Below are 59,144 nucleotides of genomic sequence, written 5' to 3'. Positions count from 1 at the left end.
AAAAACATAAGCACATTCAAACAAAAAGAAATATTTGCAAATTTGGACAACAGCTAATTTAAACTAAACGGACAGTTTAACACAAAGCACGATGGGTAAGGAGGCTAGATGGATCGCAGCCACAGAATATTGTCTCTCTGGCACCTGGTTTAGTTCACAATTTTATCGATTACAGATAGGCCTACTTATAAGTGTTTCGTTCAAGTGAAATGTGAAGTCGTTGAACGTTTTTGCTGACACAGAGAAGCCACGAGTTCACGGTTGTCAGCAGCAGTCTCAGTAGGAAGAGAAAGGAGGGGAGGGTGTGGGGAACGAGGAGGATTGGTGCGTCCCTGCCCTCTGTCTGCATCCAGCTGCTGAGTGAGCGCACCACATTCAATATGGCTTTAGCCGCAAGCAGGACGCTCTTGGCGCTATTCGTCACGTTTTGCGCACCAGGATGCGGATGGACAGGTAAAAGATTTTCTTACTGTTTTCCTCAGCAGGTGTACGCTTTGCTGGGTAACTTTTACTTTCGCTTTTTGTAGATTAATGGATACAGTCGAAGTGATGGGACAGTTGTTGCGGTCCAACCATTTTTGTTGAGAATTTTCAGTGTATTAAAGTGCAGGATCTGATCTCAGACTCTGCAAACTGTGATTTTGTTTGGTTTGTTATTGTATAAACACGTGACAATGTGAATGCGCGTACATATTAGGCTTGTGCGCGCGAGCCTTGACATTTCCAAATCCCCAGACGCTGCAGTTTGCATTTTTTCACGTGAACGAAATCGATAAATTGTAGCTATTTATCATGCATTGTAATACTTCATTTTGAGTGTCTCATTTGATTTATCATTTGCAGCTGTGGAGGAGTTTAAGTGAGCAATTACAGAAAACACAGACTTTTTACAGTTTTTTTCAGTGTTTGATAATTTATGGGAGGAAAATGTGAAGCCATGGCCCCTGAGTCTCAGTCATGGAACAAGTCCTTACATCATGGAGAAGGCGCAACCTGCACGAGCTGTGATCAGCAATTAGAAGATGACGACATATTTAAGGCTACATCAGGAGATACAAAGACAACAGTGTTGGGCTTTCTTCTGGCGCTGTATTACTCCATATTTGGGACTAATCTGGTTTATGATGATGATAAATGACCTGCCTCTAAAGCTTAATTTCATGGGGGAATAGAAGTGGTGTTATATTTTCTTATTTGCAGACTTTGAAAGCCTTATCAATCATCAGCTATGAGACAAGGATGGATGAAATACTCCATTAAAGTAAAACTATTATAAGTTCATCCAAATGCTTTTTATTCAAAAGCAAACCGCTTTGATCTATACCAATTGGACGGTTCCAACCACAGAAAACATTTTTTAAATTGTCTTCAGAATTTTTTGGTAAAATTAGTTTTCATAGAAAGCAGCTCATATCAGGGTAGTATACATATCCAAAATATTTATGGAGGGCAGTATAACCAAACCCCCTTTTTCTCCAGATTACTCAGTGCACTTATAGTGTCACTTGATCTGAAAGTGTCTATATGCCTCCTTCTCAACTGTTAGCACTTAGTGCATGAGGTCATTGCTTTCTCTGGATGTAGCAGCTGCTTTTTGTTGTGGAATCTTTTTCCAACTCAGGGTTGTTTCCTTTTCCATCTTTTAGGAAGTATTTTTAGAGCAGTCTTCTGACTATTTCTCTAACACTCTGCTTCAAATTCACTCACCTACATACATCCACACCTGGGAGACACTTTAATACAGCCACAGGTCAATGCTGCCGCTCCGCTGAGCAGTTTGGGTTAAATGCTTTCCTCTCGGGCATCCTGACAGAAGTTGTTAAGAGAGAGGAGAGTGTTACTCATTAACTTTCTCCACTCACATGTCATCAGCTTGTCAGTCTAAAATGTGTCATAGCAGGGTGTGAAATTTGGCCTGAGGGAAGAGCTGGACGCATAGATAAGAGCAGTGCAAATAGAGAACCCAAACATATTTGGACAATAAAAAATGTCAGCCTCTTTCATGAAGCCTGAATCCATCAACTCCTGGAAAGTGTTGAATGTAGTGAGTAATTGTGACTGAGAGTGAGAGTGAGGAGGAAAGAGGAAATCTTGTCCTTGCAGGCCAGTGGAATTTAATTTCTCTGCTTTACACGCTGTAGTTCTGCAGGAGGACCCCATAACCAATCTCCAACAAAACATTCAGAAACAGGAATTTCATAACTTGCATTCGAGAAAAATGTCAGTCACAGAGAAACTAAGCTACGATAAAGAAGACAATTTCAACATTTCTGAAATGTTTGATGACTAGACATAGCTTTACCCAGCACCCTTCACACCTGCAACTTGGCTGCCTGTCGAACCTAACAGCGATGCCATGTCTCATGTCATGATGTCATATCTAGGCGCCGTTCCAGTTGTTTAAACAAGAACACCTGTCACAGCATAGTAGATGTCAGCATACTAAGAGGGTTACAGGAAGATATAGAAAAAACCGGCAGTTTAAGTTGCCAATCTTCATCAGCAAGGGGGTATTTGAATTATTTCAAGAAGTGAGCTTGTGCCCACCAACAGTGAAATACAAATTTTGTTGTCAGACAATAATTTTAGTGGCAAGCTTCTGTTTGTAAATGCCATGACATAAATGTCATAAAGCATGTAGCTGTCACAAACTAAACAGTTACTCAACCTTCGTAGTCGTTTTGAATTAAAAAAAACATTTTTAGTCACTCAGCTAGGATAAATGAGGCATAACCTCCATCCTCCATCCAATGACTGCAACTTGTACAACTGTCTGGTGATTAATGTGCTAGTGTGACAAACTCAAGTCAGAGGGCAACAACTGTCTATGGTCATGGTCATAGTCTGGAGTGTCAGCTTTATGACAATGTTCATTACTGCAGAGTTAACTGAAGGTCAGAGGCTAACAGAGGTGATGCCAAGAATTTTGTAGCCCCTGGGCAAGATTTTACACCAACCCCCCAACTAGACAACCTGTTTGTAGAGGCAACTTAAATCTGTTCTTAAATGTTTCAAGTTGCATATTTTAAATTCGGAATAGCAAATACAAACCAAGTAATTTGATAGCAAAAAAAAAATGAAAGCTTGTTTCCTGCTCTGCCTATTCAGCCGATTGCACTACAAACAGGACTCCACAATCAATCAATCAATCAATAAATCAATCAATCAATAATTCAATCATTATTTGTATATCGCCAATTCATAACAAATGTTATCTCGAGACACTGTACAAAAAGCAGGTAAAAGACCTTGCTCATTGTTATGTTACAAAAAAAAATGGGATGGGGGAGATGAAAATAACACATTTCTGGCTCCTAGTACTACATTAAATACAAAGTCAGACAACCTAGTTCATGTATTATATTATTCCACTGATTCCACTGGAATCATTATGTCTTTATGGTAAGTATGTACAGTATTATGGGTTTTGTAACAAAAATATCAGCCATCTTGCTTATGGTATAAGTGACCAAATGGGAACAGAGAAGATGATGGGGCCAAGAATTGATCCCTGGGGTACCCCACAGGCAATGTCTGCTGTGAGAAAATCTTAGTATGTAAAATCCGCTGCCAGGGGGCTCTCAATCAAAACAATAACAAAAGATGACTTTGAGGCAATCATGGGAGTTCTCTCTGCTACTCCCTCCCTCTGGCTTTAATAACTGTTGAAAATATTTGACATAATGCAAGTACTCATCAATAATATATATATATATACCATGGGTTTAGTGCATTTTTAATTAATCTAAATATTTTAACATTAACATTAGCAACAAAATTCTACATATTATACCTTTAACTATGACAAAGATAAAAATGACTTAAGCCAACTCAGTGCTAAGCCAGAGATACTGACCAACTGTTCTAGGCCATTAGTTAATTGATAACTCTTTGAGGAAAACTTCCATGTTCTCTGTATAGTCCTAATACTAGCATGAAACATAGAGGAAGCAAGATAACAAACACTGCACAAACATGTTGAAGTTTCATTCATGTCTACTATTAGCTTGCTGTGCTGCAATGATTAAAAGATATATCAAATATGTGGAAACTTCTACGTCACTTGCCCCTAGCAGGTAAAGTTAATGAATAGAAAAGATGTCTAATTTGTTATTCGCTAGCATGTGTTGTTTCCAAGACAACAAATTATTTACTTTTCTAAACGCGTACAGATGTATGTGACTTCAATCTTGTTTTTGAAGAAATGGGGAGCTTTAGCATCACCTGGTCTCATGACAAGCCTCTTCTCCTTTTTTAACCCTTCCTCACATACCTTCTTCCACACATGCACACATTCAGTCCCAGTAATTTCCAGAAGTTTGTGGGACAGGACCATTATAAGGGGTCGAATGGTGAGCTCATTAGGGGTGAGTGGCAGGTCAGCATCTGTGATATTTGTGGCCAGGTGAGAAGGTGACTCTTGTAAAATGGAGCACATTACAGGTGCATAAGCCCAGGTATTTCCTACAACTGTTTACAGGAGTCCTCTGACCTCAAAGCTCTTACATGCATGTGATTTTTGTACCAAACTATATATGCACAAACACATGTGTCTTTGTTTATTTGTATCTACCTAACAAACACTTTTTCTTAACTACACTTTTCTTAAGATTAAGATATTACAATCACTTAGTTGTGTTCCAAACTGTTTCTTTTTTGGATTGCAATCATGCAATCTGCTGTTCTCTTGAGGGAGTCTGGATTTAATCAGAAATATCTGGTTTGCCCTTGGATCATAAATTTCCAGAGGGGGCCAAATCCCTGTATGATGTCTGGACAAAAGAACCGATCCCTTCCTACGTAATACATGGACTCATTGGAAACAGCATGGAAGTGATTGAAGTGTGTCCAGACTTGTGTCAATGGTGTCTGCCTTAAGCAGCTGATAAAACTGACTCCACCGCAACCCTTTGTTAATGAGGAAATAATGAGGAGAGATTGGGTTTTGTCATTTTTTTTGGTGGGGGGGGGGGGGGACGGGGACTCACACTCCTTACAGTGAGCCATAATTTGGTCCTTAATGTTATCTAGAGTCTGCAGAAACAGCAGGAGGATGATCTTTTTGAACATACTTAAAAACAGAGTTAAGTAGAGACAACATTGCAGGCCTCCCACGAGACATAACCATCTGTAAACTGCTGCATGCAAGGCCTGAGATGCAATTATCTCTAAATGTGAAAAGTGAGAGTGCAAATCCAGCTGGTCTCACACCTGCCCTGCAGACAACAACAATTCAAAATAATGAAGTGATTTTGCGACGACTCTAAACTGAAAGTGCTGCTGTAAACCTTTGGGGAGCACAGACAGTCATAAGGACCAGCTGTTTATGAGATGGACAGGCAATACTGACAATCCTATGTGACAACACTGAATGTCCAGCATGCTAATAAAACTTGAACTCCTTTTGTTCAAGCACATGTCTTTTCTGTGCAGCCAAAGCTTGAAAACGCACAGTATGGATGTTAAAATTTAAGGCTGCTATAATAGATCGGGTTTTTTTTAACAATATTTAAAGCTCCTGCGGGAACCATTTCAGTTTGTGTCAATTTTATGTCCCCTGTTATCAAAACACTCCCTCATCTATTTACTGACATTGCTCTGTGAATATGAAGTATTTTCCTATAGAAGATCTCATCCCTCTTCTTTTTAGAGTCAACATTATATCGACTAAGAATCTTGTTTTCATGGAAAATATAACAAAAAGCTGTTTTGCTACAGTAGCATGCTGTCGATCACTTCATCTGACACCTACGCTACAGAAGCTTTTACACACATGCATTGAAAATTACTCCATGGAAATTATCAGTCTCTTCGCTGATGGTCTCTTCCCACTTTTGTAGCTCATCAGTCATCAGAATTAATTTCAGTCTCTTTCATGATCAGCTAAAAACTTCTTACAGTTGCTTAAAATGAAAATCATGACCAAATTTTGCATTGCCCCTTAAATTCCCCCATTAGTACTTCCACTCATGCTTTGCAGTATTTCCCCTCAGTATAGACTATTTTAGCCTCTTTCAGTTTCTTGTCTTGTTTTTACACCTTTTTGTTTTCCCAGCTACTGCCTGTGGTTTTGAGCAACAACTCCCACAGACCTCCTCTCAGTTGGAAGAGTCGTCATCCTCAGCTTCTGCAGCAACATGTCCGATGTGTCCTTGGGCAAGACACTTAACCCAGAATTGCTCCCGCTACTTTGTCTGCAGCTTATGAATGTGTATGAATGGGATTAGTTACTTCTGATGGTCTCACTACCTACCTCTGCCATCTGTGTGTGAATGGGTAGGTGTGACGTGGTGTAAAAGCGCTTTGAGTAGTCAGAAGACGAGAAAAGCGCTATACAAGCTCAAGTCCATTTACCATTTACCATTACACCATTTAGCCTGTATCTGGCTTAAGTACCAGATGTTTCCCTCAGGAGTCGGAGGAGACCAAATACAAAGCTCGAAGAGACTGAATATTGGCCTTACATTCATAAGAAACAGGACAACACATGAATGTTGATGTTACATTGTATTTGCTAGATATAGTAACAGGCAACTTTATACTAACGTGCAGTATTCACAAAAAATGAAACCTGGCTATGGTTTAAGGAGAGCAGTTAAATTGTGATTGTATAGCATGCAGCAAGGTTTGACATGTATTGACATGGCCATTTCTTCCTGGGCGTCATGACTTGTGTTGGCCATTACTTTTGTTGAATCAGCTGAGGACAGTTTTTAGTATCTCCATTGTTTGTTTACGATACCCCATGTGTTCTTTCTGGATCATTGCACAGATTTTCATTCCTTCATACAAGTTTTCTTTTCACAGTTTATATTCTCTTAAACTCAAACTCTATGCTTTACCTTATCAGCTAGGCATGCCTTTGGCCTGTTGTATAAATGTGCTCTTACACCTACATTACAGGCAAAAAGAGAGAAGGGCAAAAAGGCAGTTGCTATCCAAAACAGTGTTGTTTCTATTTTCTTGTTTTGTTTTGAGTAAATCTAGCCAAGAGGGAGACTCGAGTTTGCTTATTGTCTCCAGCCTTTAGCATCCAAGCAAATACTCTTTTATTTATGTAACCATCAAACTAGTTTGTGTTTCTCAGGCCCGCCTTTTACTTAAGTTTATGCTTCATCTAAAAAAAAGCAACTCTAATTGCCAAGTATAACAAATACTTAAGGAAATGTTCTGATAGCGCTGAGGCAGAGTTGTATGACTTGCTTAAAGGGTTTGAACAGTAGGCTTACATACTGCAGCAATGTTTTGGGGCAACAGGCCTTTAAGATCATTGATAGACAAATAAGCCAGTAAGAAAATACTTTATACAGACATGATTTATATTGATTTTGTTTGATTTGTTTTGCAGCTGAGAAGCCCCTGCGGCCACACAATGGGAAACAGTCATCTGTGGACAGGGGCCTTAAGGAGAGCTGGGAGCCTTCAATCCATCTGGATGGAAGACCTGTGGACCGCTTCGTGATCAGCTCCAGCAAACCCTCAAGGTCTCACCGCTTCACTAAAGTGGGAAGGGACAGTCGCTCTCATCTTTTGGAGGATGTAGGTAAGGCCGAAAGAACAGAGAAAGTGAGACGAAGATGTGAGAAATTAGGATAAGATGATTGTGAGCCTGTGACGATGCTCGAAATTAGGTGATGTGAAAGAATCAAGTGGGAACTAGAAAGTCTTTTTGAGGGGCCTGAGAAGTGGTAGTAGCATTTCTAGACAAATAAGTAATTCAGTGGAGGATAAATGGACCAATGGAGAGCAAGAAAAAATAGATTTGGCTTAAACTATTGCGTGAGCTTTCAGATCTTGGAGTTCTGCACTTTCTCAAGGCAAGTGCCAAGAACGAGGAGGGGATGTGCAAAGCTGTGTACGAGTCAGAGACGCCAAGAGGTGAGGTGCGTGTATAATTGTTTTTTAGCAGTCGTCGATTTGTTCATCATTGGAAGAGTTCTTATAGAAGTGTGCCAGAAAGAAAAAGCATTAAGGGAATCGTCAATGTTCATTCCACCCCAGCAGACAGTGGTTATTTAAGGCTTTAAAAGAGTGCATTATATTTAGGTTTTTAACGCTTCTTTGGTTGTTTCTAATCCTACCTAGTAAAACTTTAGACAAGTCTTTATGTTTCTATACACATAAGAGTTTGCAGTGTTGACATAGTCTAGCCTGCTTTTGTCATTATTCCATTTTCCTCTGTCCTTGGCTTCTTAGTGCCATACTTCATCAGCAGCTCAGAGTCTGCAGCCAAGCCCTTCTTTTCCACATCCAAACCCAGGCACAGCTTCTATAAACCAATCCCCTGTGTTGTGGTCACTTGTTGTGTGTGCATGGTGGAACACATGTGTGTTTGGTGGTGATTGTGGTGGAGGATAGGGCGGTGCCAAGTGTTGAGGTCATACATTGTTTGTATGGTGTGTCAGTGTGTTCAAACATGCCATGTGTTTGTGTTAGTGCAAGCATGTTCTTTTTTTGTGTGCCTGCTGCCCAGTGTACATAGTGGTATTCTTGTGGTCTTGTCGGTTCCGGTTCAGTTTGCCATAACTCTCTGGTAGAAAAGATGCATCTCACAGTTGTCCTCTCGGAAAAAAAACAAACAAAAAAAAACTTGCAGGGCTTACATTAAGCTCTCAGCAGCATGATAGCAGCATGACTTGTTGTAAAGAAAGCTACGCTGTTTAGCCTCATAATGTTAATATGTCTAGCCAGCTGTGTAAAAACAGCATAGAAGGAGGGATGACTTATTATATAACAAAGAATTATATGGAGAGTAAAGGATAAGAGGGAGATTGAAAATAAGAGGTTGACTATTCTTGTGGACAAGGGGGAAAGTAAATCAAATACATTTGAATGTTCCCCTTTTCCACAATAAAGAGAAAATATAGCTTGCACTCAATTTCATCAAGTGGACATATTTTAGTGAAAAAGCTGCTTTCATCCTAGATTCTATTACGGATATAATTAAACACAGGTATCCTTTTTTTTAGACCCTGAATGGATTAACCTGGATGGCTTTGCTGTGTTGGGCGGTGGACCTGTCAGCAACTCATCAGCAGGTAAAACCTGATATCAGAATATAATTACCGTTTACAGACACACTAGTAATACTATCTGATGAAAGCCATTTAAGTGGTTTAATATTCTGCTGTCAGCATTGATGAACAACTAATCACCAGAACTTTGATGATTTTCAATGCTATATCCTTAAGGAACCTTTTTCCTTTTCATGCATTCCCTCACTCCTCTGTCCCAGTGGGATTTGTGGGAGAGAAAAAAAAAACCTACCTTGACTCTGCTATTGAGTTAAGTGTGTTTTTCTTGTAGATGATCCATCTATAAGAAGATGGGGGGGGGGGGGGGGGGTTAAATTGACTTCTCATGTGTTCATGTGCACTCAAGGATGCTAATGCAAGCTTCAAACAAGACTTTTAATAATTACATCTCAATTGTTTGTTTATTGCTGTTGAGTGTCACAGGCATTTGGACATGTGGATATGAAAGCACATTTTTATTAAAAACACTGTCTAGCCTCAAGGCTAACAAAAAAAAGACATTCACACACCCGTTTTCATACTGCTATAACGAGACAATTAGCCTAAGTCTCTTAACCACTTACCTTGGCGAGATTTTTTCCCATGGCAGGGAACTTGGAGAGTTTCAAATTCAATTCTAAAAGGATCAGGACCAGCGAATGAACTCAGGACTTTGTTGCTCTTAGACGACAATGCTGACCACAGAACCATTACGCTGCTTTTGAGTTTCAGTTGTGTTTGATTGAAGCAAGGCTGCTTAGAAGACATACTGAATCATATTTGTTGAGTTTAACCACAATAAATAGAGCCAAAGAACGACTGTGCACTGGCAAAGTATTGCTGTTGTTAAGCCCAGTTAAAAGGAAAAGGCAGAAGAAGACATTGCATGCTACTGTGACTTGCTAGTCAGTTGCTACCAAATGTAGAATGCTATCTTATGTCAGCATTACAGAAGTTGTCTTCTGAAGTTTTCGTGGGAGCTTCAATTAAAAGTTAAAGTTACATAAATGGGTATTTATGCCATATCCATCCACATGGAATAAATGTTGTTCCTACAACGAAGCTGGCTTGAAAATAAAAAGCAACAAAAAAAGCAGAGGAAGGCCTATTAGCTCTTTATGCAGATCCCAGACATATCCCAAGTAATTTAAAGCTAATGGAAAGGTTAAAGCAAAAATCATAAACTAGCATTAATACATATGTTTCCTGTTGAGGACATTTTAATGGGGGTGAAATGAGAATACGCAGCAACATTACAGTTAAGTAATCCTTATTGCAGTCATTTGTCAAAGTCTAGTAGCTCTTAAGTCATAGGCAAATATACTGCTAGCAAGTTATTTTTAGGTTAGATTATTAGCCCAACTAACAAAACCAATAATTTACTGTATAAAATAACTGGCTGTTGTATGAATTAAAGACATACTTTTAGACATATAGTGTTAACAAATCATTTGTGTTTGTCAGTAAGCTAGCTAACTCTGTCTTCAAGGCTAACTAAAAACTATTACAAACTTTAAAACTCTACTTACTACATCAGAAACAACACTAAACAATATTTTAATTAATTATATATCAGTCAGCAATGGCAAATATAAGCAACTGTTTTTAAGCTAGCCATTGCTTCAGAATGAAAAATGCTAGCAAGATATCTTGTTAGCAAGAAGTCAGTAAATATTCAAAATCATTTACTATGCTAATTGTTAGCCCACAGAGATTGAATTAATATATTAGGAATGGAATTGTGCATAAGCGCATTTATACACTTGCTGCAAGTTGCAATTCACTTCACTTTAGCTGAAGTTTTAATAAAGTTAGCAATAGTTTAGTTAGCTAAAGAATGTAGACAGAGACTCTGGCATGTGTATTTTTGTTTTTATTTTTGTATTTTGCTGGTGACAGTTTGCTTACTTTAGGAGTATTTTGCCTAAAGGAATGCATTGCCTTTGAGAGCTGTTTGTTAAAATTGTGGCTTAGCTGAGCTTTGCACTCCACTGGGAGATTGAGGCTTACCAGTTTATGTTTTAAAGTTTAGATTCGCTTGTGATGAAATGTCAAAGAAAATAGATAAAAACCTTGTTTTCTTCTACTAGCTGTTGAGAAGGGAGTGAGTAAACGCATTCTTCAGCATGGGCCGGAACACATTGAGGTGGGTCTCTGCTGTAGCACTGGTATGTCTGTCTGTCTAGAGGTCGGATTCATAGCACCTCAGACCATCATGCTTCCAGGAAAAAACTGAACGGATCTGGCAGTGAGAGCATTGTGCAGTCAATGGTGGTCCGCGGCGTGGTGGTGACCTGGGCCAAACTATGCACTGTGACGGTTTTACAGAGAGAGAAAAAAGAGAAGGAAGAAAACAAGAAAAAGGAGAAGTCAGCTGATTAAAACCAAATGTTTTTTTGTTTTTAATGTCAGCTAGTATGTGGAGAGAGAAACAATCAGGTATACTGTATATGACACAGAAAAATGTGTCATTCTTATTGTTAATATTCTAAAGTGTAACCTCATTTGCTGAAAGCATGAAAAAAACTGATATACAATAATCCCCATTAATATGTTATGATAGGTGGTCATTCATTTCAGACTTTCAAATGAATCTGTGTTTTCTTGTCAGTGAACAAACTGTACTAACACATCAAATAAATGAGATGTTTGCTTGTGTATATGTTCTGCAAATTTGCATAATGGTATTTTACAGTAAGTGTAAAAAAAATCTAAATTTAAGAATTCATGTTTCAAGCAAACAGGCGCTCATGAAGAACTAGTCAGCAAAAATCATCTAGTTTGCTTGTGTACTAACAAGCATCTGTTGCCAATATGTGGTCGGAATTGAATAGGATGAAACAAGCAACTACGCTGGTGAGTTAATGTTAGGTGCAATTCTTATTTATTAATTCTTATTATTTTTTTATTTTATTTTTAAAAACAGTTAAATGTGCTTAATTAGTATGTAGAAATATGAAAAGCAATTTCTTCTGATCACACTTTGCGAACGTGCAACCAGATTGTGCTGGCAAGACAAACAAAAAATGATTATCCAAGAAACATGCACAGGTGCAGGAGAATCTTGGAAGGATTTGAAGACAGGAAATGCTGAAAGGAAAGTCAACATCTAAGAAAGAAAGAGTTGTTGCATTTCCAAACAACCAGTACTCAAAATCCAAAGTTGAGAAATCTACTCAGCTGTGTTGGCAGGAAAGAGGCATGGATCGAAACTTGAGGACAAGAATGGAGTGATTCAATTCTGTGAAGCAAACCCCCTCTTTCCTTTTTGGATAATTTCCTGTGTGTGATTAAACTCCCCTTCACATTCTCTCTGACACACATTAAGTGTCATGGTGAAGGCATATGAGCACTGAAACTCTCCATATCTCCCTCTTAGACCAATCCTTTGCACCACCTGTTGGCTGTGGTTTCTTCATTTGAAAGACTAGATTCAGTTGTAACACCCTACCTGATCATTTATAGGGGAAGCACTCCTATTTTTTTGTCTTATTCGTGTCATTTTTTTTGTCAAATCTACTATATTACATTAGTTGACTTGTCAGGACTCAAACAGCTGTGCATGTCGCTATGCTGACGGGAAACAGGCAGATTCTTTTCATCTGACAGTGGTTATGAGAAAACAAATAAAGGAGGGATCGGGGAGGACAGGAAAAAAGAAAAGAAAGAGTGGGAAGAGTTTTTTTTTCTGTATTACTTCTGCTTAGCAATGCAGCCAGATGAGGTTGATTGTCTGGCTGTTTAAAAAAAAAAAAATCTTAGTTGTCAATGATTAAGTTCCCACTTGGGTGGAATAAAAGCAGGAAGCAGTACAGCAGACGCTGGAACAGATGACATGGGACATGGTGTGGTTCCGAGGCATCTGCATTTAGTGACAACTGGGCATGTTTACTTTCTTTGTTGGATGAAAGTGACCTGTAATTGTGTTTATCACTGAGCAGATGTGTATTGAGTGAAACAATTGTAGTCAATGATTTTCTGTGGCAGACAGTTTCAACAAGGCCCAAAAGGGAAATCAAGCAAAGATTATGAATGAACTATGCGGTCATAAATGTCAGAGATTTCAGTCACTCTCACTGACTGTTCCTCTCCATTTAAAATCCATTAACAGGTCCACCAAGGTCCTCACAAACTACGTCCAGAATTCAGCCCCCTGTACAGAGGGCCACCAGGGTGGACAGAACAGCTCACCCATTGGGAGTGTCAAATACCAGGGCACACAGGAGGGCCCCTCAGTCCTCCTCAGGTCCCAGGCAACCTGAAAGAGCTCAGGCAGGAGCTCCCCCATTGGAAAGAAGACACGTACACCACACCAAACCTCAATCTGACCAGAGAAACAGAAATGCAGCCAAACTAAGTAAGAAAACACACATTTTACACTATAATCCACCAAAATAATGGGCAAAGATAAGTTCTTAAAAATATGATGCTGAAAATACAACTTTATGTTGCAGTTCCTGTATTGTGATCTTCCTTTTCTTTTTAAAATGTAAGTGTAAACCCTGGCCGTTCCTGGTATCCCTTTCTATTCATAGCATCTGAGTCCGTTCATGTGGTGTCACTGCAGGCACAAAAAGCCCTGGGCCAGAGCGCACCCTCCAACAGAGAAGTCTCATCCAAAACAACGACACAAGGTATCTGAAAGATAAAAAGAGAAAATCACTGCAATCCTCTTCCAAATTACTTTTTATCCCTTTGCATTGTACATTTCTCAAAATAGCCAATAAAAACATGTAAGTGGGCTTATTTTGGTTGTAATATTTTCCAAAATGAGAAAACACAAACCTTGAATCATGTTTGATGCTCTTGGAGGCAATTGCAAGATATTTTTGTCTCTATGTCTTTGTGTGTCCAGAGCCACCAGAGTATGAGGCCAAGGACATCAGTGTCAGAGTTATGTCCCCTCAGTCAGTCCTTATCTCCTGGCTTGATCCTGCTGTTGAAATGGGAAAGATCGAACCTGAGACATTAAGGTGGGATCTGTTTGTGTTTATAAACCCCCTTTCACACATGCACTCCTAACAATTTCTAGAAATTTCAGGAGCTGTGCCCCTGACATTTTCCTTAGTTGCCTTTTTACACACGTCCTTCACAGAGGGAGATTTTTCTGTCTCGCAAGGGAGACGGGAACAAGACATTAAAAGGACATTGCGGAAGTCACAGTATAATTTTTTAACACATATCAAAGATAGAGGACAGAGTCTGATGTGATGATGGAAGTTGTTGTCTTCATATACATGCTACATCTAATTGTATTTAGATTAAAACAATTAAAAAAGGGTATTGCCTGCTATGTTCACACATCGGGTCACCCCAACGTTTGCAGGCTTTTAACTAGGAGGCCAAAGGAAAAAGAAGCTTACCTAGACAATTTCGGAAAATTTTCAGGAGTGTGTGAAAGGGCCTTATGTTACGAAAAAAAGTACATTAAAAAACTATAAGTGTGACTGAGTAAGACATCAACACAAACTCTCAACTGATATAAAATATTCTTATTTTCTCTTCACCCAGATCCTACACAGTTAGGTACAGGGAAAAGGGGGAGTCAGCACGTTGGGAGTACAAGGACAGCACCCAGAGAAGAATGATGATAGACACCCTGTCTGCTGATGGCATGTATGAGTTCTCTGTCAGAATCTCTCAGGGAGAAAATCATGGGAAATGGAGTGTCTCAGTGTTTCAAAGGACCCCTGAGTCAGGTATGCATACCCTCTGCCTGCTGAGTATTGCGTCTGTTATATGAATTTGTATGTAGCAGTATTGTTTAAGGATAGGTAATGAAGGGGGACTTATCAAGGGACTAGCTCTAGAAAGCCAACCCTTGAATATAACTAAACATATGAAAAGACAATTTATTATTTTAAAACTGTATTCGGTCTTGCATAACCTTGTCTGTTAGCTATTTGCAACATATTTCCACATACCACACTTCATCATATTCACTGCCAATTGAAATTTGATTCAGGCTTTGGCTGCAGCTCTGTCATGATATCAGCTTTTATTCCATGTCATAGCAGCTTCTGAGCTGTGGTTCATTGGAATGTCAGCATTTACTGCCTGGCTCACACCTAAAATCTACATCTGTAATTCCATACATGATCTTAAGGGCAGGTTCCTGACAATGAATGGCAGCACTGCTCTCCTCAACTGAAGTGTCCTGGCACCAATTTCCTCGTTGTTTTTACAAGCTTTAAGCAGAAATTTCCTCACCCTGTTCAGTCTTTGCTGCTTCTGGTTTCTGTCCTGCTGCTCCTCCTCTCACTCACTTTTCATTCACTTGTGTTCTCTTTCTTTCTAGCACCATCTGGGCCACCGGAGAGTTTTGATGTCAAGCCACTACGAGGAAAAGGAACTGCAGTAATAGCAACATGGGATCCACCTGAAGAAACCAATGGGAGGATACGAGGTCAGGTCATGAAGGTTAAAGCCGAATTGGAAATTAATAAATTAGCATTAAATCGCTCTCTATATTTGTCGATTATTTTTGCTTGACACATGGACTTTTACCAGAAATACAAAATACCAGTATTACTTATTTCACAGTACCCCTGTTTAGTATTTTCCAGTGGTCGTGAAATTTGTTTCCAACTGACAACCGGAATTGTCAGTTTCAAACCACTGACCGCAGTCTATTTTAATGGTACATATAAAAACAGCAATCAGAAATTAGTGTGTCGATGGACACATAAATATGTCAAGGTAATTCACAGTTCTCAGCTACTACTTTTAACTGGGAGTTTTGCTTATTGCTGGGTAAGCAGGACCCCTTAATGAAAATACAAGTGTTATAGGAATCTGTGTTACTGTATCAAGCCATGATTACCATTTGGCCTCTTTATGAGTAAAAATAGCATTACTTCAAGATGTGCCCTTGAAAACATTCAATATTAAATTGTTACATATCCATTTCTCATTTGACTTGTTAAAAAGAGCAGGCAAATTCTTGTAAGCACTTTGGAATTTTGATTCTGAAAGAACATTACAACACTACTGAAAGGTTACAGCTGAATTTTCTTGCCAATTGACAGGTGTTTATTCTCTACCTCCTCACAGAGTACATCATGTCTTATGCTCCTGCTATGAAGCCATTTGGAATGAAGAGTTTGACTTACCGTGGAAGCACCACTACAGCCACCGTAGATGGCCTCACACCAGGGGAGCGGTACATCTTCAAAATTAGAGCCACAAACAGGAGGGGACAAGGACCACAGAGCAAGGCCTTTAGTGTTGTCATGCCAGGATGTAAGAACATGTAGCCAAATACAGCATATGTGTGTGTGCTTGTATGCTAAAAAATGTGATTAATCTTTCATACATGTTTTTTTTTTGTCCAGCCAGCAGTGCTGCATCATCACCTTCAAAAACCAAGGACAACCGCAGCCACACTCCTTCCAGACAAGATACTGACCATGAGGAATCTGACCTCCAGTCAACGGAGATGCCAGAGGAACCAACAACACCTTCCCAGCCTCGCCCTGCTGCACCTGTAAGCAGGCGTACCCGGCCACTGTCTCAGTCACGGTCCTATCACAGCATCTTCTCCTCTGTAAGGGGCTCGGTCAGAAACACAGGAAACAGAGGGTCTTCCAAAGGAATAGCTCGAAAAAGAGAAGATGAGGAAGAAGAAGAAGAGAAAATACCCACAACACCACCGTCAGCAGAAGAGACAACAACCATGGAGGTAATACGCGAGACAAAAGAGCCTGACAACGACGTTTCTCCTCAATCTGAGGATGAATTTGGATATGACACAGAGCCCCAGACCCCTGAGACCCCTAGCCTCAAAGTTTTTACACCGTCCCCAACAAAACCTGTCTCTACTCATGACAAAGCACCATCAAGAAGGCCTGTTAAGATCAGGGTCCATCAAAAACCAGGGTCCAAAGCTACCTCGTCCTCCTCATCCACCTCTTCATCTTCATCCTCATCCTCCTCCTCATCTGCCTCATCTTCCTCCTCTTCAGCCGATTCCTCCTCAATTTCTTTCTCCCCTACTTCCTCTTCCTCCTCATCATCCTCACCTTCTCTGACCTCATTATCCTCCTCCCATATTCAAGAGTCTGCAGCCAGTCGAAAAGACGTTGTAGCTTCCACATACCCAGAAGGAAAAAACACTCATGATAAGCCGAGCATTACACATACAAAACCCTCCACTACTGTCGTAAAAGAGGCCAATTCACAGCAAACAGAGGCTTCATCGGCAGGTAGAGGATCAGCCTCAGCAGGGCGTACCAATGGGTCTGGATTTGGCTCTAGATATGGGTACAGCAGAAGACATCCAGGGATTTTGTTAAGAGGGAATTCAACCAGACTGCTGAATGGTTACAAACCTGCCATCACCTCACAGTCAAATTTACCGAACAGAACTCCTAACCAAGCAACATCAAACACACTTAGTTCAGCAACATCAGAGTCCACTTCTCCAGAAAGGACTCAAAACCCCAAAACATCACATACTTTCAACTCAGCAACATCCAGGTCCCCCTCAGGAAGTGGAACCCAGAGCCAGGTGACATCAGATCCACATAACAAGCAAGGCTCCTCACAATCCACCTCACACAATACACAGAGTTCCCACACATTACCTAAGCAAGACACAAGAGTAAGTGAAGGAAGTGATGACAGTAAGTACAAAAACACAGATGCAGAAGAAACTGAAGTTGAACCTACTTCAAGCTCTAAAACACAACCAATGGAAGAGGAGCGAAGGGATTCAGAGGTAAGAACGGAGATCAGTAATGAAAAACCTGTGGCTCCTCGTACAAGACTTAACCCATCATTTGCTGAAAGATTCCCTTGGCTAGCCACCCGTTACCCAGGCAGGTTTGGTTCAGGGACAAGAGCGTCATCTCCCAGGCAGGATGGTAGAACCCCCTTGACCAGGACATCATCCTCCGTTGGGGCTGGTAGACCCACTAGGGTTTCAGGGGCCACAGGTGCCGCTGGAGTGTCGACCATACAGGAGACTAGGGAAGATCTGAGGACTCCTTCCACCCATGACTCCCTAAAGAATGGAGAAGAAGTGGATCCTGTAAAGCCTTCCTTGACTAATCAAAATACAGCATCTAAAGACGATGGAAACCCAACTACCTCATTATCTTCTTCCTCTTCATCATCTTCCTCATCAACAGCCACTTCCTCAAACTTAGACTCCCATCATTCCTGGAATGGACACAGAGACTCAAGTGACCCCATCCATCAAGGAACTCCTAACAACGATAATAATGATCATGATAAGGATAAGGATTTTCTAAATGAGCGAAGTAGAGGAATCAGTGGAAAAAATGATCAAACTGCGGACACCACAGCAGTTCAAAAGAGCCCTTCTATAACTCCAGCAGACCCTCACAGAAGCGAAGAAGACAATGGCAGCATGGGTACAAGAGAAAGTTCTTCAAGGACAAGAGCCGGCTCAGCGTCTGGAGCAATTCCAACTCAACGTCGTCCTGGTGTAGGGATGAATGGGAGGGTACGCTCTCCTCTGTTTACCAACAGGCAATTTGGTGGGTCAAGGCTTCCCTTCAGACCACAGCCAGCCCAGAACACAAGGCTGGGCTCTTCAACATCTGCTTCCACATCATCATCAACATCTGACGCCTCTATTTCCTCAAACGTGCCACAGCCAGTTTTGACTTCAGATCGGGACATTGGCAGTGGCACGACTCTGACAAGAACAGGGGGATTATCTGGAAGCAACTCCCAGTCCACATCTTCATCAAGAGATGGCGTTAGGGGACAGGGGGGTAGGTCTCGCTATCCTATTGTAAGAGGGAAACCAACCACTGGTGGACAGCTCAAGCCTGGCATTGGAAATGGTAGGGCAAACTGGTAAACTGCATTTTGTATAACTTAATAGCAGAAAGGATTTTCTATAAAAGAAAAGCAAAGTTGTAGCAGGAAGCCTATATGTATGATACTGTAATAAGTTAATTACCTTGTAACAAATAACTTTGTGTAACTGATAGGTAAAAATGGACGACCTAACCTGACAGCATCAAATGATAAAGAGGCTTCTCCTTCTCATGGAACCAGCAAGGCTGTTGGGCAAAGATTTATCACCGGACCTGATGGAAGCAAATGGGTAACTACAATTAATTAACTGATTGCAACTACTCCTCCATCTCTTGAGGAATAGTATACAATACATAATGGTGTTCCCAAAGGTAGAAATGGTTAAGTTCTCTCTTGTGTTCCTGACACACATGTCATACATAAAGCGTGAAATACTGTAGATTATCCTTTAAATTGCTTCTTGTAGAAAGAGTCAGCATTTTCTGTAACTATCACTATCATTAACTGTAAGTGAGGTCAAACTTTATGGAAAAGTAGCCAAAACATGCTTAGCTTAGCATCAAAGTGCCTCAACCTCAAGGTAAAAGGACATTTACATGCAATTAGATTGTGTATTGATTAAACCTGTAACTTTAAAGTGCAAGAAATGTTCTGGTGAACAACACCACAACATAACTTGTTGACAGTATATATATATATATATATATTGTTTTACAATTGGACAGAATCAGGCTAGTTACTTCCCCCTACTCTTAAGGCATTGTATTAATGATTAATTTGTCAACCTCTTATCTCAAGGTTAGAGATATGTTAAACTTTTCAATTAAGGCTTCACATTTGACTCATTATGAATGAATGAAGTTTAATTTACTTAATGTACGAGTCTACATTTCTGTATTCATCTGGCAAATCTTTTTGTCCCAGGTTGTGGACTTGGAGCAGGGGGTTCTTATGAACCAGGATGGCCAAGTTCTCCAGGACTCCCAGGGCAAACCTAAGAGAGTTGTGCTTGGAGAGGATGGACGTACAATTTTTGGTGATATGTTTTATTCAGCCTTACACGACATTTTATCATACATTAGTTTACATGTTTAAATAAAACAAAAGTTCTATTATTGTCATTATTAACTTACTGTTCCAAACAATGTGTTTCCCCTTCTCATATGAGCAGACCTCATGGGCAGTCCTCTAGTAAATCAGGAAGGTATGGCTTTGTTTGGCCATGGCAGAGATAGCCAACCTGTGGTCAACCCCAAAGACAAGGTTCTTATGGTAGGAGGGAAACCTGTACTTGGTTTGGACCTCCCTCACCACAGGACCACCACCACTACTACCACCACCACCACCACCACCACCACCACCACCACCATGGCTCCAACCACCACACCTGAGCCCACCACCACTGATTGGATCATTGAGGAGTCTAGCACTGCACCGCCATTCCCAACTTGTCCACCTGGAACCTACTCCAAAACAGATGAATACGGGTATCCAGTGCTGGACCCAGAAGGAATATTGGACTGTTACCCAGAAGGTGAGTCATTAAAAAGAGAAATTGCTTGAAAGACACCATAACAGACTGCAACCACATTTGAAAAGCTAGATCTAAAGAAAGATTCATGAACCAGGAATAAAGTAAAAAACTGCAGTGACCCACTTTGGAATATTTCTTAGCTTTTCTGCAGATCTACAGTCAAGTCAATTGAAGTGTTTTAACGTCAGAATAATGAAAGTAGATAGATATGGCTTCAAGTAACCAATCAGTTGTATTGTTTTTATATCCATCCAGGCAAATAACCAGAATATTTTTGGTCAGCACCCACAAATCATATAACTCTTAAACTGTGTGTGTTTGAGCTGTGTTGTCAGATTCATGTGTGTGTGTTTGTGACTTTGTGAGACCAGAGTTGCATGAACAACATACAACTTTCCACATAGAGGGCCTGGCCTATGATCAAAGTATCACTGGCACACTACTCGCTGTCAGTTGCACACTGGTTTATTTTTTTGGTTATCACATGGGGGACTATGAATTTAATTTACTTACAAACATATTTAAACAAAAGATTAGTATCAAGAGTTTTCTCAGGAAAAATTGAGGAATTTTGAAATTAATTAGACCAAAATAACCCTGAGATAGATTTTTTGGTTTTTAACAATTAAGCAGTTTATTTCTATTATGTATTTATTTAATTTATCATGTTTGTATTGTAAAATTTGTGGGTGGGTGCATTGAACCTACCAATAAGGCAAGTCATGTTGGACTGTGCATAGCCATACAAGGACCTGCAACAAACTTTTTTTAGTCATCTCCAAGAAGCTGATCAGAGCCAATCCACAAGAGGTGAATGTTAGCCAGGAAGCTAATGCTAACGCCACTGATCCAATTTGTACGTGTTGATATTAAATCACACCTGCGGTGGGCCTGTATACTGGGCATTTCAGGGGCCTAGACTTTTCAGTGGGCGGGCCTCTTGGTTACGTGTCTGTGTGTTTTGAAGCTCAGAAACGTGAGATTGATGCTACAGCTTGTTTTACTTCTCTGACAGAGGAATCCTCAGGAATGGAAATGGACCACATGGTTACAGGGACCATGGTGCCTGATGCTTTAGCTCTTAAAAAAGGTATTGGCTGAGTTTGGCTTCAGACCGACCTACCGCCACTGGGCTGGGATGGACTAAACTGCACTGCATGCTAATGTTTGTTGACTGTGTACCACACTCTTTTTTGTTTATTGCCTGTTTATCTGTCAGTGGATCTGATTGCTTGCTCTTCCTGTCTCTTCTGGTGGTCGTTGCTTTGTTTCTCATCTTGTAAATTTGTTTGACTTGGTAATGGTACATTGCTGTGTCTTTTGGATATTTTCCATTATGGGCTGCTTTTAATCACTTTTATTCCAAGAAAATGAATCCTAGGGCATGTGAACTGCACTAAGCTATTACTAAGCTGAAGAAAATGTTGTGGGTTCTCATTTATTTACAATGGATTTGCAGTTTTTATCATTGCTTTTTAAGTAATAAATGAGCCCCCCCACCCCCCACCCCAAATACTAGGTAAATGGGAAAAATGCACCATTTGTTACACTTTGTGCTTTGATTTACTACAGCTATAATAGTTTTTTTGCATGTGAGTTGTATTTTATATTTTCTTTCTTTTTTTTCTCTATAAAGACACATTGAGCATTACGATACTTTCTTTGCATTTCCCTGCCATGACTCAAAGCTGGTTGCATGTGAGTGGACCATGATGTAATGCTGAGGTTCTCTGATGTGGCTCGTGAAAGAAAAAACAGTGATGAAAGAGGACGGAGCTAATTGAATTTCACTCACTGAATCCCTTTACATTTGTCAGCCTTTGAGACTTGTGAAAAAGTCGTTGTCTTCAAGCACCCCTCACATGGAAAATATGGCTAGCAAAACATTACATAAGCATACAGCTTTGGGTGTTCAGGAAAACGGGGTTGTTTCAAAGTGAGCTCACACATCTGCCTGGAGTTTTTTTAATCAATTTGGCACCCTTATGAGACAGATCATGGTGTCAATTAAAAAGGATTAATGAAATACTGAGGCCTGTTAGTGATTTATGAATGCAAATAATAAAATCTATTTCAATCAAGAGCTCACTGACACGTGTGTTGTTGCCAGATGAGCTTTTTGTCCAGACCACCCTGCCACCAACGACTACCACAACGGAGAAACCAACTCCAGAGCTGGACACCCGACCCTTGAACAAAGGCCCTTCATCCGAGTTCGACCTGAGTGGGAAGAAGAGATTCACAGGTACTAGCCGACAAAAGCAAGTGTGTGCTCATGTAGATTTACCTTTGCACAAAGCCCCCTTTAGTATAGCCTTTAGTTTGTTGTGAACTGTTAATTGCATGTTGAACATCCTTTAAAAACTTGAACCCCCTAATGAAGCAAACACTAGGGCTGTGCAATAAATCAAAATGTTATCTTATCACAATATAAACATTCCCAAACGATACATAGCATAAGACTGAATTTATGAGAATAGATATTTAATGTAAACGAGCAATTCTTTCACATTCAGTATGTTAACATTTTACCCCTTTGATGGTAAAATGTACTGGGATTAATGGCCATTATTTCACAATTTCATGCCGTCACATGAAGCTTAAAATGGTGATCTGTGAAAAAATAGTTTCTGATTCTGATTTATTGCTTTCTGTGTGTCTAGTAGTTTGGTGTGCGTGCTGTAAAAAGACACCTTACTGTAGAGTGATAATGCATGCTTTGAATTTAACTTGTTTTTTTGTGTTTCTGTTCTTGAGCTTGTGTGTGATGATGGTCTGTTGCAGACCGGAGCCGTAAATAATGAAAGGCTGATGGGAGTTATGTTTTGTGTCAAGGAGGAGTAATAAAATTGGACCTCTATCTTGGCTATGTCAGCAATACATCATAAATATATGACCCTTTCAGGCATGACAGTAACCACTGGCAAAAAAAAAGAGAAATATTCTACAGTTTTTGCGGTGAGAGTTATTTTTTTCCACACATCCATAACATGATATAAGTGATTCTGGAGCTACAAAAGAGTTCATGCATCCTGCTGCTGTGCCAAACAGCAAAGCACCCCGCTGTGGACTTTTAAAATACATATTTGCATATACTTTTTTATTAAATAATACTGTATATATATTCCTTTGTGGAAAATGTGAATCTTTAGTAGTTCGTTCAAACTGGTTTCGATTCCATTATAACAGCAAAGTTCACTGAGGACAGATTGTTCATGGTCTTCAGACTTGATCCCAGTAAACTTCAGCCCCCTGCTGTATTTTTTACTGTTCTTACGTGCTTACTTTGGCCTCTCTTTGTGTATCACCTCATATGGTTACACAAACAGACCTCAAATTCTCCTGATAGGAACAAAAACAGCATCTCGTTGAACCTAACCTTCTAAAAAAAGCTTTTCTTTTTGTTGTACTGATTTATTAAGTGACTTATTGTACTTTCTGTTAAGTATTAGCTTTTGGAATAGCACAAAAGATTACTGATAATACTTAATAACGTACCCTTTTTTTTATAGTTCATGGCTATTTACCAAATATATTATCTACAATATGGAAACAATACGTTTTTATTTTCTTTGGACTGTGTTTTTGCGAACAAAGCAATAAAACTTACTTTAATTCATATTTTGGATATGTTAGAGAAGCTGCAGTGTTGAAGTTGATTAGAGCTCAGTCGTTGTTTTTTTCTGGAGATTATTTTATTGGCCTTTTTGACTTTAATTGATAAGATACGATATGTTGGAGGCAAGAGAGTGTGTTAAGGTTATGCATCATAGGGCTGAGGTCAGGAGACGAACCTGCAGCCGATGTGCTGAGGACAAGTTGAGGGACTAGCAAGAGGCTCTTTTATATAATGGTTGAAATCAATACAGTAGCAACAGAAATGCATATGCATCAAGTTTAAAAACACTTCAATTCACTTCCTGTATGTGACTAGAGACAATTCATGAATTTGGCTTGTGACAAATTTTTCAGATTTAAAAAGGCTCCATCCAGAAGAACTAGTGAGTTGATTTGAAATGTAAAACAGCTGCAATGTCCTCGATAATGCACACATTCAGGCCAATCAGAAGAGAATTATGCATTATCTCTCTTGTGTTTCCAGTCTAAAGTTTGGTACAAAAAAATTAATTCAAAGCTTCCCTATCTTTTTCTGACAGATTAAAAACTAGATGTCACTCTCTTTTATTGTAGGTTTATCGCTGATTCTTTTTCTGTGTGCAGAGTCAAAACTATTAATATCATCATCTCCAGGAGCAACAGGACACCATGTATCTTTGTAAACAATGACTACCTTGTGATCACACACAAACTTGTAAACAGCATCTTAAAGTGATTATTGTCTCGGAGACACAAACAGGCAAGAGCACGAGAGCGGTGGAAATCATAAAAGCTAAGGGGTGCTGACCTCAGCACAGAGGAAAGGCTGTGTTGGCTCAATGTGGAGACATCCTCTTTCCTTTTTATTATTTTCATATCGTTTAGATCCAACTCAACTGCCAGCCAGTCAACGGACATGCTCTGCATGAACTGTCTGACAAAGACTTCCCCTCCGTCTTCCTATACAGACGACCGTTTGGTTTGAATGAATCTACCCCAGAGCAGATGTGGGACATAAAGTATTAACTAATAATTCTTAGCAGTTGCTTGAATCTGCTCTACAGTACATTCCAGATGGATGGAGTTTGCCACATTGGATAAGAAAATGATTACCAGGATGTTTGGAGTATTAGAATGCTAATTTATGCCTTGCTAGACTGATGTAACAGCTGACATTATGTGGCCTGTCCTTATGTTATTTCCCAATGAGACTTGATCCACGTCAGGCTAACACATGCCACGTCTTGTCCGTGTTTTGACAAGCAGATGAAGAAGTCTGTCTCTGTAGGGAGGTGACTTTGTTTTCAAGAAATGAGCATATGAAACATCTGGATCTTCTGTTTGCATGAGCATGCATGTCACAGATCCTGGACATGTGACATGCAGCCTTACACAAAATGTGACCCATAAATCTGATCAACATGCAACATATCATGAATGAAAGCAAAGTACATAAGCCATGTGGCAGTGTTCACACTTTACAGTAGGGGCTTGTAACAGCCTAAAGCCTCACAGTCTCAGACTGTGTGTGGATGTGTAGATACCGACACGTGTAAGAGTCTTGGCCTGCGTAGAGGTCCAGTCATCTGGGGAGGTGGGAGCTACTCCAGACTCCAGTGGCTCCCTCCAAATCACAGACAGACTAGGAATTGTGGGAAATCTGAAGTATTCACAGCTGTAGGTCCAACTTGCATTTCCAGAGTCACTGAAAACGAACAAAAAAGGCGAGCGGGGGGAGGAGTGGAAACCAAGACAGATAGGGGGTTCATTCACAAGAATGGCCAGGCTGACTCTCTGATTCCCTCTTGAAAACAATGCTACAAACAAGCTACAAGTAATTAAAGACTGCATTTAACTGACAGAACTGAAATAGTTGAACCTGGACAAGTAGTGCTTCTTTTTTAATTTTCTGTGATAACGTTCAGAAAGTTTGGCCCTATTACATTTGAATTTATTTAAAATGCCTTCATTACTAATAAATGTAGTACGTTTATGTAGAAAAATAATCTATGGTTCAATAATCCATTCTTTTCCCCGTCTTCAGCTCCGTATGTGAACTACATCTCGAAGGACCCCGGTGCTCCTTGCTCTTTGACTGAGGCTCTGGAGTTTCTTCAGGTCGATGTCCTACAAGGCCTGATAGACAAGGACAGCCCGACAGCCAATCAGAATCAACCTCCCAAAAACAAGCCTCATAACTTCACCGTGGTCGCCATGGAGGGCTGCCACTCGTTTATCATCCTGGACTGGGCCCGCCCACTGAAGGACGATATGGTGTCAGGTAAATATTGTTCCAAAACTTGGGAAAGCTGAAGAGAGAGGGAACAGGGGGAGGAAAGAGTTGGGGAGACAGGCGTCAAAGGGTGGAGGACGAGAGTCAAACCTGCAACGAGTGTGTTCAGGACTCTGGCCTCTGTACATGTGGTGCCTGGTTGGCTGACAGGAGGAGAGATAGAACAAGACAAACAAACAACAACAACAAATAAGTTTCATAGCTACAACGCCAGTAAGAAAGAAAACAGTATGTGTGGTATAACAGGCTGGTCAACAACTATCATTCCTCCCCATTTCATTATCCTTGGGTTAATAACATTTATAATAACATTTATAATCATAACATAATGATGACAAAATAATAATAATAATAGTTAGAGTCAGAGAGGTCAGAGATTTTTTTGCTCAACCTAAATTTTGTACCGTACCATTTGAAGGCTTTCACTTACCTTTATTTACATTAGAGAGAGAGCGAGAGCAGCAAAAGTAAAACGACACAAGATTCTGTTGAATCCATCTACTCTAAGTGTTGAGGTTCATGTTCTGCTTTCAAAATGTTATCAGCCTCCCTCCTGACTGAGGTTTTAAGAGCTCACTCCAGCAGTTTATTGTGAGCACAGAATAATTCACTCCTCAGCTCCTGCATATTTTCTTAGAGAAAAATTCAGATTACTTTTACCTAGAAAGCGACACAGGGGGATTGAAGCATGCGGCGTAGACTGAAAAAAATGGCAGACGTGGTAGACGTGGTAGACGGGGTTTGGCTTTCTTTGGCAGGAAATCACAAACTCCAGGTCATGCTGTGGGCTCGTCTGTCCTCTGATGTGTAAAACAGATAGTCTTACCTTTTTCTTTCCATTTCCATAGAAAATAACTTGACATGCTCCATATTAATGTAATGCATTTTGGAATTAAATGACTGTACATGCATCGCTTTACTCCTATTTTCAAAGGGTTTCTCTGTGACTTTGTTTATCTTGGATAGTGTGCATTCCAGAAACTATTGCCGTGATGCTGATGTAGACTTTCTCTATATTGATATCGTCAAAAAAAATTGCAAAAAACTCTGTGAACTTTCTTTAAAAAACTGTAGAATAGAAGTCATGCAAAGACATCCACTGCAAATAGAGCAGACTCACATTTGCAGGTACAGTTCACACATGCATATACAATCACAAGGCGCTGTTTTAGTTATCAGGGCGTGTTTGCACAACTCCCGTCTTACGAGTTATGGGTCACGGTTTTCAAAACAAGGGGATGGAAACAGCTGCTAGCACGCAGACTCAAAAGATGAGTGACACTGTGTTTTTATAACAACTCAACTTCTGGATCCTTTTACTTTGATGCATTGAGGATTTATCGCGAAAAGGATTTGTGCAACAACAAAAAAAAATGCACAGATGCGAGTATAAGAAGTGTTGCTTCGGGTGAAAAGGACTACGTTTTTGGTAATCTTTAAGACAGTTTTACACAAAGCAGGAAAAGAAAGAGTACAGAGGCAGATGGATGGGGCAGGAATCTCAGTACAAACTGTGTCAAAACTCTGTTGAAAAGTTTAGAATGGAGAAGGAATGAAAAACCAGAAGAAGAAAAATAAAGTAGCTAGTATTTCCCTTCTCTCCTGTCAGCAGCCATCTGTGTTGGTGGGGCTCCAGTAAAAATAGAAACTCAGAAGTCCAATAGAAACAGTTTGTAGTTTGATGTGTGGCAGAGCTGGTCTCTATAGTTTTTTTAGAGAATTATGGAGAGCTTCGTGACCAGAGGATGCAAACTAGAGTCTTAGAGAAGTCTTTGCGACAGGGAGGAAGAAAACAGACAAGGCAAGGTGGAGAAGAGTCAAAGTCATTGCTCCTATATTTTTCCACATTTCTTTGAATATCCACATCAAATGACACCTGTCTACCAGTTGAGTTAGCACGGTGATACATCAACAGGTAAACAACTGTGGTGCTCCACTTGTTTTTATTGACTACAACTAAATACTTCACAGTAATACAGTTCACTTCCTGTCTCTTGGTCACATGACTGAAGGCGGCACAGAATGACAGTTAACTCACATTACACTGCAGAAACAGCCTATTTGAAAAAAATAAAAAAACACTAAAAATATTCACTGCGAGTTGCATGTTGTGCATTTGTAAGTACAAGGCATGACTTAAACATGAACAGGACTCGAGCTCATTTCCACAGGGGGAGCCAAAATCGACGAATCCAATAAATTGCTTACAGGAGGTGTAGGTTTGCATATGCTAATTTGATTCTAATCTGAGTCATTTTTTTTTTTGCTTTGTCTTTTGTGTTCTTCTGCCTCCTGTAGGCTACATGGTCTACAGTGCTTCATATGACGACGTGCTCAACAACAGATGGTCTTCTAGAGCCTCCACTGGGACCCACCTGCCCGTGGAGAACCTCAAACCCAACTCTAGGTACCACAAAAACACCTGCTGTGTGTTACTACTACTATTGTGTGTATGCATGGAAACAATAGACACACTTCGAGAGAGTCTGGTGTGACTACATGGACACAGCTTTCAGGTTCAGTTACTCACAGTATCATCTCAACACATGGGAGTCATAGAAAACATACAAACAAAGATTTGCCCTGCGTGTAATGTTTATGATCAGGTTGCAGCGTTGGGTGCAGGTGCTTGGCAGTGGTGTGTTTATATGATCATCCCTTCATCACATAATGCACAGTATATACACATTTTGTCATGCTGTTTGTGTGTGAGTTCATGTTTGCGTGTTTCTGTTGGTCCTCTGCCGTATTTATGTGGAAATATTTGCAGATTGCATTATCAAAAGCAGGCTGTGAGTGATCCGAGCTGATTGTGAGTTGGATGCTGATACTGTATTGTTTGTGTAAGAGATCAGAAAACCCTCGGAGTGAATTAAATCGGTTCGGCTACATACAGGGCAGGTTAACAAACGCATCTGAATACGTACCAGCATGTGACATGCTGTAAAACATGCTGTGTTGAGACTTTGGAAAATTCAGTGGAACGTAAATACAGCACACAACCCGTCATCGCACAGATACGGTCACTTCCATCTGTTTTGGTTATTAGAGAGTGTTTCCATAATCCTGTCTTGAAATGGGTCATGCTTTTCAAAATAAATGCATGGAAGCAGCTCTTAACATGTGGACACAGGAGAGCAAGACAGGCGCTGTGGTTTCCGAGAAAATGTACGGTTTGATCACATTTTGAGGACTCTGAATCGGCCCTGTGTTTATTTAACATTAAGTCAGTTAAGTTTGATTGTATAAATTGTCTTCTATCATTTGCTTGATGAAGCTCTTACATGCATAAGAAAAGAGATGAATAAACAGCAGACACAAAGGTGGAACTGCGGTCAAGCTGCATGTAAAAATAACAATGTGTCAGCCAAAGTTTTTGAATGTCGTCCTTTCAAACAGACTTTTGTCCAACCCTTTCTCTGAGTTTAATTGAACTGCAGTCTACACTATCATGCATAACCTCTGTATTTCTTTGACACCATATAAATCAGCATCACAAATATCTGAGATGAGAGATGAAGTGTTTTTTGACACTTCTGTGACCAGATACTTTCCAAAATGTCCTGATTTGGCTATTTCCCCATCTGGTACTCCACAAAATGTTATTTATTCATTCTTTTTAGCAAGTAATCTAACTATTATCTGAAGGTAAAACAGATACAGATGTTTGTGCACATCAGGAACCAGAGTATCCTTTTGCCTCGTGGAAGAATGAAATCTGTTTAAGGTGTTGTGATTGGGTCTCTCTTGTTGAAGTGAAGGGAAAGCAAACACCTGCTACTGAACACAAACAGCAGAGCTGCGTGCTCGGGTTGAGTTTTCCAAGGTCCTGCAGAGAGGGTTTCCCTCCCTGGCAACCACTTTTTATCCACTTTAGTGTGTCTTCCTTGGTTACGGTTGGCTAGGGGATGATTTATGGGATACTGTTGGTATTTCCCATGCTGCAGGCTCCTTCTGGCTGCCAGGACAACAGAACTACAATAGACCTCAACACTTGCAGGTGGACACATTTCATTTGATCCACAAGTTTTCCTGCTTTAGGATTAAAGGAGTTTTCAAAGTATGAAAACAAAGAGGGGCTTGAGGATGATTATCCTCGTGATCTTTTTGTTTATTTATTTTTCAACTTCTACCTAGTAATTTAGCATTCTTTTAAAAAAAGCCATTTTCACATATGCGCTGCACTCCTTAAAAAGGTCCTGACATTTTCTGGGAGGGTTGCATGTGTGAACACAAACATCTGAACACAGGTGGGGGACTATTTAACACAAACAGGCACCATTCCTCCTGCACACGCGACCCAGCTGCCCCCTTCCACCACTACTGAAACCAAACCTTTCCTGAATACATCAGGACCGGACTGTCCTGAAATTACCTCAAAATGTGAGGAGTTCATGTGTGAAAGGGGCCTAAGAGAAACTATACCACGTTTTTCCTATATTTTCAAACACAAGTCATTAAATGTCTTCAAATATCTTTCAGTTTATAAATATCTCTTCTAAGCTCACTTTTTTTCTTATGAACAAGCCATCGTGTATAGTAGGATGTGATAGGGCTAAACTTCTGAGCTACAACGTGTGCAGCTGGCACATAGATTTTCATCTGAAGAGAGGATGAAAAGAGCGATGCCCTGGATGAAGGAGCTCGGCTTCATCTTGTGGTCTATTCTCTTTTTTAAATTCTGCCTCTCATTTTGTTTTTTTCTCTTCCTCCACTGATTTCTTCTCCAGTTTCTTCTTCGATTACATCATCTCTCAGCAGCTGCCTTGCTGTCCCCTCTCTCTCTCTCTCTCTCTCTCTCTCTCTCTCTCTCTCTCTCTCTCTCTCTCTCTCTCTGATATATATTCTGGTCACTGTTGTCACGTGGCTGTGGTGATTGGATCCAGGCCTCGTGGCTGTAAGTGGTGAAAGTTTTTGGCTTGGAACTGACGGACCATGAACTTAACTGTTTGTGACCTTTCAGAATGGATTCTCACACGCACACAGACACACACGCACAGACACGCGCACACACGCACACAGTTTTCACAAGCTGGTGTTGTTTTATTTTGAAAGGATTTTATAATTCATCATTTATGGAGACTGAATGAGCTCATTGCATGGCTCCATTTTTCTATTTACCTATTTTCTTTCAACAATTACCTACCCTCTTTCCACATCCCTCCTTTTTATTCATTCTTATCCTGTCCTATCTCCACTTGTCTGGATGTCTTTTTTTCCACTGCTGCCCTTTCCTTTCCTCACCTCCCCCCCCCCCCCCCCCCCCCCCCCCCCGCCCCCCCCCCCCCCCCCCCCCACCTCCTTCTTCCTTCAAAGTGAGCCAAATAGCCATTTTATTGTGCTGCGCTCACTTTGGATTCATACCAATATAAAACAGACTACTCTTAAATCAGCCTGACTTAAGCATGCCCAGTCATCTGCTACTATCGTTAACATTTTGCTCACCTTATCCCAGTTTACAACTAATCTGGCTTAATGACACTTAAACTATTGAATCTCTCATTCATTCTTTACGTTGTGCTTTGTTTTCCAGGTACTACTTCAAAGTGCAGGCCAAGAATGTGTTTGGTTTGGGACCAGTCAGCGATACACTCACCTATGTCACTGAATCAGGTGTGCATCCTGGGTAAACTGTGAGACAAGCCGTAGACAAGAGTTTTAACCCTCAGTGAAGTTTATTTCTGCTCTACTGCAGTTAAGCAAAAATGTCCTAGTTATGTCTATTTTTTCACAATGCAAGGTCATCAAATTTAAAAGCAGCTTAGCACATGTAGCAGGCTACCAGATGTAAAGAGTCATGTGTTTTGTGAGTGTATCATTCTTAAAATCAGGTTAACACATTAGACTTGTGTGTGTTTTTGCTCCCTTGTGAAATGATTGCATTCTTTCTTTCAGACGATCCTCTCCTCATCGAAAGGCCACCTGGTAAGTTCATATGCTGACTGCACACATGTAATTTAAGGTTGAGGCTGCACTAGTGGTTAAAATAGAGAGCCACCATGTAGTTCAACAACACGACAGGAAATAATTCTATTTAAACTCCTCCACCATTTCCCATCTGTAAGACAGCTTTGATTGCTACAAGAGTTCAGATGGTTATTACTGAGCTAGAGCTCCAGTCTGAGGGACTAAAAATCGGGCAATTTTGACATTGCAAAAACATTAAATGGTTGACCAATTGTATTAAGAAGATGCATGTTGTGGGTAGTTGAGAGAAGATTTATGGCCAAATTTGCACCAAACTGTCCCGTTCAACATTTCACAAGTTATTTTCACATTTCCTTTAGCATAGGTTGCCAATGTAACGAATAGAACATCCTGGTGTGTAACAGTGGGGGAGTCCAGCTGATTTATGTTTAACATTAGTATCCCCTCAACCTTCTCTATGTATACATGATGTGTCTCAATAACCGGACTCACAATCTAGTATTAAATACTGTTACTGAAACAAATATAAATCATGGTATTTTATGTTATGGTATTTAATGATGTGCGCTATTTTTGGCTATACACACACACACACACACACACACACACACACACACACACACACACACACACACACACACACACACACACACACACACACACACACACACACACACACACACACATTTTAAAGTGATCATCATTGTTTATTTTTCACCTGGGTTTAATGTTCCCCTCTGACAAAACAACTGGCCCCAGTTTGGCCCCCTCATTAAAGTGGTCTAGAACCGCCACTGATCACATCTCTTGTTCCTCCTTACTCCTCAGGTGGTGAACCAATCTGGGTCCCATTTACTTTTAAGTTTAACTCCGCCCACAGCAGCTGTAAGGGCAGTCAGTATGTCAAGCGGACGTGGTACAGAAAGTTTGTTGGCGTGGTTTTGTGTAACTCTCTGCGATACAAGATCTTCATGGGGGATGGTCTAAGAGGTAACATATGACTTAAGCTCTACTTTAGATCAGTAATTATAATTGCAGCGCTATCTGCCTACTTTTAATGGCTGATTATTATCACCCACTTTCTATCCACAGAGCCTTTTTACAGTATAGGGGACACGTTTGGCCATGGAGAAGACCACTGCCAGTTTGTGGACTCCTACAGGGACGGCAGGACGGGCCCGGCCTACCTCTCAAACAATCTGCCCTCAGCACAAGGTACAGTAAACAGGAACAGATTGTGCACAATACTGTTGCCGTGAGATTTAAACCAAGCCTATTGTCATATTTTCCATGCAGTCCGTTTCCTTGATTCATACGGGCACCAGCTGCATTGATCTTATCTATACAGAATACAGATTCAGAATAAATAAAAAGTGTTGAGGACCTATCAGGGTTTTGCATCTTTAAATCTGGCTACTGATCACACCATTTCATTTTGCTTATTATATCACAACTTCTTGGACCAATGCCATGGTATCCATGCAATAATTGGTCATATCCACTTTGACTTGCTTGAGATAAGTTATCGGTCCCTGTGAACAGCCTTACTTACCTGCTGTTGGCTTTACTCTACGGTTAAAGTGACATTTGCCCATTGTCTTTATGAGATTGGTGATATTAAAACCTTCTATTGTTGGTGAGTTTGACATTTAAGACTTTACATTTGTCAACCAAAAACATTACCATTGAAATAATGAAAAAAATCCAACCTCTTAATAATTACAAACTTTTTTGCCCTCTGGGTTTGATTTCATGTAACTTATGAATATACTTCTTTGTATACTGACTTGCAGTGATTTAGATGTAAAGTGTTATCTTATAATTGAAGGTAAGCTAATTAAGTTCTGCAAAACTGAGTTCCTAAAGCCAGAAATGATTTGTTAACTTTTTAATGATCTGGCTTAAACATGCTGAATAGGAAAAGAAATCATTTAAAACAAAAAAGAAAGGTGGACACTGTATATTTAAAGCAAAATATCTCTAACAGAGTAGTAAATGGTATGTTTAATTGCGACTATATGAAGGCTTGGACTGATACAGATTTGGCCCGGCAGCTGAGCTTTGATTGTGGAGCTGATTCAAAACAAACATAAAGTCTCTATGATCATCAAAATAAAGGAAGTGGTCACATCACACACACATAAAAATCCAGCCTACCAATATGTTTTTACTGTTATCATTGTCTTTTCATTGAATTTGTTGAGTAATTATAAAAACATCCAGAGGATATCATTTAAGATGAAAGATCCTCTTGAAATCTGCACAAACACAAGTATAGAACTATAAAAAGCAGTGCTAACAAGTGCTAAATGATTATAATGTACACTCATGCTCACTCTTTATTTAATTTACGAGTGTTGGTACATCTTTGTAAATGGTTTCAAACAGCACCTTTTCTTTGTTTTGCAGGATTTTACCGTGCATACAGACAGGAGCCGGTTACATTTGGAGTTATTGGCCGACGTACACCCCACCCATTCGTGGGCTGGTATGAATGTGGAGTGCCAATCCCTGGGAAGTGGTAAAACTGAGATAGAAGGAGATATCGAAACAAAGGGCTACCCTTGTGCATACTGCTGCAGGCTCTGCCCTTTGAAACAGACTATTGCCTGCCTCGATGGAAGGACACCACTACAAATGTATTAGAGCTTCACAGAAAGAGAATATAGTACTTTTAAATAACTCAATGTATATCATTACAAAGCACTTTTTTTTATATAAAGCAGTCTGTATATGAGGGGAAGAAAAGCATGTGTGCTCTTGCTAAGTTTAACTCACGTGTCCTTGTACTGTTACCAACTCTCCCAGAGACAGTGTTATTTATCTCATCAAGAATGCACACATGGTCGCACCAGTGACAATGGACCAAAGCACAAGCTGCAAAGCAAACTATAAGAATGAGCACTCAAGGTGTGTATAGGTCTTAATTTTCAATCATGAGATTTGTATTTCTTAATGTAAAAGCTTCTGACAGATACTTTTTGTTTGTTTGTGTCCTAAAACGATCATACTGTTCTTTTTATTTTTATACACCCTCTTTTATATTCACCAGAATGAATTAAAAATGATTGTGTATGTTTTTTTATGTATACGGGACAAAGAATAAAAGACAAAATATTTGCTCAGGAACTTTGAGATATTGAATAAAGGTGCTGTGGAAACCACAGCAATCCAACAACATGAATCATATCATATTCTGCTGCTGCCACATTCTTTTCTAGCAAAAGCTTCCACATGTGACTGTTGCCTATTTAATCAACCTAATGGAAGATTTGAGTAACAGAGAACGTTTAGGGAGCCAGCTGGAACAGAAACTGTCAAAATATGATGAAGAATCGAAAACAGAGGGAGAGCACGAAAATACCAGTCCATTGGCATTACACATGTGAGCCAGTCTGACCTTCGACCATATTTGGTATTTAATGATGATGTTGAGTATTTAAACACTGCAAATATCCAAATTGGACTTCTAATGTGAACCTTTGAAAGAATGTATCTTGGAAAGTAGATTAAATCAAAAAATGTTCTGATGTACAGAATTTATTTTTGTACTGAAAGGTTCAAAACTTACCTTAGTGAGGGACTTGGGCTTTACCTGCAAATGATTATTTGCTACTTTATAGTCAATCCTACTGATCATACTTTCAACTCCATTAGATATACCTAGCAGCTGTAGTTGTGCCCTTGTATTCAACAGTTAAATCCAGCCTTGTAATTTGATTGGACATACTTCATACTATTAGTGCTGATGTAGAAAAAATGACATCATCACTCTGCGTCATGTTGATCAAGCTGGAATCACAGAATCACTCAGACGCCAAAAGGAAGAACAAGATTTAATCTGCTGTTGCTAATTACTTTTTCATACTTGTGGAAATGTTGCATTGAAGCAATATCACACTCAAGATCATGGTGTACTGAATGTCAGCATAGGTCGCTTCATGTCAATGATCGCATCAGCTGTGATAATACACACGTGCAGTACAACAGCCCTCTATCTTGTGTGACATTTTTGAATTAAACCCCTGTTTTACAATGAGTTATAACCTAAAAGTCATACAGCGTTAGTAAAATTATGTTAACTCAATATTTGAGGACATATTTAGAGCTTTTTCAAAGTAACAGAACAATATTGTAAAATTCTTCTGTAATAGAGCGGTACTTGAGTACAACTGCAGAGACTACTCATGATGTACTGGTGGGTTGGTGGGTAAAAGCATAACTGGTTTAGAGGGTTACGCTCTGTGAGGACTTTTGAAACAATGATACATACGTTGAAAGAGAAATCGTTGCCTCAGCACAGGGGCGTGTCCTGAGTATATGTTGCCATTGTCTTGGATGTGATCAGTGCCGAAGGGATGAATAAATGCTCTTCATTTAGCTGTGTGCACACAAACTTCTGGTCACTCCTGCACACAAGTCAGTGCCCCAGGTGGGCCACCCCTGTTCAAAAAGTCTGGACACGCCCCTGCCTCAGCACCATCAGTTGGACAACGGAACCAGATTGCGCAAACAGGAGCCATAAACTATGAAGAAACACACAAACAATGGACTTGTCATTAAATCAAATCTCGTGAAAGTAAAGATCTGGGAATTCTCAATTGCTCAGAGACATAATATTTACTGAACTCTAAGCGACAGAGACTCTGTGGTTTTGCTCTCACATCACTGTTTTTCTTGACGGGTTTAGGGATCAACGTTGGGGCTCTTTCTGATCACATGTCTGAGCTCATTGTAAAAGTGTTTTAAGAAGTCAGCATGCTGAGCCTATGAAATGATATCACTCTTAAAGCACAATATACGTCATGCGTGAACCTGAAAAAAATCTGCAGAGGGAATCAAGTAGATTAAAATCCTCTAGCCTCATTCCACTTGTTGAGAAAGAAAGAAACTATTTGTGTCATGAAATCATGTTGCTCAGCTCCTGTTGCTGAGGATTTGTTGCAAACAGTCGTTGTTTGCCTTTCACAGCACATCTATTACAAAAGACGTTTAATTTTGCTTAGGATAGTTTAAAAAAATTGTCAGGCAAACTAGTTTCCAGGTAGTCAGGTGAGGCAAAGAGAAAGTTAAGCAGTGCATCCCAAGTCAGAGCAGGAAAACTAATTTAATGACACAAATGTCTGAAATAACTTTGTGTGATTGGGGAAAGAAGATGGAGAAGGTTTTAGACTCTGTTAACTTGGGGAGAGCAGGGTATTTACTTAAGTGTTGACGTTTATTGCTGCTGACCTTCCTCTGTGACTTTGTGTGAGGTCTGAGGTCCATTTAACATCTCCCATGAGTCATTATAGGAACAGGCAATGACACCGAAGCATGAGAGCATCTTGTGTCAATATATAGCACACATGCAAACCCCCACAACTCTTTTCTGTTTTATAATCAAATCTTTTTAAATCCAGCAACTTGAAGATAATATTCTCTTTACTGGCCCATAAAACACAAAGATGTGGTTCAGGGTTTTCTCTGTAATTGCTCCCAAGGCTTCGGTATTTTGGCTTACAAAACCACTATGTCATCCTATCTTCAACTGAGGATCTGATAATGAGGAAGTGAAAGAGCTTGACTTGGAAGTGGCATCTTTACAGTCCCTGTTAAACCCCTTAATATCTCAATTTTAGACACTATGATCAACTAAAGAGGCTCTAAATGTCCTGGTTGCCTGTAAAAAAAAAAAGGAACTTAAGATGCTGTAGTTTTTATCTTTGGAAATCTGGTTCAACCACAGCTACACGGGATATATTACCTTCAGGCAGATGTTGAGTATTTAAAGTCATGTAATCACCGGTGTCAGGCAACTGCAGTAAAGAAAATAAATCATTGTTACATGACGGAACTGAGGCTGAAAGGGAAATTAAGTGACTAAAAGAGACATTAAGCTGCTAAAAGCATCATAGCTATTTTTTGCTTAAGTTCTTGCCACTGTCAACAAAACATGTTACATCTGAACCAAATATTTATACCTTTGTGAAACTGTCAGGAGGAGGAAAGCAGAAAAACATCATTTTCAGAAAACACTATTTTCATAATCATGTCCATCTTTCCAATGTTGACTTTATTTAATTTGTGAGATCTGGGATCGTGGCACAATCAAAAGAAGTCTGACGTGGCAATAAACAAGAGCACTCAGGAGAAAACAAAACTCTTACTCAACTGTCCTTTTTAAACATGAATGACAGTGTACAGACCCAGTTCCTGGTACAACCTATCACACTTTCCATATAAGCTAGTTGTGGGTGCACTAAGCTTTACAGTGCATTAAGTTTTTTTGGGCGGTGGAGATTTTTTCTTAGCTCCAAATAAAGAAGTTCTGATAAACTTGCTTGTTTCCAACACATATGGTCTGATTGTTTTTTTCCCAGTTGGACTTTGACAAAGTAATGTTGCTATTTTTCCAAATCCAAGTCCTATGTTTTCAATTTTATTGCAACAGTTATAGAACTTCTGAACAAAGCTATATAACAATATGCCAACATTGTAGTTGAAGTAAAATACATTTCCCTGGACTGAATGTGATGAATGAGCATTGGTTTGACAAGTAAATTATTCAATTTTGCCTATTTAACAAACAGAAGATTAAATTTAGACATTTCTTTTGTTGAGTGCGATTACAGACTGAGGCCTTTCTTTGCTGTTAAACAGTCTGATGGCGGTGGGCACAAAGGAGCACCTGAAGCATTCAGTTTTGTACCTACATGAGATGATACACTGGCTGAATGAGCAGCCCCTCTGCCACAGCTCATCGTGGAGAGTGTGAGAGGGCTTGTCCAAGACGAGTTTGATTTTGTCCTTCATTCATCTCTCATCCACTATCTCCAGACTGTCCAGTTCCAGCCCCAGAAAAGCGGGCCTTTCTCACCAGTCTTGATGCCACTCCACCAAGAAACCTAAGCAAAGAACAGCGCACTGGCCACCACAGACTGGTAAAAGGTTTTTAGGAGCATGATGTAATCACCGATTACTGCTCTGTTCCTTCCTGAAGAGGGCGTCAATGTTGTGAGACCAGTCCAGTTGCGGATGTGGACCCCAAAGTAATTGTATGAGTCACTCTGTCCACCTCCCCCCTGGATGATGACTGGGACAGGGGGGCTCCTGTTCCTCCTGTAATCCACCACCACCTCTTTGGTCTTTCTGATGTTGAGTGTTGAAGCCACACATTGGAGGCAGTATTCATATATTGATGAATGTATGTTGTATGATGTATATAAACAAAGATGGAGAGCCTTACATGTCTCAACCATTGAGGTATTATAGAAGGTCTCAACTAGCTGTGTTTTCTTCTTCTACAGTTTCATGCCAGTCTGTAGGTAAGTAACTTTTGCCCTCAAATGTTTAAGCATAGCTTACCACTAGCATTACCACTAACACCATTAGTATGAAGCAGGGGGAAACGGCTAGCCTTGCTTGATTAAAATGAAAAAAAAAAAAAAATTGTTAGTTAGCATGACTTATCTTCTTTAATTTGGCACAGAAAAAAACTAATTGGAAAAGATTATCAGAAGTTAGCAAGCGAAAAAGCTAGACTAGCTTTTTGAGACTTTATACTTGGCTAAATTAAGCTAACCAAATTCTGCTTCTAGGTTCACACTAGTATGATATATGTCTGTTTAAGAGTTGTATCAATTGTGTTATCTCTTTGTTGACAAGATAGAGAATGAGTGTATTTTTCTAAATGGCCAAAGTTAGCTAAACTAGCAAAACCCTGCAACAGGGTCAAATTAAATACCTGTTGAATCAAGAAAATCGAGCCCAAAAGCACTTCACCTAAAGACCCCATATGTAGCATTTACAAGCTCTATAACAATTGTTAAACACACTGTATATGCAATCAGCAGTATTTGGTAAGCTATGTGTGTTTTTCTGGTTATAGCTAACATCTGATTTTACCTGTCTCTAAGAACACTTTTATGACACAGTGTCCATTCTTAAGTAAAACAACAAACCTTTTTATTAAACTCATTAAATGCTCTCCACTGGTCTGATGAAGTCGCTCATTTATATAAGTCACATTTTCTATTCCTTCATTGTTATCCTCTAACTCTGCAGAAGATACAAATACCTCATCGGAAAAGTCCATGTCAGTGTAAACCAAGGCTGGGAGCGGCTTCACTTAAAAATCAAAACACAATGTTGGCAGTATATCTACCTTTGACAAGTTTATTAGTATATCCATGTTGACTTTCCAAAGCGGTGGTCACTATTGTTGAATTCAAAGAGGTCATTTGATCACTTTATCTGTCCAAAACACATTCACATCCCATAACGATTAGATGCCGTGGCCTAAGAGTGGTCAGGGAAAGTGAAATATGCCAGTGCAATCTGTGTGGCTGACATCTTTGAAGGTATCTTTTTCCAGCTATGTCATATTTACATAAGAAAAGTTACGGTAAAAGTTAAGCATTTCGGGAAATATACTCGTGTTTTTACATGCCAAGAGTTAGAAAAAAAGATTGGCACCATTCTAATACTTACATGTCTGTTAAGTGTGAAACTAGAGCCAGGAGCGAGTTAGCCAAGCTTAGCTTAGCATGAAGTCTGGAAGCATAGGTAAATAGCAACTCTGTCTTGTGTTGACTGTCAATCAAGCCTTCACCAGCATGCTTACTCTTCTATCTCTTTACTAATTATACAAACAAGATATAACATGTTGATTTAGCCAGTTTAATCTAATAAACCAGGCTAAACCAAAAAGCATACCACCCAAAATTTGAAACTTTTACTTCATTAAATAGTTAAAATCCAGTACCACCAAATGTTAAGTCAGCTAAAAGAAGAGGTCTTGAAAGATCTTTGAGAAAAATAACAGTTTGAAAATTCAGAATCTGCAGTCATGTCACAACAATTTGGTTTTAATTGCTCTCTATAAACAGATATAAGCATGCAAGTGCAGCTTACAATGTACTCTTAGATCAGTGGTACTCAGCCTTGTTAGACTTAAAAGCCACATTGACCAAAACATATTTCTGCAAGAGCCACAATCTAAAAACCTCTTTCTTTCCTTAAAATATGTGTGGGAAACCCAGTGACATGACTTGCAAAGAATCATTTCTGCTGACAATGTTTCCCTTTTTTAAATAATTACTTCAGATTTATTTTCTCCAAATAGGACCTAAAAGAGCCACAACTAGTCCCAAATGAAAAGATCAACTCCATTGCAACTTTTAATGGCGCCATTCAGACAGCAAACCATGGCAATGCAAAGAAAAGCAAGTCATGGCCAGAAGTCACCTATCCGCCAAATTTGGCTACACCATAAGCCCATGAGTGCAAAGTGGAGTGAATGAACAAGTTGCCTGTTTAATGCAGCAGTAATGACTCATGTGAAAGCCAGACTGTAGCTCACTGTTAAATTGGTGCTAAAACACATATTGTGCATAAAGTGAGGCAGTGTGCAGTCAACACAATAGGTCAAATTGTAAACACACAATAAAATAAGGCATGGCAGGCAGTCGTTTTACATAAAGCAGACATGCCTTTGCATGCAAGCATGGTATGGAAACTGTTTTGGTTTAGTATGTCTCTTTCTTTCAGCTCATTTTCTGAACTTAGAAAGATCTGACAAGCCTCTTTGGCATGTGTTAGATGAAGGTGGAATATGTGAGTTATTCTGCTGGAATTCTGCCCCATGTGTCTCTGGGGTATTGAAAAGTGTTTCTCTGCTGATGTGATCACTCAGAAGTCAATCAGCCTTGGCCCAACGTCAGAGGGAAAAAGTCTCTGCAAATAATTATTAGCATTTGTTTGAACCTGCAAGAGCACCACACAGGTAGACCAAGACAGTTAGGATGTAACTGCCAAATGCATGCTTACCAGACTCACACATTTCATTTTCTTATACGTCAGAACCAAGCAGCAACCTCCTGTGATGAAAAATGAAGCCTATGCAGAAGCACAAAACATATCTGGTGCTCTGTTAAAGTTCAAGTAAAAGTCATGAATTGTATGCAAATGCTGGTTGGCCCATAGGCTGAGAGACTCGCTAGGTTTCCATGTATTTATATTATTACTCCCACCCTGTCTGGCTCTGAGGTTGTAAATACAGCTTTCTGCCAGTGGCTGAGGAACAGACTGACAGATGGAGAGCACAACAATATAGTAACAATCTGAATCAGCAGGCTTTAGCTATTGAGCAAAGACCAATAGAGATAGATGATAGATATTGTTGCTTATAACTTAATTTGGATTCAGAGGCACCTCAGGGACAGGAGGTTTCATTCCCAGAGGGTTGATGAAAACAGTGCAGAACTTAATACAGACATGGTTTTATTTGACTCAGTGAACGGAAGTGATGCCTGATGATCCAAACTTCATTGTCATCGAAGGTCCTATAAACATGAAACTAGCCTTTGAGGATTTGCTTTTCTCTCTTCCTCTTGGCGAATGCTTTATAACACTAAATCTGTCTTTGAAAAAAAAGAAACAGAAACAGAAAAACATCACATCTTGAAAAGCCATCTCATACTGAAGGTAAGTTATACATGGAAAATTTAGAATGCAGTTTCCCAAAGAGCTTCCAAGGCAGTATTTTTCTCAACGTATTATTAATCAATCCGCATTAGAAAACATCCTTGATGGGGGAGCCAGGAGATGTTGTGAAAGAGCCGGCCCCGCTCTTCTCAGGCCGATTGGCTGAGGCCCAGAGCTCTGGATGGAAAAGTCACATCACAACAGGAGCTGCCTGGCTGGCTGGATGGATGAGGGAGCTCATAGGAGGGATGAAAGGAGCACAACAGGATGAATGTGGAGGTTGTTGGTGTAAGTTTTCACTGACAAGTCTCATGGCCCTTAAAGAGGTACATACTTGACCCTGTGGACAAGTAAGCGCCTCTTATCTCAATACTGAGTTTGTCCTGCACATGTCTAAGTAGTGTAACAGAAAATCTCATCTTGCTTTCTTTCAATAGTCAAGAATATATTCTGAGAACCTGACACCAACCCCCCTGACAGTGGTCTTATAGGCATTAAAAACAACAATATCGGCTTATGTTCACGTTTGCTTTTGTAGGCATCAGTTTAAATTTCAGTCAGTTTCATAATCAGAATAAAACTCCTCACAGGAGCTTTAATGTATGCATTCAAGCTTTAAAGGTATAATTAGCGACCAGACTCTGCATTCCCCTTAAACATAATTAGCATTTTATTATATGTCTGCTCGTTGTTTTGGTTTTACTATTCACACATTTTTATAATTTTTCGTTTACTAAAGTCTCACAATGTTTTCAGCATAAAAAATAACCATGCGCTACCTGCTTCACACCAAACAGCACACTGATAAAGTTAGAGACCTTCAAGTAAACTTAGCAGAGCAATTACCATCCAGTCTTTCCCTGAGGGGATGGTGGAGACCAAAAACAAAGATAAAATATCAATAAAACAATGATGGAGAGCAAATATTGTATTTGTATCGTGGTCCATCGCATCATATTGCTTCGTATTGTATTGTATGCGAATAAAAAAACTATTTAGCAATATTTTTACTTCATTTTACGTATTTGCCCAAAAGTTTAATATGGACCAATGACATCAGCTCTCTGACCTTATACATATTTAATAGTGCTTTATAGTTTATTTCTGTTTAATTTCCTTTTTCAAACCAGGCTTAAGATATTGCAACCTCTCAGTCTATTACTCTACCCATCACTTAGGTATAGTGAGTGTGAAATGGTTTGTATCAGAACTATTGAATTTGTGTTATTCAGTGTTCAAGACTGCAGGTGTGTATTAATGTGTTGACCATAACCCCTCACACACAGTGCTGAAGGCCTTCATGGTGCTGGTTTTGGTAACACACAGCGGCAGATGTGTGAGGATGAGGTCACTCACGTGCTGCCTGAAAGACTTACTCTGATGCCGAGCCCTCTCACATGCACAAAGAGCAGCAGAGGGAGTAGGGGGGAGGAAGAGTGAGATAAAAGCAGGCAGTACATAGAAGAGGGCAGAGAATGAAGCCTTGTTGAATCTGCTGTGCTGTCATGAAAAATACATCAAAGGGGATGATTTTGTTTTGCAGGAAATGAAATGTCTCCTTAAAATATTAACGTTAAACAGTACGGTACATTTGTGCTGAAACAATTGACTGCTAAAAATACCAACAGTTCATCCAGAAACCTGAGAGGAAAAGCAGCAGAATTTGACAACACAGGCCTAGACATGGAGTAAAATTAACAAGAGGAATCAGTGCAGTCCAGGAGACTTTATTTAAAGAAAGAATGGCAATGAAAAAGTGGGTGAGTGTGAAATTAACTGGGACAAATGCATTGAGGGCTTATTTTTCTAAGACTTTCTTCCTGACTACTGGTCTGACTGCCAATATTGCATCTGTTTCTGAATACAGCAGTGAGTGTGGAAAATCCCCTGGCAGGGAGAATCCTATCGCACACGGAGACACAAACACACACAAAAACACGAACATTAAAGCTGCAGCTCTAACCCTGACTTTATCAACATTTTGATCTCTTATATAACCGACTCTGACTTTGACCTTTTGCCCCTTCGTGCCACTTGATTTAATCCAGACTTCATAGTCAGCCACATCCTCCCTGGCCTCACATGCCTTTCTCTTTCCTTCCCCAAGAGCGACCGACGCTTCATGCCACATTCGAGGGTTTTAAAACTGATCGACGTTCAAAGGCTGGTTCTTGTTTAAGAGCTGCAGTCTAGACTTTGTAACTAATCTTGGACACTCTTCTCTGTTTTGTAGTCACCATTTCAAACAGGATTCAGACTGGTGAAGGCTCACGGCAGGTGAAAGAAGACGAGAAGAGGAAATGAGTTAAAAAGCCCCGTGAAGTCTCCCCTTAGACTCAAAACTCATGTCGAGGCCTTTATGGAAAACTCTTTTTTTTTTTTTTTTGGTAAACTACATGGACAGGACGTGAAAAATCTGCCGCTGAAAAAGTCGAGGAAGCTTTTGACCTCGAGTCTCTCTTTTCCTTCTCCCTTCAAAATACCTTCTGTTTTGACGCAGTCACTTTTTCCGTGCTGGTTTCTGCTCCTAGTTTTCCATGTGGAAATCTGTTTAGACAGACAATGAAATATAACAGACCAGGATGATGAATGGATTCTGATGGACTCTTGCAAAAACTACAGACAACCTTCTCTTCTGTCCAGCATGATCTCATCATTTATGACATATGAATTCAGCTGAAAGCAGTTTTCGGATTAAAATAGCTCTGTGATTATCGAACCTCATGGGTCAGATAATGGGATGATATGTTTTTTATAAAGATTCACAGTCATCCAAGTCAATCAATGTCAAAGGGAAATGGGCTTACTGTTTCATCATACATATCTTTCGTTGATCCTCACCATTTATTTTGGGTTCTTGACCCACAAGGCCACTTTAACACTTTCAATCGCTTTCCAGGCACCTGTACAATGATTCTAATATTTTCAAGGTTGCTCAACTGGAAGGCGATGGAAGTGTTGTGGGGAATAAAATGAAAAGTAGAGGAAGTAGTTGTGTGAGGAATGAAAAACAGATTAGGTCAAATCTTTTTTCTCACCTCTGCACACCTGGCCAAATGCTGCGTGTCTCAGACATTTTATGTTAGATCACCAGTTTTTTTTTAAATGTCAAAAATGGTCAATGTAAGTGTAGGAATTAATGTTTTTTGATGACATAACAACTCCTTCTTTACAGCAAACTTTAGTAGCTATCTGCAGACTTTTCAGACAGCCATGTGTTTCATACAGATGTTTTTAGTGGACATGCATCTAAACATCTGTTTTATTCTGTTTTCCTGTGATAATGGGTCATTTGCAGTTGTATTATGAAAACCTAGACTTATTTGTCGTGTGTCTCCAGATACAAAAGCGCAAAACAAACAAATAGAAATATGCTTAACTTACCTCAGGAGTGTGGGGTAATGGCAGCATGTCATGTCTAGTCTCGCTTATCGCAGTGACCAGTCTATTGTTTTGTTTTCTAGATCACCAGAAAATGATTCCGTTATCACAAGAAAACTGCCTCGTTATCTCAAGATAATAAGATAAATAAGTCAAGATTTTGAGAAAACAACCAAAAATGACTTTTTAGAGGAACATGGAGAAAATGTATCGATGCATGTCTGCTCACATTGGCTCAGGGATGAAGGTAAAGTCTTTTTCAGGAAAGCTCAGCATGCCTATTCTTTTACTTCTGTATCACAAAAATCTAAATCTTTACTTTTTATTAATGTGAAAAATTAACAAACATGCATCATCAAGCTGTGGTTTTTAATTCCCAGCTATGTTTATTACTAGCTTACAAATAAACTTGAATTTGACCATATAGTCACAGATCCATCACACATCACAGGTTTATAGCCAGTCTCCATCACCCACCTAAATCAGCCAGTTTTCCACCGCGTGTTGGTAAAGGTTAAGAAGTGAAAAAAAAAAATGCAGGCACTGCTGAATGTGTTGGCATACAGACCTGCTAATAGAATTTATGTCTCAACCTCATATGCCCTCGCATGCAACAAGGACGCCCCTGGACGAGTTCACAGCGAAGAAATATATAAAAATATTGATTCTTTTCCCATTTGTTGAAGCCCTACCGGACTGGAGAAAGGTACGTTGTTAATAGTCTCAATGATGAATGAGATCGAAGCAGCATGTCCACATTTTTACAAACAAATGTTAAAAAGTTAGGATGAGTCTAGCTTTAAAATCGGATCTTTTTACGTCACCTTTTAGCATTAAACTGCAGTATACTTTTGTACTTTCAAGCTTTTCCAGAACTACATTTTGCTTGAAAGTAATTCTAACTATTTAAAAAAAATGTATCTTTATACTCAAAAAGGTTTATAATTTTTTTGTGTTTTTGAACGTGCATTACTCTATCTCTCACCCTTCACTATGTTCCAAACTGGTGCTAAAGATTCTGTGCACATCGGCTAACTCTTCAAAAGTCAACATGTTTATCTTAGTGATTTCTATTCAATCGGAGCCAATACTTTGTCAGGATTGCTCTACATTATCTCTATTGCCAATTAGAAACAGATGTAGTGTGTAGAGACAACACTGCTAACAGCCAAAGTGGAGGTAGATGGAAAAATGTTCCGTCTTAATAAAAGCCAGTCTTTGTCTGTTATTATAGGAGGACACTAAATCTTCACCTCGTCTTTCAAAACCGACATGTCTCTCTCTCTCTCTCTAAATGTGTTCTCACAGCTGGTGCGACACATATCTCCAATTTGTCAATAATTTGTACTTTAAATTGTGTTTATATTTCAATAAATCAGCAGAAAATTGTAATTTCGACTTTTTCCAGCCTCAGAGAAACCGAAGAAGCTGCCTCTCTTGCTTGTTTCTGTCTCTCTATCAAATGGGGTTTTTGTTGGTTTGTGGAGGGTTATTTTTTTAAATCGTTTCTGGAGAACTGTGAAGCAGGCCAGGCAGGAATAAAGTCTGCTGCACACAAAGGCACCTTATTGCATTATAATACTCTTCACTTCTTTATAGAATTATTCCCCCTCTGAAATCCTGAGTGCTCGGCCAGAAAATGCTGACTCTCTGCAAAGGATGCGCAAAGACGGCCAAATTTTGACTGCTCCGCTCGCCTGATGGAATCTAGTGGTATTACTGAATCAGAATCCAAAAGGCTTAATTGCAACGATGAATGATACAGAAATTAAGACAGATGGATGTGAAAAGGGAAAATAGAGGCAACAAATAATTTCCAAACAACTTTTTAAACAAGGTGTCAGTGTAATGAAGCTTCAACAGCTGCTCTAGTGTGATGTGTAAGCCTGTAAAATGATCCATGAAACAATGCTGAGGTGATGTTTAATGAGTGTAAATATTTGATATTTTTACAGGTCCAATAAATACAAGAATATTAGGTCTACAGTTTCATCCTTGTATGAGCAACATTTGGCATTAAGGCATGCCTTTCGTTTGTTTTTAGGGAAAAGCAAACGATCAGCACTGTGTGGATTTGTCAGTCTTGGATCAATCCCACATAAACCGAGCTGACCCCAGGCCTACAATTTTTCATCACACTGCGCTGCCTCAATAATGTCCACAAGCCTTCAAACTCTCTGGTGTAGTGACTGTTACATAACTGTGAAGAATTAACCAGACACAGTCACACCCTCTGTCTTCTCTTAAAAGCGCAGCCTTTCTTTAAGAGACATTTTTCAGGTGAAAAAAGGAAAATACCAACAGAGACAGGAGAGACCGAATCATGTAGATCTGATGAAAAGTACTGTTTACACCTATACGTCGATTTAAGCTCTGGAGGATGCTTTTCTGTCTGTCTGTCTGGTCTTTTAAGTAGCCATGATGAATCAATCTCGCTGTCAGGATGAGGTACTAAAGCTTCCCACAAAACCCCGCTCCCTCAGACCCGACTGAAATGTCTGGTTCCTGGCTCTCAGCACCAGATGGAGACCTCCTTCTCCAAACCACTCAGACTCAGGCTCAGGCCCAAACGGGTTGCCCTGAATAAAGCTCCATCGCCATCCCTGCCAGGAACAACGGACAGCTAATGCTGGAAAGTTTTACCTCCTTAATGTTGACACTTCACTTTTTCTAATGGCTTTCCAGTCCAAATGGGACAATGACAGCTTGTGTAGGGTAAAAAGCACAAGCAGCCCACATCAGGGGGAACAATGTGGGACAACTCTGCGAGGCTTAACTTAGAAATGTGATGACAAAGCTGCAACGGGTCACAGAAGAGATTAAAGATGTTGATCTCCATTCAGGAAAGAGTGTTATGAGCTAATAGCTGGGAAATCCTTATTCGCTGCATGTAAATTTCCAGTATTGATACTATAGTGTGAAAGCTGCAGAGCACATATTTGTGATGTAATGCAGGTATAACGTAATATAACGTATAATCATGTCAGATGACATAAAGACCTGTCATCAAGCTTCATTTCATGGTACGGTTTGAAACGTATTCATTTTAATTGATTTTAAACTGCATGTTCTTTAACATAAATTAACACATCAAAGTATTTTTACATTAAAGTTTTGTTTTGTTTTAACTGCAGGACAGAAATTAGCCTTTTATTTTTTTACCATTGATCTCTTAGCTTCTCTATTTATCCACATTTTTAACTGACTGTTTTGGTCATTTTCTTTAACTTTGGCTAACAATTTTAACTCATTATGGATTATGTCTATCTGTTTCATTCAATTATTCTGTTTAGCTAACTATTTCAGCCATTTATTCACAACTTATCCCTGACATTTTCAGCTGCTTTAGGCCTCTCCATTATCGTCGGTTCTGTTTCATTTATACAAAATACTAGCTCGTGCTTAACTTTTTCAACCTTTTAGGGATTTTACAATTTATTCCAAACGGTCCTTTAAAACGTTGAGCTCAAAGTTTCTACCATTATGCATTCATTCATTTAGCTAGCTAGTTTAAAAATGTTCTCAACTTCTGGCATTTTTCAATATTCATCTATTATTTTCATCATGACTTGAAGCTAACTATTTCAAACATTCATCAATTACATTAAGCCTGGAAAATGTTTTAAACATTCAAGATTTACGTATAGCTATGTTGTTATAAGTTATTATTCGTTTCTATAGCCGATGATTTTTTACTGAATATACAATAAGTTCCTGTATGCTAATACATCAAAGCTAACATTTATCTAATGGCTAATTTAATTTAATGGCATTTTACATCTTTATAAATTTTCTTAAATCCTAATTGTATCTGCTTATCATTACTTTAGGATAACAACTTCAATCATCAAAACATTAAATATAGCTAATTATTTGAATTTGTTTGTGCATTGTTAACGCTTTTAGAACCAATTATCCGTTATTTAAGCTAACTGCTCAACAAGCGCTAACGTTTTGAAATGACTTTTTTCAAATTTGTTTTGCCATACCATAATCTATGTGGGCTAGCCCCCTGGAATCTGTTGGGTTAGTCTACCTCTTGAGATTCGAGTCCAATAGCTGCTAACCTGCATGGTGTCCAGGTTCTGGTCCAATCCTCACTCTTCAGTATTCAACACTGTTTCTGTGTTCAGAACCGCAACAAAGGTTTTATTGGCTGATAATCTGATTCCAGTTCTTAAGGTTTATGTTATTTTCTTTCTTTCTTTACATTAGCAGAGTTATTTAAGAAAACAAAAAAACACTATGTGGTGATATCAGCCATACTAAGTGCAGAACATAGTAAGGGATGGACCCACACTGCCACCACTTATTCTTAGAAAATGAAAACAAGGAGGTGAAACAATCAGGTCTCAGTGTATGTCTGTACACTCCCACTGAAAAGCTTCAACAACAAGCCAAGCATGTTTATCCCACAGTGTGTGTGTCTGAGTGTGTCTTTGAAGACATCTAAACAAAACTGTCGTATTTGTTACAAGCTATTCAACGCGTCTTCATAACATTAGCTTGGTTTACCGTGTAAGTCCCAAAGGTATAATTGGACATGCATTCCTGGAGTGCCTGATGGAGACTGAGAATGGGATAGGCCACACAGTTGAATATGTGTGCACTTTTCATTCACAGTCTTATGCTGGAGGTTTTTGGAAAAAGCCCTTATAGAGAGAATCAGTGGGAAGTGAAAAATAACAAAGACTGGATTTCAGAGAGGAGTTAAACTCAGTGACTGAAACATTTTCCTCTCTTTACTTCCAGGAGTTCAAAAAACCTTTTCCTGATTAGGTTCCACTTTTTTTATGAGCTATAGAAGAGGGGAATCATTTTTTGGCACAACCAGGCACACTTTTACTTTGTGAAAATAGGCCACTTTTAGACAAAACATCAACTTATAAATCGGGATAACTTCCTTATTTTAAAGGCAGGAACAAATAGAGATTATCTGCTTGATTCTTAAGCTCTGAATGCAGTTCTTTGCCATTAATTCTTAAACCTCTCTAAAGTAGGTGTCAATGGGTTTTCTTTTCCCACAGGCTTCCTGCCACATTGGTATTTTGATATGTATTAGACCCAGAAGGTCCGTAAATTGGGTTTAACAGTCGCCATCAATGTAACAACAGAATCAAACTACATTCATAAATAATATTTCACTGATGTCCTTGCAGAGGGATTACACGTGTTTTCATTTAAGTGATGAATTCAGTAACCTAAGTGAGTCTGACAATCCCAACCAAAATGAAAAGACTGTCATGCAACCAAAAGGCTGCTGAATCCAGACCCATGATTGAAGTCTGGTCCCCATGTGCTTGAACACATAGTGTCTGCTGAAGACCTTTTCACCTCTACGTACGAATATCACCAAGACAAAAAGAGATCTCATGACTGTAATATATAGTGTAACTGGTCGGTCCAAGTCAAAGACAGGAAACTAGCTGAAAACCTTTTGTTCAAAATATTGACTTTGTCAAGAACATTGTCCTTCATATCATTTGGAAGGAAACATAATTTTTGGACATAAGGCTCCCTAAGTCACTGCTAAAGCTTATACAAATCTCATTTTGAAATTCTACCTGAGCCACTAAGTATGCACTTTTTTGTAAAAAAACAAAACAAAAAACCTATAAGCTTGCATTCTAAACCAAAGAACCAAAGACAAACTCAAAACTTTGGAAATACTGCCCTCTTCTGGTAACACTGCAGAATGGTAGAACAGATAATGCAGTCCACTGTTCAAATCTGATAGTCTCTGTTCAAACAAGTTCCTGAGCTTTAAAAAAAAAACAAGCTCACAGTAGCAGAAGTTCAGTTAATGACTTTGGTAGGACTTCAAGTCCTCCAAACACATATGTTTGCACGAGATGTAAATGAGAGATGACTTTATCAGAAAGGCTTTTGCTGTCTCAGCAAGTAGTGTTCTTCTTTTAAGATTGAAGGCTTTGATTGGACTGATACCATGCATTAGAAAAAATGCTGTAGTAAAACTATAACATTTACAGTCTATGAGTAAATGTTGTAGTGTATAATGAGTTATAAATACAGCCATTTAGAGAGGATCCTTTATTTGTAAATGTCCTACAGCCCTCTTCATATTTTTTTAGGAATAATAATAATTAAAAGAAAAAAAAAAAAATATATATATATATATATATATATATATAAACACAGTATATTATTCCTAGAAAAATATTACAAAAATATTTTAAAATGTATAAACTACATGACATCTGCCAAACACCCAATAAAATAAATGTTCTGTCCTGCTCCGAGACAAAAACGATCTGAACCTCACCAGAAAAGTTTTAACTGTGATCTTTGTTTGTGCTATTAGTCTCCACTGTTTTCTCACATTCAATTACAACCAGCAGCTGTTTCCCTGGAATATACAAAAATGTCAAGACTTTGTCAGGCACAATTTTGACTAAGTTAAATTCAACTGAGTGTGGGGTGCTGGTGGCGCAGTGGATAGTGCGCACGCCCCATGTATGGAGGCTGTAGTCTTTCAAGCGGGCGGCCCAGGTTTGAATCCAGCCTGTGGCTCCTTTCACGCATGTCGTTCCCCACACTCTCTCTCTGATTTCTGACTCTATCCACTGTCCTATCTCTACATTGAAAGCCCAAAAATAAATCTTTAAAAAAAATATTCAACTGATTGTGTGTACATGTGTGAAGTTCAAAGTGCAAGTTCCAATAAGCTAATGAGAGTGTGACAGAGAGAAGCAACAATAGCAAATAGATACATAACTTCTGAATGGATTCAGAGAATTGCACAAGCTGTAAGTAAAAGGTCATGAGACCAAAAACTGATTCTCTTTTCTATGTTTATCAACACACAAGGGGGCATTAAAAAAAGTGAAAAAAAAACTTTTAAACAGATTACAAGGTTGTGTTTGAGTGAAGTGTGGGAATAAGGACTATCCATCGCAGCACAAAAAAATTGGAACAAAGAACACACTATGAAGCTACAGTTGAAATCTGGTAATTTTATTACACTACTTCAAAAACATGGACTGCATAACATTGTGTGATTTTAGTGGCTTTAGTGACAGAGCTCAGTGAATATACACTCTGATGACTGATACCAGGTTAACATGTTATGCAGACAACATTTTGATGGTTTTAAGGACAGCCAGCTTTGCTTGGTGTGAAAGGAGGCCAGTTTGTGCGCTTGAATAAAGTCTGAAGGTCGGGCTCAGACCTGAGGTGAAAAGCATTTGCAAATTTGATTTTGGTTTAACTTCCGCCTGGTTGTGTGTGCATGATGTTAAATGTGTCACATTGATTAGAATCTGCACCAATAAAGACAAAATGTACTTAATCAACTTTTATGCAGCTGAAATCTGGAAATCCAAACTCTTGTAGGTCTGACTACAAAATATACCACCTCTCATAAACTCTATGCAAGGAAAACAACTAATTGTTCCAGGCCCAGGTCAGGGGGAAGGAGGTGACTGGGAGTATTTATGGATTGGTGTTTTATTTTTTGGCAGTCTGGAGACGCTCGCTCACATTTTCCCAGTTAATGACATTCCAGATAGCCTTAACATAGTCCGGCCTCACATTTTTGTACTGAAGGTAGTAGGCATGCTCCCACACATCGATACCAAGCAGTGGGATGAGACCTGAGGGTCAAAGAGATAAAACAATTACCCTGATGGATCTTTTTCAAATGGGGATTTTGAAAAAAGGAAACAATAAAGCAGGAATAGTCAAAAGACGTTTTAAACTGACCTGTAGTTCCCATCAGGGGATCCTGGTTAGCACAAGCAGCAATACGAAGTCTTGCACTCTCCTTGTCGTATCCTAGCCAGCCCCAGCCTGAGCCTTGCACAGCCACTGTGGCAGCAGACATCCTCTCCTTCATCTTCTGGAATGAGCCAAAGTCCCTCTTAATGGCCTCCATCAGCTCCCCTGCCAGGTGTGACACAGACAGGTGCTTCATCTGGGCAATATATGAAGTTAAGAGCAAGACAAAAAAAACCAAAAAACAATACATATTTCTTTCATGCCTTATTTACATTCATAAAATACATTATCTGGAAAGGTTAGGTCTGCCTCCATGTTCTTTAAGGCAGCGTCTTCAACCTCTAAAAGGCAGACAGACTAAAGAAAACAAACAACACAATGCTGAGATTGCACAACATTTTAAGGTTAAAAAAATATGACCTCCTTTCACTCTGTTTTCTATGCTAAAAACTTGGACCAGTCTCCTTTACCGTTTGAGTCAAAATAGTTAAATAAACAGTAGAAATAGTTATAATTTAGATAGGTGGCTGTAGAAGGGTTATGCGAGAGCCAGTAGTGACCCAAAAGAGAAGCAGCGATGGTAGCACTTCTGGAAACTCGTGACAACAGTTTCATGCATTGCTTAATGCAAGTGTCGGTCATCTTCCAAACAAAGCCTGGAGGGGCCGTAATACAGAAGACAAATTGTTTTACTTTGAATGGATTTCTTCATTACCCTGTGGCTCGCCACCTCCATTTGGAGAGAGGTTTGTCCAGAAGATAGAGTGGTTAATGTGGCCGCCTCCGTTAAACTTCAGAGCGGGCTGGAGAGACACCTGTGCTGTCACATCTCCTACAGGGCAAATAAATTCAGGTCAACACAAAAACTTCAGATCTGTTAAAAAAAAAAAAAGAAGAAAAAGTAATTGTTGGCATGGTAATAAAAAGATGTACCCTGAAAATGAGCATTAGGGTTACAACATGGTTAAGTATATTATGCATATTAATGAATGCATCTCTATATGTCCATTTAGAAGTATTTTGCTGACTGGTTCATGAACATTTGTGCTTGAACCTTTGGCTAGTGCCTCCTGATATTTCTCTTCTGTAACGTTGAGGTTGTTGACATATGTGGCATGGTGCTTGCTGTGGTGCAGCTGCATTATCTCTGCATTGATGTGGGGCTCCAGGGCGCCATAATCGTAAGTCAGGTCGGGGAGCGTGTGCTTCTGCCGTGAAGCAGCTGCCTGGTTGATAGTCTGGCTGAGGCTGGCTGCACACCTGAAACAAAACAATATGAGGAAAAAAAAAAAAAAAAGCTTAAATAGACACATGTCTGAGTAGTAACTGTTTGAGTTTTCTAAACACATAAAGAGACAAATATAACTTTAATATCACAGCATTAGCCTCCAAAAGCGTTGCATGGACAGAGTAATCAGTTTGAGTTTCAACACTTTGATAAGCCTTGAGCAACTGGCTTGAAATGACCCAAATTTCTGGTGTTAATGTTGGATTAACTATGCAGTAGTTTTGGTGTGCTCCAAGTTAGCTGGTTAATGTGAAGTGTGTTTAAACAACAAACTACCTTGACAGGAGGAAAGAGCACGACTGCACTTTAGTCAAACATCATTATTTTATTTGGTGCGCCACAAGCTAACCTTGATAAGGTCCAAAACTAAGTTAGCATCCTGTTAGCTTCCTGTTAGCTTCCTGTTAGCTCTGAATAAACAACAGTCTCAAGTTCATGAGCAATCGACACACGCACTTGTTTTGTCCTCTGAAGCTAGTAACAGCACATAAATCGTAAGCTGATATCATTGTTACCTGCGTATTTGACCAACTCTGCAAAGCATGTTCATGGTGGTGCTCATAAGGTAGAAACACACACACACTGCTGACTGCCCTTGAAATGTGCAGTTTCAGTGTGGCAGCACAGTGGACCGTACCATTATCACCCCGCGGGGGGGGGTGTGGATGAGGGTTTTACAACTGTAACACTTCTTATTTCTTAAATATCTACACCAGAAATACATTTTCGTCTTTGACTATATTGTAATAAACTGCGATATGTTTTTATAAAATATCGTATTATGTATTTTATTCGCCTTCCGATTAACAACATTTTAGATTTAGCCTTCTGGTTGGTTTTTCGTTGCTTAAAAGGTGCGAAGGATAGGGAAAAGCATATTTAAATAGTTAAAAAATAATAATTAACAAAATAATGAACACATGACTATAAATACGATTTCTATATTAACACTATAAGTACAGAATACGTCACAAAGGAAGACATAACCAAAGCAGCTATTGTAAACTACGATATTTATACATTTGGACAGTATTTTTTATTATCAATAACTAACTAAAACTAAGAGCAATGCAAAGTATCATATGACGTCTCTTCTGCCTAAACGTAGACGATATCAGAGATCGTCTATACTAAGGTAAAACAATCACCCAGTTGTAAATCCAAACCAATGCGACCATAAGTCTTGTGCTAAGAAAACAAACAGGATTTCTTACGTAGCATTTTGTCCTGTTTTGCTGTAAGGCCAAAATAGGACAAAGTAAATCAGTGTCCAGGCCTTCCAAAATCTAAGTCAAGAAATATTTCTCTACAAGTAGTACATTTTTTCATTATAAATAACTCAGGGAATTATGATTATTACTTATAAATATTATTTAGCAAGCCATTGTACAATTATATTTAGAAGCCACAGCACAGATCTACAACCCATAACCATCTAAATTACAATATAGGGCTTTCAAGTGATTGCCGTAATTCATCACGAATCGTTGTCATTATGAATTATGTTCTTAACAAATTTGTTTCCAAAATGCCAGATCCCACAAATGATCCGTGTTTGTAAATAAACAACCCAGCCAGCTATTTAACTTATCGTTATTTAAGATGAGAAGCTTTTTTTTCTCTCTCCTAGAAGTGTCCATTCCATTCTTATTCATGTTTTTAGGATCAGGAATTCGCCGAGGAGTGAGCGGTTTTCACATGTCTCTTTCCCCATCTTTGGTTACGCTCTGCAGCAAGGCGAGTGCAGCAGCAGCAGCAGCCGCCGCTCGGGCCAGAGAGAGCCATACTGTTCTACCTTCAGTGACGAAGATGATGGTGACCACGCCGAAGCGAGACAACTACATATAAATTGATCGCTAACTTTTTTTAGTGTAGTTTCAACTTTTCCCCACGTCTTTAACAGCTACAGAGGCCGAGACTATCGAGAAACATCGAGAGAAACGGGTCTGGTAAGTGTTCCGATGGCTTTGGGCCTGTTTGTCTGCAGCCTAAGAGCCCGCTAGTTTCAGGAAAAGGAGCGCAAGGGAGGGAGTCATTTCCTTCACCGCCATTTTGTGATAACAAGGAGCCGAAAACAGATCCGAGAATTACTTGCTGCCAGGATGAACTTACAGCGAATGCTGTTTCATAGCTTTGTTTTTTTTAAATGCATCGTTTGTTTTTTTTGCCCGCGGATGCTAAATGTTATTAGCCCCCCCCCCCCCCCCCCCATACTTTACCCTGCTTAGCTTTATTTCTGGTGCTTGCTATCCATCGTTGCCGCCTGCCACACCAGTTATCATACGGCTAGACAGCTTTTACCACCGATAATACTAACTTTAATTCAGTCGGAGAGGTCGATAACTTAGCCCCCGAATACATTCAACTGAACTGGCGGTCAGAAAACACATAATTTATGTCACTTTAGTAAAGTTGTGCATGCATGTTTTATTTAACTGCGTGTGGCCTCTCAAGACGATGCAGGCGCTGCAAAGCACGACACCCAAGAATGTGATAATTGATGGATTTATTTGGATCTTTTTTTTTTCTTCTTCTAGAGGCAACAATGACGAACGAGGAGCCTCTCCCCAAGAAGGTAAGCCGATTTTTCACGTCGCACCAGTCCCTTCATGTGCAAATATGAGCATTATGCATTGACTGTGCGTCTTTATCTAAGCAGTGTTTTGTGTTTTGTTTTTTTTCCCCCCTCTTGAAGGTTCGCCTCAGTGAATCTGACATGAAGACCCTGGCCAGAGAGGAGTTGTGCACAAGGTAAATAAAGAGCTCTACAGGTGCAGATTCCTCATGTTGCAAAGGGGGAAACGCTTGTTTATTTTAGGGTGAGCTGCTAATGTTGTTCATGTGTCCTGCCCCCCCCCCTCCTCAGATGGAAACAGCACGAAGCATATGTCCAGGTCCTGGAGGCAAAATATGCAGAGCTGTGTTGTAAGTACATCTGCTCATTTGTCCTCGCCCCGCATTGAGCACTACACTTTACACAGTGCATTTGGCAGCATGTGAAAGGGGCGTTTCGTCTAATACACTTTCTCATCTCTCTCGCTTTACCATCTTAGCCAATGATGTAACAGGGCTGAAGGAATCAGAGGAGAAGCTCAAGCAGCAGCAGCAGGAGTCTGCACGAAGGGAGAACATCTTGGTCATGCGACTTGCCACCAAGGAACAGGAAATGCAAGAGTGCACTGTGAGTGTCTTTATTTTCCCGCTGGTATTTTACAACGCTTTTGGATTTGATTTTTTTTAGAACATTTTACCAACAGTATGAGGATACGCTGTTGACCGCTTCTTATGCACTGTTCTCCATTGTCTGCTGTGAGTAGTGTTGTAATAAGCTGTGCAGTCGCAGCTCAACTCCGTGGCTGCAGCTTATTACTGTATTTTTCATGATTTTTAGGTTGTTTTTAAGGAACATTTTCAGGTGCACGTCAAAGGTTGCCATGGTAACTTGGTTCAAAAAGAGCATTAATGTAGATACGATACGATACACTTTATTGTCCCCTTGGGGAAAGTTGTCTTGGACTCAAATACACTGTGTGTAATGTTATGAGACTGCAAAAAATTTTGTATTTGCATTGAATAACTCAAACATGCATTCATTTATTCTACATCTAATTATCTCACTGTTGACTGATGTATAATTAGACACTGTACTACACTGTGTATCCATTCAGTCTAGTGGTATGTAGGCTAAAGGTAAATGGTGCCAAGAAGGGCATCCTTTGCTCTTATCAGACTGACAGCTCAGTGGATCACCTAGTGGCTTTATAGCAGCATGCGCCATTCTTGCAGGGCAGCTGAGGTGAACACCAGAGAAACTGCCAGGTAGATTTTTAAAAGGCTGTTTAACCTGATTGTCACTTTCATTTAAACCACTGAGCTTTCAAAATGTGTAGGAGCCTGTGTTTTGACTGATCTTGTAAGCTGGCCGTTGTGTTTTCAGGCGTATTAGTTGGGCCTTTTTGCATCTTGTGAAAATATAGTCAAATGGGTTATTTAGAAGTTGGGGATGAATGTGCCTGTGTCAGGTGAGTTGTTAAAGATAAATATGAAGTGTTCTGTCCTTCTTAAAATGCAATATTGTCAGCTGGTTGTGTTTGGGAAAGCCGCTCTATCTTC

At 39.6% G+C, this 59,144-nt stretch overlaps 3 protein-coding genes across 5 annotated transcripts in view; 2 read left to right on the top strand and 1 right to left on the bottom strand.

The window, feature by feature from the left end:
* Window positions 1-307: 307 nt before the first annotated feature.
* Window positions 308-35,338, top strand: fndc1 (fibronectin type III domain containing 1). 3 transcript variants are annotated; one of them, XM_065963934.1, is made up of 22 exons: window positions 308-453; window positions 7,349-7,543; window positions 8,970-9,038; window positions 13,126-13,371; window positions 13,550-13,648; window positions 13,870-13,987; window positions 14,526-14,713; window positions 15,313-15,420; window positions 16,068-16,256; window positions 16,349-18,829; window positions 18,980-19,095; window positions 19,731-19,842; window positions 19,978-20,340; window positions 21,356-21,430; window positions 22,451-22,585; window positions 25,982-26,218; window positions 28,529-28,637; window positions 31,764-31,843; window positions 32,126-32,155; window positions 32,987-33,148; window positions 33,251-33,373; window positions 34,568-35,338. In XM_065963934.1, the coding sequence occupies exons 1-22, from the start codon at window positions 381-383 to the stop codon at window positions 34,681-34,683; spliced, it is 5,424 nt and encodes a 1,807-aa protein (XP_065820006.1). In that variant the 5' UTR covers window positions 308-380; the 3' UTR covers window positions 34,684-35,338. The 3 variants fall into 3 exon arrangements, with proteins under 3 accessions (XP_065820006.1, XP_065820007.1, XP_065820008.1); XM_065963935.1 differs by lacking the exon at window positions 8,970-9,038; XM_065963936.1 differs by lacking the exon at window positions 21,356-21,430.
* A 17,622-nt stretch (window positions 35,339-52,960) lies between these two features.
* On the bottom strand, window positions 52,961-55,694 carry sod2 (superoxide dismutase 2, mitochondrial). Its single transcript, XM_020632921.2, has 5 exons — window positions 55,547-55,694; window positions 54,798-55,003; window positions 54,459-54,575; window positions 53,729-53,908; window positions 52,961-53,619 (listed from the first exon to the last, which is right to left on the bottom strand). The coding sequence occupies exons 1-5, from the start codon at window positions 55,591-55,593 to the stop codon at window positions 53,474-53,476; spliced, it is 696 nt and encodes a 231-aa protein (XP_020488577.1). The 5' UTR covers window positions 55,594-55,694; the 3' UTR covers window positions 52,961-53,473.
* A 1,075-nt stretch (window positions 55,695-56,769) lies between these two features.
* Window positions 56,770-59,144, top strand: part of wtap (WT1 associated protein) — a 6,810-nt gene continuing 4,435 nt past the window's right edge. The window contains exons 1-5 of the mRNA XM_020632865.3: window positions 56,770-56,980; window positions 57,569-57,606; window positions 57,727-57,782; window positions 57,898-57,956; window positions 58,085-58,212. Coding sequence (XP_020488521.1) covers window positions 57,577-57,606; window positions 57,727-57,782; window positions 57,898-57,956; window positions 58,085-58,212 — 273 coding nt within the window. The 5' untranslated portion in view covers window positions 56,770-56,980; window positions 57,569-57,576. The remainder of the gene's footprint in view (window positions 56,981-57,568; window positions 57,607-57,726; window positions 57,783-57,897; window positions 57,957-58,084; window positions 58,213-59,144) is intronic.

Source organism: Labrus bergylta, chromosome 15, assembly GCF_963930695.1.
Source record: "Labrus bergylta chromosome 15, fLabBer1.1, whole genome shotgun sequence".
Taxonomy (NCBI): Eukaryota; Metazoa; Chordata; class Actinopteri; order Labriformes; family Labridae; genus Labrus; species Labrus bergylta.
The sequence above is the reverse complement of the archived record's forward strand: the minus strand, read 5'-3'. Positions and strand labels throughout refer to the sequence as shown.

Bases quoted from the DNA above. Each gene is read 5' to 3' on its own strand.
- fndc1 (XM_065963934.1), top strand. From the start codon at position 381: ATGGCTTTAGCCGCAAGCAGGACGCTCTTGGCGCTATTCGTCACGTTT. The intron at 9,039-13,125 runs GTAAAACCTGAT...ATCCATTAACAG, and splicing joins TGTCAGCAACTCATCAGCAG to GTCCACCAAGGTCCTCACAA. The intron at 32,156-32,986 runs GTAAGTTCATAT...CTTACTCCTCAG, and splicing joins CCTCATCGAAAGGCCACCTG to GTGGTGAACCAATCTGGGTC.
- sod2 (XM_020632921.2), bottom strand. From the start codon at position 55,593: ATGAGCACCACCATGAACATGCTTTGCAGAGTTGGTCAAATACGCAG. The intron at 54,576-54,797 runs GTTCAAGCACAA...TTTGCCCTGTAG, and splicing joins TCAGGAGGCACTAGCCAAAG to GAGATGTGACAGCACAGGTG. The intron at 53,909-54,458 runs GTAATGAAGAAA...CACACCTGGCAG, and splicing joins TGGAGGTGGCGAGCCACAGG to GGGAGCTGATGGAGGCCATT.